The sequence below is a fragment of the Pogona vitticeps genome, chromosome 3, assembly GCF_051106095.1.
Source record: "Pogona vitticeps strain Pit_001003342236 chromosome 3, PviZW2.1, whole genome shotgun sequence".
Lineage (NCBI taxonomy): Eukaryota > Metazoa > Chordata > Lepidosauria > Squamata > Agamidae > Pogona > Pogona vitticeps.
In genome coordinates, this window is record NC_135785.1 from 71,094,742 (window position 1) to 71,166,830 (window position 72,089).

At 39.0% G+C, this 72,089-nt stretch overlaps 1 protein-coding gene across 1 annotated transcript; it reads left to right on the forward strand.

The window, feature by feature from the left end:
* The first annotated feature begins 17,387 nt into the window (after window positions 1-17,387).
* Window positions 17,388-49,780, forward strand: GPR26 (G protein-coupled receptor 26). The gene is made up of 3 exons (XM_020808752.3): window positions 17,388-19,004; window positions 36,584-36,697; window positions 45,794-49,780. Exons 1-3 carry the CDS (start codon window positions 18,286-18,288, stop codon window positions 46,023-46,025), a joined length of 1,065 nt encoding a protein of 354 aa, XP_020664411.1. The 5' UTR covers window positions 17,388-18,285; the 3' UTR covers window positions 46,026-49,780.
* Window positions 49,781-72,089: the final 22,309 nt, after the last annotated feature.

A 72,089-nucleotide genomic window follows, 5' to 3' on the forward strand; every position in this document is an offset into this window, starting at 1 on the left:
GGGCTGGTCAGGCTGGTGTTATGGTTTGAAGCTATAACCCCAGGTGCGGTTCATCCCACTGCATATTTGCATGTATTGACACTCTCATACAAAACTTTTCATCGTAGAGAAGCCATGTATGCCCAGGAAAATCCATATATGCCCTGTAAATAAGGTCCAATTATTGGATCAAAGACTGGGCCCACCACAGTTGTGCCTTGACTATGACACTGAAATAAATTAGGAAACCTGGCAGCCAATTAGCCCAAGACTGTTCTGGCTTCCTGCGTTGCTGCCTTTCTTTATCAGCCTCATCCTCTTTCTCCAGTTCCTTAGTGTCTACTTTTTAATTCAACAATTCAAATATGTCTACATAGTTATCCTTCAAAATCTGCTCCTTTGTAGCAGGTGATCACCTAGTGGAAGGGAGTAGTTCCCAAATGGCAGGGACCTAAGTGGAAGAGAGTTATACCATATACATACTCCACTGGATGCTCCCAGTGGTGTGGAATAAGGTGTTTGAGGATAAGGTGCTGTAACGTGGCTGAGCCACTCTGAGATCACCTCCTACTCAGGCCTCTCAGAATGCCCACCACGCCACTAAACACTCTTGCTGCCACCAACCTTTCCTTTAAATAAAAAGGACAAGAGTTTCTTTCCAAAAATAAAACTTGGTTTATTGGTTACAAAATAAAATAGGTAAATCACAGGAAGATAATCACGATGTAAATCAATCTCTTATTCACTTAAACACATAGACTTTCCCTCACTGACACCCAGGCACGCAGGCCTCTAACAAACTCTCTCAAACTAGATCTCTCCAGATCTCACTCTCTCACTCAATCAATCTCTCAAACTCCATATACACCCCTTTATATCCCAGCTCCTCCCCCTTGAGCACCACCTTCCATCCCCTCATTGGCTGCTGTTCCACTACCCCGCTGTGACGGACAGGTGAGGGCAGGGCTGAACGTTACAGGTGCCCTCCAAAGACTGCTACATGGCCCAATGATAGGCACCTGATCTGGCAGGCCTCTGTGTATGCTTGTGACTGTCTGCATCCTTGTCTGATCCTGCATCTTGGTTCCAAACCCTTAAGGCCATACTACCATTGCTCTCACCTGGCACTTGAGCTGTGACTATGTCATGGCTTGTTGAAGCCACCTCCCCATCTGGTCTGGCATCTGCTGCCACATCCTGCCTCTGGGCTTCTTTCCTTGCCAGTGGCTCCAGTGGCCGTTCCGCATTTCTGCCAGACCTTGGATCCTCTGAGGTTGATGATGACTGGTTCTGTGTGTTTCCCATTGCTCTTGATGCTGCCTGGATATTGCCCTCTAGTGCAGAAAAATGAGATAATAAATCAGACACAGGGTATAACTCTGTTCCCTTAGATCCCTGACATCTGGGAACTACTCCCTTCCTCTAGGTGATCACCCATCACCTGCCACAAAGGAGCAGATTTGGAAGACTGGTTACGTAGACATATTAGTCTTTCATCCTGACTAGACCGTATTAACAGGTTTAGCAAAAAAAAAAAAAAAAAAAGAGTAAAGGGAAAAGAAACATATAGAATTGAGGTGGGGACGACTCAGCATTTTGGCAAGTTGTCCCATTTCATGAGTCGTCAAAAGTTGACCACTCACAAAGCACGAAGTTGCCCCCATGAAGCAACGAATAACAAAGTCAACTTCTGCGATTTTCCCTTGTGTGGTGGGAATCAACCACACAAGGGAATCAACTTCTGGGATTTTCCCTTGTGTGGTGTTGCTTTGTGAATGGTAGTGAGCAGAGGAAGGTATCCTGTAGACCATCTTGACTGCTGCCATTGATGTTGTCAACAGTCAGGCTGCCCTTTGCTATGTAATGCTTGCCATAATTTTTCCTGCTGTCAACTCGAGCACGATATTGTTCAGCAATATTTGGCCATTTTCTGGCTTTTTGAATCATGGGAAGTACAATATCCCACATTCATTAACCAGAGTTTTCTTTTAAAGAATTGAATTCCTCCTTAGGCTTGTTCTAAAGCAAAACCACACCAGTAAGGTGTGCTTCATTTCAAAGGCTTTATTTCCCGTCTTGTTCTTGCATAATAAGATGAGCATCTCTTTTTTTAGTGAAGTATGTCTTGTTCGACAACATTGCTTTTCATACTGGGATGTGTTGCACAATCCTGCTCTTCACCCTGCAAGTCCAAAGAGCATTTGTGCTTTGTAAAATGTCATTCCAATCAAAACACTGGTTTCAGATGCCTTGTAAGTCAGTGGAAAAATGTGAATGCAGCCAAGAGTCTGAATTTCTAAAAAATGTTTGTCTTGGATCTGCTTACTGCTAATGGAAGAAAGCGGCTTCTAGAATTACACTCTCTGACTATAAGTCATTGCAGACAGATTCTAATTTAAATAGAAGCTAACTACAGGCTCATTTAATCATTCAATTGAATCATAATAATACCTTAACTCGGTTAATCTGGCCCTCCTCTTTGAGGAAGGCACCAGAAATATTTGCAAGGCTAAGTAAACAGATGCTTACGTTACGTTCTTCTGTCCCAAGACTCAACACCTAGCAATTTTGCATAGGCTATAAAATTTTCAGTCCAAAATATCACAGTTTTACTGTTAATCTAAAAGCAACATGTGCTGGATGGACAGCTCAGTGGTTTAGGTGTCTGGTTGCAGAGCCAGTGGTTGGGAGTTCAATTCCCCGCTGGGCCTCATGAGAGAGGAGCCAGACTGAGTGGCCTTGGGCAAGCAGAACAGTCCCAGGATGCCCCAGAAGGATTGGTAAACCACTTCTGATTCTCTATAATAGCCCGTACTGGGAGAGGTGAACACTTTTAAAAGGACCTCCTTTAAATGGACCAGCTTTAAAAGGACTTTTTCGTTCTGAAGCAATCTGGTTTAAGTTTTTACTAAGGATTATATAATGCTGGTTAGAGAAATTGGAAAAAGGACCCTCCCTCAGGTTTCAATGAGATGTTGTGTACAGCCTCCCCAAGCAATTTTAGAAGTGTGGCACTTTGTGTGAATTCTGTGACTATTAAAGCAGATTCTTTTAAAACTGTGTCTTTTCCATTTGCAGAGCATGTTCCGTTGCAGAGCATATTCTAACAAAACACTGCATCCCCAGTGACACATTACTGTCATCTGCTATAGAAGTAAGTTATCAGCTGGCTGCCATGTTGTTATAAATATCTTCAAAATAGATTAATGTTGTCAGAGAGCCAGAAAGGGAAATGGCCAAAGCTTTGTCATAATCGTGCCACGTGTACAAATTGGTTCCAGTCCAGAGGCCCACCAACAGTGGCACCAATTACCTCGAGAGGTGGTGAGTGCTCCAACAGTGGAGGCATGCAAGAGAAACATAAACAACCAACTGGCAGATATCCTTTGATCTGTATTTCTGCATCAAGCAGGGAGTTGGACTTGATGGCTTTATAAAGCCTCTCCCAGCTTCACTATTCTATGATTCAATGATTCCTCCTAAATTACCAATAACAGCTTTTGTGGTCCAGAAAAGTTGTCCATAGACATGGTAGAGAAGGGTACTATTATTATTTATTTATTTATTTGTTTCATTTCTATCCCGCCTATCTGGCCAGATTCGACCACTCTAGGCGGCTTACAATCAGCAGTAGTAAATATTAAAAACATTACAAATACACGAAAATAAAGATCATAGGAGTAAGTCAGTAGTCACTTTTTAAATTGTGTTATCATACACATATATAAATGTATGTCTTGGGACACATATACATAAGACTCTTCTACCTGGTTCAGTGATGAAATGTTTTAGGTTAGTGAGTCCCAAGGACAGAATCTTCTTTGTGGTAGCCTGAATCTTTAGAAAATTCTTATGCCACCCACTGTTCACCCAGAAGTGATTACAAGTGTCTGTGAGATGACTGAGGAGCAAGGGGGGAGGCTTATGACAAAGAAAATAGATTTAATATAGATATGGGATCATTATTTGGATGGTGCATTAAACTATGTGCTATGGAGAGGACTGAAGGAGAACTGACAGGGGGAATAAAGACATCTCTAAAAGTAATAGCTTCTACCACAGAGAATACAGAGCAAGTGGACATGAAGGGAGACTCCCATGTTTCCATAACAATCTGTCTCCTCCTTTACTCTACCCTGCAAGCTTCCTTGGTTCTTTGTGGAAAGCCTTATTGCACCTTTCTTCATTTCCAGCTTTCCTCTCCAGTGCCCTTTAACAAAATCCTGAATGCATTACTGTTGCAGCCTGCATTTAGATGATTTTGTTTTGTTTTGTTTTACCTTAATTATTGTTATTTGAAAATGTGGCATTTTAATGTTGCATTTTTAAAATTTTGTTATACTTTGAAAAGCAGTCTTGATAGGCATTAAGCTACAACAACTGCCAAAACAGTGACATGAACTATGGAACCTGGCATAAATTCTTCTACTGATTCCAGCTCTGCATATGAAAAACCAAAAACACGTTTGTTGCTTGGTCTGTCCTGAAATGTTGATGGAATTATGGTATGAGGTATGGGGATTTGCCCTCACCCTCTTGTGTCACATTAAATCAGCTCTTAAAAGTAAAAACAAAAATTGTTTAGGTTGTGAGTGCTACCCACCTGAGTGAAGATGCTACTACTGTATTTCTGACTTCTGTTGAGGAGGGAGAATTCAGAAGAAAGAGGTAAGATTCAAAATAAGCTTCAAGATCCTACAGTTGGATGTACATGAGATTGAACTGTATCTTTCCCCAGCTGTGTTTTTGTGAGAATGTTTAATTTTTTTTTTTAATTACATCTATAGCAAGATTCTTGGCACTGGCTTTATAAGGAAGCAGGTTTCAGCTTTCAGCATGGCTAGCATTAATTCTCGATTGTACTTTGTGCAGCTGTGTGAATTGGCCAGGGACTTAGGTTGCAATCCCACTCATCCCTACATGGGAATACGTTCCTTTAAACTCACTAAAACTTCTAACTAGACCTTACAATAACTATATGGCATGTAAAATACAAATTCCCCCTCCCCCATAAAGAGAGAAGAACACATTTTTCTTAGAGACTAACATGTACAAAGGAGGTTCTTGGAATACACAAGATTTTGATATCTAGTGTGGTGTAGTGGATAGAATGATGGACTTAGGACTCTGGATACCAGGGTTCAAATCCCCACTTGGTCATGGAAACTCCCTGGAAGAGAACTAGTAAAGCCACTCTTTAAAAATCACACTTACATTGAAAGCTCTATGAAGCTCCTTTTAAATTGGTTTTGACTTGGTGGCACATAACTAACTAACTGAAAAAAAGGAATGATGAGAAGAGAGAAGGCATAGATTTATATTGTTGGGATATGTTATTATAATTTTATGTATAGTGGTCACAAAGTGTGTATAACAGGGAAAAAACCACATAATTTTGTGTGCAGCTTTATAGCTAAGATACTTATTTCAATGTCAGTTTTTGTGGATTATGACCCACTGATAAAGACACAGAGAGTATAATTTTGAGACCACAGGTTCATATATAAAGCCTTCATGGTTATAGGGAGTGGGGATCAAATGTAAATAGTTAGAGAAGATGAAATTGTATTGTTAGCACAGATAATGAGCTTCTAAAATACTGTCCACATAATCTTCCTATCAATAGGTAGAGTAATTAATTAGTTAATGACTATATACAATGGTTAGATTGTTGTTTTTAAAGTGCTGAAACAGTAAATTCTGCTCTCAGGGGGAAAAATTGGTTGTCCTGAAGCCAAGTCTTCCTAAATTAAACAATTGTGGGATGTAGTGTAAATGAGCTTATTATTGGCTGGGTGAGCACTTAGAGTAATTGTTTCTGTTTCATTATAATATGCTTAAAGGCTATAGATTGCTAAAAGTTATAATGCTTTTCACTTTTTAATTATGTGTTTTAGAGGTGTATTCTCTGCTTGTTCACTATGCTTTTAGGCATATTTCCAACATTTATTTATTTTTATTTTTTATTTTTGTATTTCTGGTATTTTGGATTGAAATCTGACTTAAGTATTTGCCTGCAACTTTAGTTTAGTTTCATTATATGTTTAAGCATTTGTGCCTACAGATTTTTATGGATGTAAGACTTTGGGATGTTTTTAACAACTTTAAAATATTTTTGTGCATTTGGAACACAGAGGCAATATAGCTAAATAAAGCTTGTAGAATTAGAAAAGCTGATGTTGTGTAGAATCATTAACAGTGTGGCTGATCCAGCACTGACCACTGCATCACTGCTTCTCTCTCTGCCTGTTTGGTTCCTAGGTCATCAGGAGATTTGAGGAAGGTCATCAGGAGACTCAGAGCAAGGTTTCATCAGTATGCTGATGACATGCAATTCTAGCTCTCTTTTTCAGCTTTTTCAGTGATTCACATACAGAAGCTGGAACTTTGTCTGGCTTCAGCCTTTGAATGGACCATGGCTAACAAGCTCAAATTGAACCCAGACAAGATGGAGATCTTGTTCGGGGGGGGGGGGGAGAGCACTCAGATAGGTTGGGTGGCATTACTCCTAGCCTGGATGGCATTGCCCTCCCATACATAATGGTCCTTCTTTGCAGTGGCATCTACACTTTGGAACTAGCTCCTTCTGGAACTGTGCCTGGCCCCCTTCCTTCTAATAGTCAAAAGGCTTCTGAAGACTTTATTTACAGATAAGCCTTTCTATGCAATCCTTATGCCCCCTGTTCTATTCCTGAACTTAGAGAATGCACCTGTTCTATTATTAGTGGTATATGTTTCTATTTGATTAATGACTTGATTTTAATTTCTATTCTAGATGGTTTTATTATTATTTTGTTAACCACCCAGAATAGTGCTATGCACTAATGGGGTGGTATATAAACAAACAAACAAACAAACAAAAACATACACACACACACACGCACACGTGCGCACACACACACGCGTGCGCACACACACACACACACACACACACACACACACAAACAGGTAACATTTTGAAGCAACTTCTACTCAGATAAATTTTGATATGATTGCAAATTGTTGTCTGGTTTCATTCTGGAGTTAACCCTAAATGGGATAAATGGTGGCTGTGACAAACACTGGCTTCTGATTTTTTTTCCTAGAGATCTATAGTGTTCTATAGGGCTCTTAGGATATGTTGAGTTGTCAAACTCTCTGACCTGACAACTTCTTCTATTGTATTTAAAAGGGGCTTTTCTTGACCCTATCTGAAATTCTACATGAGTCAGTTTAATTGATTTGAATTGATTTATCCACCTCTAAATCTTGAGTGGGCAGTGATTTAGCCATGATGGATGGAGATTGGTGAGTGTCATTAAAGCATTCTGAAAATCACACCATCCCCCTCCCTATTCCTATAGATATGCAATTTCACATTTCTGCTGTCAAACTGTTCCCTTTTGAAGTGTTCTAAGGCTGACCTATTTATCCAATTGGAATGTCCCCTTGATCACTCCTTGTGTTGCTTTGAAGTAAGAGGCATGCAGGGTTTGGTGCATGGCTTCTGCTTTTCAGTTCTCACATGCTCTTAATAGAAAAAGAGCTAGATCTGAACCATTTCTATCTCACGTCATATGCAATATGCATGCAGGCAGCGACACTTTCCCCCCCATGCCCTCCAATTGCTACTCCCCCCCCATTTACAATGATTTAAATAATATCTACATTTTTCAAGCACACATATACAAACAATAGCAGGAATAATTCCAAAATAAATATAATGGACGGTTGTTCTATTCTGTAGCTTCTTGACACCTTGACTTACAGCCAAGCATAAATGACAGTTTTCATTTCCCATCTAGACATGTGAAATGGAACTGATGGAAATTGTTTCACCCAGGTGATGACTGCTGTTATGTCTTCTGGAGTAAGAAAATGTGGATGCTAAAATAGGCTGTGTGTCATATATTCTTGGATAAATTATTTTACCTGGATTTAAATACATAATGTTAGTGGTTAAGTCAGTGGGTGTAAGGCTCCAGTATTCAATACACCCATCTGTAACTGTAGGAAAATTAAAATGAAATTATGTATCTGCCAAGTATAAACATTGGTTGAACTGACCTCAGATTTGATGTTAGCATATGGATGTCAACATCAAGAACTATAGTGACAGGGAGTTCTACAGACTCAAAGATAATTTTGTTTGTTTGTTTGTTTCAAACAAATAGATCCAAGGAAGATTGTATGCCACAGCAACACTTTTCTCCACCTCTTTCATGGTGTATTTTCCTCCTTTCCACTAACAGATATTTCTTCACTACTTCCTTGATAAAACCATGCTTGGAAGCTGCTTATCATTCTACAAAAGAATGGAGCCGTTCTACAAGACTGATCAAACAGTTAAAGCAGAACTATCAAGCTGTGAAACGAGGAGATGGGTGAAATAAACTGAGCTCTATGTGGAAACAATTCATGATATTAGGCTATCCTTTCAAATAAAATACCACAACCATGGGGAGGAAAGACAAATGTGTCTGTTTCACTGTATGCAGCATCTGATTTCTTTAAAAGCACACATTAATTCCATTTGCTCTCCATATGATGTTGCAATTTTTTTCTGAAGTCAACATGAATATTTGCATGCCTTTCTGTATGCATTTTGTTTACATTTCCCCCAGAACACAAATCTTTGTAACAACTTTCCTGTAACATGTTCCCTGTTTTGCTATCATCATCATCATCATCATCATCATCATCATCATCATCATCATCATCATCATCATCATCATCATCATCATCATCATCATCATCATCATCATTTAAGCATTTCCCCAATAATTTACTCATTTTACACTATTTCTTAATGTCCACAGTTTTGTCAACACAAGCACATAAGCGCTGACCAGCTTATTTTTCTATTTTTCATAGGTTACATTTCTATATTATTAAAAGTCGCGGCAACTAAAGTAAATGGTTGCTTCTCTTGAGCAAAAAGATTGTACATTGGTATAGGAGGAGAAATCATTATTTTTCTTCAGGTCAATACTGAGTTTTGGACACCTATTCCAGAGTTTTCTAGGTATAGAGTACAGTAGGACTGTGCCATCTGCAGGAGCAGTAGCCTAGGGTTCACTTATCTTCTGCCTGAATATATTAAATAAACAACTCCAGAAATATGCATTTCCAAAGTGTATTATCAGAACTGGCCACTAGAGGGAACCAGAGGCTAGTGTTTCTATACCTGTGCTTTTTGGCATCTGTGGGGGTGGGGCTTGGAACTGATCCCCTGTGGATACCACTGTCATGCTGTACTCCATTCTTTTCTGGAGATGCTTTGGGAATGTGCAGCCTGCCTAAGGCTACACAGGCTGGCTCTTCTCCCAGGAAGCACAACAGAACCAGAACAAAACTAAACATGGGTTGGATCTGAAGAACTTTCTGTACGAGCAGAATGGAAAACTCCATTGTTTATCAACTTGTGCTTATGCTCAGCTGTATTGCTTACTCACATTGTACATTTGTTCCTTTAGGTCACTGAATACCCAGCTTTTGAGGGGCCAGAAGAAACAAAAGACATTTTGCATTCACTTGGGACATGGTGCCATGACAAGGACAGTGCATGTGAATCTGTCCAGAGTGTCATTTAGTCAGGCTTTTGGAGAGAGTTTCACTTGCTATAAGTTGATGATGTAGTCGACACACTTGAATTCATCCACACTTCTACTTCTGAATGGAAATGTCTCAGGAGGCAGTAAAAGTCTCAAAATATTGGTGTTTCTCCAAAAGTCACAGTTGTGCGGGAAGTGAAAACTACTAGGCTAATTTAGAACTTCTCTCTCTCTCTCTCTCTCTCTCTCTCTCTCTCTCTCTCTCTGGATGAGGGTTAAAGGAACTAACTGAAATGTGCTTCTTATAGTTCAAGGTATTGGTGATAATATTAAGGGTTCTAAATGGCTTTAGTCCTAAAACATCAGGGTATATCTGCCTGAGCAATGAAATCTGCTGAGGCCCTCCCCTGTGTCCTTAAATTGAGAGCAAAGCATTATGTGGAGATGCAAAAGGGAGACTTCTTGGTTGTTGTTTTCGGCTGGTAGGATTTTGTATTTTGCTTCATGTTCTTCTATTTGAATTACGATGAACTGTTCTTTTTCTTCTCTTCAAGTTTTAAGTTGTTTCAATTTGCTTTTAATCCCTATACCCATCCTATCCCTGAGGGAAAGGTTTAAATAAATAAATAAATAAATAAATAAATAAATAAATAAATATGTAAGTATGTATGTAAGTATGTAAGTATGTATGTATGGATCGGGCTCATCAACCGCCAGAACCTGTGAGCCCACTGCTCTTCCTCCCAGGAAGCTCACCTCTCAAATATGCCTGATGAGGAGATCTCTGAAAATATGAGCTCAGGTCACAAAATATTGATACCTTCTTCTTTCAAATGATGATATAACTTTTTCCAGTGTCTGTGTATGCTGGTGTAGGAATACAAGAGAGTCTTGCTCATTCTTATTCAAAATAACAGGGCACTACTTGTCCAAAGATAAACACGGCTAAGAGATTTTGGGGACTCCTATCCTTGTCTTGAATTTAAATATCTTCAGAAGAATTCATTCACTGGGCAAACATACTTAAGGCTGGCAAATAGGAAAGAATCATTAACTGATGTCAACTAGTCATGTAAGCATGTAAGGTTGTATTTTGGACAAAATGTTCTAGACAGGGAAAGCAAATATTTGTTATGAACTGTTCTGTTCAGCATATCCAATACTCTAGGAACTTTAAAACACAAGGAACTTTAATTTAATAGTTCACATATTCAAACGAATGCAAAAATGGCATTGGCATATATAGGGCTTCTCATTTTTGCAGGTGTGTGCTGAGGTCTTCATATATATCATGTATATATTGCTTTCTGCTTTTTTTAAAATCTCCCAGTCCTTTTGATTAGGTGTACTTGCTATTCTCACCCCAGTCATAGCATTTAATGGTTCAGGGAATTTCCAAATGATTTGTATTTGCAGAGCAAACTGCAAAGTTGACTAAAGAGGAATCTTTCTATTTTTCTGTAATACTACAGGGTTTATCATTGATTGATTTCTTTATTCTCAACTTTATTCTCAGCTTTTTAGAATTCCTGAGGGCCATGACTGCAGTCTGATCTGCCATGGGTATTCTACTAGACAAAATGGGGAGAGGGAAGTTCAAAAACAAAAAGACAGAATAAGAAGAAAATTAAAAATTGGTGTATCTTGCATTATCATTTGTGGGAGATTGGTATGGGAAATGATGCTTATTTTAGATAGGTAGCTCACAAAATGTAAGAAGAATAAGTGTACATATATATGTAGAGATTTTGACATGCAGGGGAGAGATCCATTTCCTATACCTTTCCTCTCTGGTTTTTTAAATTTAATTTAATTTAATTTTTTTTTGTCAGTTTGAATGAAAATGTAACATATCGTAGAGGAATCTTACTCTAAAAATGTCGCTATGTAAACTCCTAGAAAACTATAATTTTTCCTGAGTTGACCTAACTTAGCAATTATCATCTGTGCCTTAGTTATATCATGTCTTGGCCACTGCAATGAACTACATTTGAACAGGATCTGCATTCTCAGTTGGTATAACATGTAGCAACTAGGCTGCTAATTGGTGAGTGACTAAAAGACCTGCACCAGTTGCCAATTGTTTGCCATGCTCAATTTGAGGTGTTGGTTTTCTTCTTCTAATCTGAATGGTTTGAGCTCTGGCTACCTAAAGGACTGCCTGTTATGTTATGAACCTGTCTGAATGTTAAGATCAAGAGGGACCTTCTTAAGAATGGCAATAGTTCTAGAGGCCTCCCTCAAAGGCACACTGAAGTATTTCTGTCCTGTAGCTTCCAGACTGGGGAATGTACTCTCTTCAGAGTTTCCACTTGGACCGCATGCTCCTGATGAGCTGTGTGCACACTGGGAAATCAGAAATTGGGCTTCAGTTACAATCTGGGTGGTCAGGCGACCATATCACTGTAGTGCGCACAGCACTGTTTCTCTTCCTCCAAGGCTGTTTTCAGCCTTTGCCCTCAAGTATTCAAGAGGAAAAAAGAGAGGGCGTCACTGTGACTGGGAGAACACTTCAAAACAACAATGAGTACATTAGGTGGGTTCTTTTCCAGATCACTTTAACTTTTCTTTTTTTCCTTCACCCTTTAGCAATAAGTAAAGAATAAACAGATTCTTACTTAGTGAAAGAAACAAACATGCTTATGTATTGCTGGCTGGGTAATGAAACACCATTGAAACAGAAACTAAAAAGCAAAAGAAATAGAAATCAAAATGGTGGCATTCAACTCTAACCTGCAAAGCGAAGTTCTAACATATAATACTTCAAGAGTCATTTTACTATACTGGCTGTTTTGTTCTCCCCACCCCCCTCAGGATCACTCAAGTCATTAGAAATATGTGGCTAATGATACAGCCACCTTCAGTCCGATGAAGTCTTGAGTAAGCAGGGGGTTCTTCCAAATAAAGCTTTTATTGCACACTGCCTCTACCTTATTTTCTGAATTTTTTTCCAAAGGCTCCTTATCTTTGTTGTTCTTTAAATGAAGGCTGCTGTTGTTTGTCACGTTATAAATTTTAAAAAAAATATTTTTTTAAAAAATAAGAGGAATATACCTCTTAAGAGGTGGTAGGGTGCACTTTTGCCCCACCCTGGCTACCAGAAATGCTTGGGAGGATGTTGGCACAGCATTTAAGGGTTGTGTTTCTCCAAGCAGACTGATGTTGGAGAGGGTATCTTCTTTCTTCCATTATTCAACTTGTCTGCACCAATTAGGTGCTGGTGAAAACAGAAATCCATCCGAGGAAAGGGTTGGGAGTTGGACTACCATTTCTATACTATATTTCTGTCATACCAAAATACCTCTCTTGGGGACCAACTGTAAATCATGACATTAAATATAAAAGTGAGTGTTGTGTTTCCATATCTTTGCACTGCAATTTTAAATCTTCTTGTCCCACTGTTGTAAGGGGCATATGATGTCAGGTAACACCTTTTCCTGTGATTTTTCAGGGAGAGAGGGAGGATGTTAGAAGAGTAGACATAGCATGTTTCACACATCATGTGTTCAACAACATGGATGATTAAAGTGTCACTTTGAACGGCTCACTGTCAAAAGCTCACCTTTGATTTTATTTTGATTTGGTACTGATGCCGTGAGCTTCACTGAAGGCATACTGGAATAGGCTTGCCTCACATGAACAAACATGGGCTTGCTTTGTGTCCCAATGAGATCCTTTTAAGCTCATTTTATCAGCTCTAGGGGAGCTACAGAGGTCTCCAGTGCCTCAGGCTTTCATGGACTGCAGGCAGCTGGTGAAATTAGAATAATAGGTTAATTTTTTTTTCTAAATCAACTTCAACAGTATCTGCAATGTATCTGGTAACAGGCCTTTTCTGTTCTTCAACATAAGCAAACTGACAGGTGCCATCTTAAAAGAAGGTATCACTTTCAATCCTGTTGGGGGCAGTGCCCTTTCTTCAGAAAGACTGTTGTATTTATGTGCACATTTCTGCAGATTTAACTGACAAATTAAACAGGAAAGGAATGAAATACAGTGGCGCCTTGACTTACGGCCATCCTGACATAGGACCATTTCGAGTTGCGACCAGCACTGGTCGCAAAATTTTGCTTTGACTTGCAGCCAGAGCTTCAAGTTGCAAACAAAAGAGGTGGGGGGGGGAAGGCAGGGAATTCAAATTAGAATACTAACTATTGGTTGGTGGAGAGCTTCTTTGTAGCTCTTTCGCCCCAACGGTTAGAGAGTGTGTGTTTGCAGAGAGGCTTCGGACCACTTGGTGCTGTTTTCTGCTTCTGAGTAAGTACATTTACTTTGTTTTGCTGGGTGGGTTTGGGTTTGGGAGGGTTATGTTTCTGTGATGTGATGTTTTTTGGTGCTTTGGTATGTGTGATTTTTTTCCCAGCCCCATCACGTTCTGATGGGGCTTGCTCTGTTTGTTTTTGGGTTTTTAATTTTTTTTTTTTCAGCCCCATCGCATTCTGACAATGCTAGCTGTGGGGTGCGTGCGTGTGTTTGACTTGTTTTTCAGAACACGATGGGGCTGGCTGTGTGTGGGCATGTTTTTTTATTTGTTTTTCAGCCCCATTGCATTCCAATGGGGCTGGCTGTGGGTTTTTGTGTGTGTGTTTTCAAAATGCTGGAATGGATTAATTGCATTCCAATGTATTTCTATGGGAAATGGTGCTTCGATTTATGGCCATTTTGAGTTACATTCATCTTCTGGAATTGATTATGGTTGTAAGTTAAGGCACCACTATATAATGCAATTTGGTTTCTCCTCAGACATGAAATCCCATTTATTTCCCCATGTGGCTGATCAAAGAAGAATCCTGAGATGGTGTTATCTTCCTCCTGTAATCCCTGGGGTTTGGGGACAGGGAGCAGATGGAGGTGAACATCCTCCCTGCTTCCTCTGCCCATGAATGCCTCATTTTTACCCTCTCCACCACTGGAGTCAACTAGTCATGTAAGCGTAAGCAGTGACAGACCTTCTCACTGTTGTGAAAATGAAGCTTCCAGAGCTCAGAAGCTGGATTGCAAAGTTCTAAGGCCCCTTTCTGGATTTAATAACAATAATAATAATAATAACACAAAGTAATATCAGTAGGAACTAAAATGATTTACATTCAGGGCTTTTGCCCCTACATTTCAATCCCTCCCCTGTATTTCCATTGCCAAGTACACTACCTTTTTTCTTCCACTGAGAAATATAATTAATCATTTAAATATTGAACACTCAAGAGTAGCCCAGATAGTGGGATCGTGTGGTGAGAAATAATGTTTATACGTATATGCCTATTCAGAGAATGTACTCGAAGTACCTATTTACATGCACAGTGTGACTGAAAATGAACAGAGTTCCACATATGATTGGTCATACGGAATAATGCACAAGAAACGTTTAGAAACTGTCCGCAGGAAAAAGCAGTGCCTTCCGCCCCCACAGAGATCCACCTACATAAGGCTTCCTAGTCAAAAAGATTTGCGTGGGCGACTGCTGCTGCTGGATTGATTTGATTTTCAAGTCTCCTCTATAAACTCAACAAAGAAGAAAAGTCTCCAGAAAGAGCAGAATGTCAGAAAAGAGGAATTGTATGCCAAAAACCTGGTGGCCTTCTAAACCAACCTGCAGACTAACCTGGCCATTAGTAATTTGCAAGAATGAGTAGCAAGGTGTTATTGTGGTGGTGTTCTTTAAGGACAAATAGGCTGAGGGCTACAAAACGCACAGCTGTTAAAGTGAGGTGAGTCATTACTGTTCCTGTTTTCATGATAAGAACAGAAACTTCAAGAGAGTAATTTATTTTACTTTTTCAGCATGCCTTTCAGTAACGTTTTCCAAGGGGTCTTGCTCATAAGCAATGAGTTGTGTAACTTGTAACAAATGCATATCTCTCCCCACCCCCATCTCTCTCCCTGATGTAACCACACAAGACAGTAATCTCTTTTAATTTAAAGCATTGTGATATGTCTCATAAATTACATCTTCTAAATCTGTGCTTTATTTCCATTCCAACTTCCCCTTAGCCCAATATTTTCATTATTTCTGTACACCCAAATCCTATGTGTGGATAATATGTGTGTACATCTGTCCTGTACAAAGAGTCAATAGGAGCAGTTTATTGTACTGTAACTTCATGAATACACTTATTGTACTTAGAGAAGAATATCTTGCTTCTACCCTCTCCAGCATAGTTTTCTACCCATGGAAGGAAACTCAACTTCAGTGGAGACATCTCTGCCTCCTTCTAGGCTCTACATATAAGCAAGAACCCTGATTTTCTAGGTCTCTTATTCATCTGTAGAACTGACAGGTAATCAGAACTATATTTTGCTTTCCGTGGACAGAAACTGATGCCAGAGAAGGGAGACATGAGGTATTTTTTTCCCAAAGCATGTCCAGTACACCTGTGGGAGTAACAACTGAACACTCCTAATGTTCAAGTAGAGATCAGAAGCAAGGCAAAAAACCTTTCCCTCCCCTCCCATTCATAATACATGATTCCAGGATCTGTGCAAAAGATTTCTCTCAGGTACATACACCCTGTGCTTCCTTCTGATCCATCACAGACATCCTCTTCTTCCTTCCTCTCAGAAGTTAAAAGTATTCTTGTTTTAAACAGTGAAATCCTGTAGAGCAGTGGCTCCCAACCTTGAGTCCCTAGAGGTTCTTGGACTAAGACTCCCAGAAGCTTTCACCACAGAAATCTGCAGGCTGGGATTTCTGGGAGATGTAGTCCATCTGGGGACCCAAGATTGGGAAAGACTGCTGTAGAGCCCAATTTTTTTCAGCTTCACATAACAACACCTACTTTCTTGCAGCCTCTCTCTCTCTCTCTCTCTCTCTCCACACACACACAAGCATACACACATTTCTCTCATATATTGCTTAACACAACATGGAATGGTAAGTTACTTATCACCCATCAGCAGTTAAGAACCAGTTGTCTGTCACCTTCTGACTCTTCTATCTTGGGGACATTTTTGCCTGGATGCATTCTTATTAGTCTCCCATTATGCCTCCTCAACTTCCCCAATATACCTGTACTGTGCCATCTCTCTGTATAATCAAAAAATACATGGAATGTTTAGGTTCAGGCGGATTTAAGGAGCTTCATGAAGGATATTGAAGACTTTGTGCCACAAGAAATCTCTGGTCTTAAACAAGACGTGGGGCAAGAAAATTTATTGATTCATAGGCATGTATTTCAAACAGAAAACCTGAATTTCAGTTTGAGATCTATTTATTTGTCTCTTTTCCTTTCTTTTTGGCATGGGAGAAGTCTAGAAACTAGACAATGTAAGTGGAAACATGCGGATGAAATCCAAACGCCTTGTATGCTTATCACCTGGCATCTAGCAATTCCTCTCTCTTACCCATTTTATTGATAGTTAGGTGTAAACACTTACACTTACATATTATAGCACAAATATCCATAGAAGCTGTGAAATTATTAAAATGCATAATTTGGTTTCTGAGGAGTTCTAAAAAATCAATTGCTGCAAGGCTGTGCTTGCAGAAAACTGTAGGGTCAATCTAGTATTTACTGAGGAATCAAGAGACTTCCAAGCAGCTGGGTGTATGTTGGAAGATTTCTACCCCTATCTTCCTTCTGTCCCAAAGATTACTGGTACTTCCTCTCTCTCTTACCTTTATACCTCTGTCTTCCTCTTTTCCTCTGCATTCTGATCCACTTTTCTTCTCTCCCCCCCCCCTTCTCCTACCACAGTTCTATATGAAAGGTTCTGATTTCTGCGTGAAAACACTAATAGAGGCCACAGGTATACTTGCCATTGATCTCCGTATGTTTTCTTTAGCTTAGATTTTGGGGTGGCTTAGTTAGGGCTTCAAACAAAGTCCATTCAGCTCTCCTCGACACATTTGTTTTCTTTCTGTGAAGGAGGTAATTTTATCTTTTTTTTTTTGTGAGAGAACTTTCAAATTTATAAACGAAGTGAATGCATAAAGCTCTTGAGTCTTTTGACAGTAAAAGGAAATGCATGTTGTCTTTGGCATTATCTCTGACCAAGCCCCTCAACATAAATAAAGGAAGAGCTATTCCTTTTAAGGATGTGAGCTGGGGGAGGGGAGGAAAGAAGGCAGGAGGATGGGATTTCAAAATCTTTTGTTTGAAAGGGAAGAACTACTAAAGATGTTAAACTGATGTATGGATTTTTTTTAAAGATGCTCAGATATCGAAGGATATGAGCTGGGTGAAGTTGGGAAGGGGGAGGAATTAAAAGGAAGATAGGAAAATTAATCATGCCAGCAAATCACCAGCCATATGCATGCTTTAATCCATTAATGGGGGATTTATCTCTGATCATAAAAGCAGGTTAGAGTCAGCCTGGAAACGAGTAGGTGGGAGGGGGAGAGAGAAAGAGTGAAAGCAGGAGAGAGAGAGAGAGATACACACACAGAAAGAGAGAGAGGACGAGAGGTAAAGAGAATAAATATACTGGTTGAATTGCTGAGAGAAGCTTTAGGATGAATAATTAGGGATCTCAGAAGAGCTGCTGCTCAGAATATTCTGCTTTCTTTAGAAGGAGATCGTGGCTTGGTCCTGGTAATATATATGCTATATATGTTTATGTATATATTTTTAAAGCTTTCCTTATAGTTCGATGGGCATTCCCAGTGCTTTTTGTGCATGTCTCTAAAAAGCGTTGATGTGGAAAGAAGCAGCAGTGGGGGGGTGGGGAACGGCAGCTCTTCTAAAAATACTGAGGGCATGCAGGAGTGTGAGCAGGCTGGGGGGGAGGAGGAGGAGGAGGAGGAGGGTGTGAGAGTGCCTCGCACCATGTTTTCTGGATGCCAGCTGGGTGCAGTTTTGGAAATGTTCCTCCTGTGAATGGAGGCACCATGAACATTTGGGAAGTGATCCTGGCTTTCTTGATTGTGGTGCTCATCCTGGTGTCGCTGCTGTCCAACGTGCTGGTGCTGATCTGCTTTTTGTACAGCACAGATATCCGCAAGCAAGTCCCGGGATTGTTTATCCTCAACTTGACCTTCTGCAACTTGTTGATGACTGTCTTGAACATGCCTCTGACCCTGGCTGGGATCATTTACAAAAATCCACCAGGAGGAGACCAGCTTTGCCATATTGTGGGTTTTCTAGAGACTTTCTTGACCACAAACTCCATGCTGAGTATGGCCGCTCTCAGCATCGACCGGTGGATAGCAGTGGTCTTTCCTCTAAATTACCATTCCAAGATGCGCTACAAAGATGCTGCTCTCATACTGAGCTACACGTGGTTACATTCTGTGTCCTTCCCTATCGTGGCAACATCTCTTTCCTGGGTGGGTTTCCATCACCTTTATGCCTCCTGCACTCTGTACAACAAAAGACTGGAGGACAGGACACAGTTCATTATTTTTACTGGGGTCTTTCATTCCCTCAGTTTCCTTCTCTCTCTCATAGTCTTGTGTTTCACATATCTAAAAGTGCTGAAGGTGGCACGCTTTCACTGTAAAAGGATTGACGTGATAACTATGCAGACCCTCGTGCTGCTTGTGGACATCCATCCCAGGTAAGAAAGCACCTGTGTCCTTCACTGGCAAGGTTACACACTGAGTATGCCTGTGGAGACACAAGGTTGGGTTCAGTACCAAACCACATTATCATCCAGTTGTGCCTTGTTATTTCTACTCTGCATGTTCATATTCACAGGTTGCTTTGTAGCTTCTAAATTAATTGCTAATTATGCTCTCCAAACAGCAAACAAAGTCATCCAGGGATCTTTGCATGTGTTTAAGATGGGCTTGTGGTAGAATCAAAAATGTTTCCATATGCATGCATTCCCATTTGGGCTGTGTCTGAATTTTTGCCATTGTCACCTGCAGAGAACAGATCCATGTCTATTCATTAACATCCCTCTGTAGTTCTCATGGGTGAACTGGATTAAACTGTAATTTGTTATGTCAGTTAAGGCTTTGTAATGAGGAAAATGGTGCACTGCAAGCCTTTCTGTTTCCTGTGTTAGTTTAAGTGCCCCCATGGAGCCAGTAACTTTATTTTCCTTGAAGGAAGAATGTCCAGAGAAATAATATTTCCAAAACAAGCACAAGGTACAAATACATCCAAAATAGCACAGAGATCAAAATTCATACTGACAAGCAAAGGAAACTTGAGTTAAATCTGCTCACGAGTCCTTACCTAACCCATATTTTCTAGATATGAAAAATGAGTCTCAAACCATGGGAGGAGGGGAGAGCAAGGACCTAGTAGGCTGGAGAGTGATAACCAGGGGGAGGTACAAAAAGCAATGTCATAGAGAATGAAGGACTATCGCTAGATGATATGTGAGGTAGAAGCCTCAGAAATCAGATGTGAGAGGATCTGACAAGGGAAAATTGGTCCGACTGACTTAGCTAGAGTAAATGTTGCTGACGGGAGAGGAAGACAGCATGAGGAGAAGTACAAATGAGGGGGAAAGGGGGTTTATTGGGATTTTTGCAGTTGCAGAGAAAGGAAGGGAGAAGTGTCACCAGATATGTGACAAACAGTAAAGTCTCTGGTAGAAGTGAGAATGATAGGATTCATGGGGGTGGAGGTGAGGAAGTGCTTGAGAAAAGAGAGAAAAGGTGAAGTGAGGCTCCCAATCAGGCTGTCCCACTGTGTGTGCATGTGTGTTGAGCTGGAAGTTTGTTGTCCCTATGAAAACAGAGTCAATCTGCAATGTAATGATAAAAGGAATTAGTGTGGTTTCAAGAGAGATAGAGAATACGAAACTCTGCCATAAAGGGGATGGGGTATAATAATACCTAACTTTCTTATGAAAGCTGGGCTTGTGAACGCTATAGTAGTTTGATGCTGCATGACCTCTCAGAGATGGCTGACATAGCAAACTGTTCTTATCAAGACACTGTCAGTGACATTTGCTGTAAATGCCCAGCACTGAGCAAGAGAATGCAGGAAAAGAGGCAAGTGGGCATTGCAATAAGATATTTAGTTCTGAAAGTGTTTTGAGGAAACCATCAAATGAGCCAGAGTGAAGATAATGTCACATTGGATCAGAAGTGGTGTTGTGTTCATGGACATGTCCGACGGGCAGTTAAGAATTTGGGGAGTGATTGATGGAACACAGAATGCAGACTATGGGATACATATTCATGGGGAGATATTTATCTGGGATAATCCAACTCCAGATTGTTACAATATATGCAGTTCATCAGAGACAGTTCTGAACTGGAGGAACTTGAGCACTTTCAGAGGCATCATAAGTAGTCTTAGAAATGCTAAACATCAGTTATGTTTGAGTTAATTTGAAGCTGTATCACAAAGGGATTATAACACTATGGCAGACCATGAGGCTGTTGGTTATGGAGCTGTCATAAAATTGAGGCATTGTACTAGCTACCTAAGATACCAAACTATTGTCATCTTATGATCAGAAAGAAAAATGGGCATCTGGTTTTTTTCAAGATAGGTGGTAAAATGAGACTTTGACCTATTTCAGAAATAATAGTAAACAATGGCAGATCATTAAACATGAGCCCAGCTTCTATGCTCTGCTTTTTCATCTGACACAGTTGTGAAAAGGAAATCTGAAGGGCAATGTACAAATCCTGAATTTGTGTTAAACTTAACTGTGGTTAATTGAACAAGCCAGCTTCATGAATATGGTTTAAACATGGCTTGCTTCAGCTAATGAGTTTTGATACTAAACATGGAGTGACCATGTTCAAATATAATGCTTCACTCCAGGTAGCCTAAAATTGATTCTTACTAAAAAAAAAAATCTTAGCCAAAAAAAACCCCAACAAAATATTAAACTATCTTCATTAGTTAAACTGAATAAATGCATCTATAACCAATATTGAGAAGATTGTGCTGTACCTGCCCACCTTGCTGTTATTGAAAATGAGGAGCCTGAAAACAACTCTAATTCAGCTCCACAAAGGTGTTTGAAAAACTAGGGATTCAAACCCATACTTTTAATAGTGAGGCTTGCATAGTCCTCTGACTGGATGAGTGAATCTGTCAGTCTTGCTGTCTCTCATATTTGACTTTTGTTTGTTTTTCCCCCTAAATCTCAAAGTCCTTTTCTTTACATATAACAAAAATAATTGTGGAATTTGGAAACAATTTATCAAAAAAATGACCCACCACAATTCTCATCTATCCTGAGTTGAAACTAGTCACCCCCTGGCTTCAGCAGTTTTGTGAGCTCCCCACTTTCTTAAGACTAGAAGGAGTATATCCATTAAATGTTGCTTCAGTTTTACCTCATTATTTCCCTTCAACTCTTTTCCTCTCGTGCAAGAAACTATTTGTTCTGTAAAAACTTACCATTTTATGTTCATGCTTCTGCATGGCTCTGTACGAAAAAGAAGGGAAATATGGAAAAACAATCTGTTCTTTTACCCAGCTTGCATAAGACATTTTCTCATGTAAACCTTCTATGCTGATTGCCTGCTTCTAGTATTGAAGTACATCATTCATTAATTATGGTATGTAAAGCATTAAATGTTATTACGTTGCCCACCCCATGAAGACACTTAGCTAAAATGGAAAATATCCAATGATACTTGGTATATTCCGCTTTGCTTAAAAGCAGGCTGGGTGATATATGACAGATTTCAGAAATCAGGACAGAAAGAAGCATATTCTTATGCCAATTGCCTCATCAATCTTAATTTTATGTGTATCCTACTAGTCTGTTCCTGAAGCATAGCATGAAGCTGAGAGTGTGATTTCTGGTAACCATGGTTAATTTCAAGTGTCATCAATCTTGTATTCCATCTCTTGTAAAATAGTAGATTAGTATAGGCTATACCAAAGTAAATATCCTTAATTATAATCTTTCTATAATACAACACTCCCTTCATGCCACATAATAGGATAAGCTGCAAATCCTTCATATATATATGAATCATGCTATCCTACTGCACATAATTCAGCCAGTGAGATATATATATATCTCACTGGCTGAATTCTGTGCAGTAGGAAAGCATGATTCATGGCCAAATGACAGGATCACTTTTTCAGAATTTGTTGGATGTCACACAGCAAAGTCATTTGCAAGCCTTTCATAATGTGTAACAGGACTAAGCAGCAAGGAAATAGAACAGCTTTAAGTAGGAAGATGCCATATGGTGCCATACACTGGAGTGGTCAAGGAAGTCCTCTGATGACACGTCAACATTACTCTCTTATTCTTAGGTCTTGAAACAGAACACAGAGAAATCAAAACCCTCCACAGCATAGGGAGTGTGTTAGATCACCCAGAACCCACTGAGGCCACACCATCCAGTCTGCTCCCAGTAAGAAAATAAAATACTGGCTCAAATTCTGTTTGCACTGCTATGCTACGTGAAGACAATGAGACCATCAACCACAGTGATTTTTCAGAAATTTTAAAAAATGTATTCCTCCTTTACTCACCCACCTTTGAAGGTTACAAGGCTCCCACAGAATTCCCTTTGTTGTGGGGAAGCTGTTGACAGCTGTAGAATAGTGGGGAGACTCTTATTTCTAAAAATCATCCCCAGGATGATGCTATTAGTTTCGTATGGTGTAGTTACACAAACACCATACGACATCTGAGCGTTCAGCCTGGAGGCAGGCACTGCATCACGGCCTCTCCCAATTTGAAGAGACCCTTGCCCAGCAGGCTGAGGCAAAGAGGAAGTCACAAAAGCAGCAAAACCAGGGAGCTGGACAGGGGACAGATTGGATTTGTCTCCAGTGTGGAAGAGATTGTCACTCTCGAATTGGCCTCCTCAGCCACACTAGACGCTGTTCCAAGTCCTCCACACAGAGCATGTTGCCACAGTCTTTCGAACTGAAGGATGCCTAACTAAGTAACACAAACAGGATTAAAGTCAGCAAAAGGTTTAGATATGTTGTATCATACTGCAGCCTCACTTATCAAAACTATTTGAAAGACATTTACTACTACTATCAGACATTTGTTTAAATCAGAGTGTCAATTATACAGAAACCTCTTGAGATAAAACAATACATATACATGGCTAATTGTTCAAAGTAGATTAAGGGTACACTATGAATGTAGCAACAATGGTGAGAATTGAAGTGAATATTTACATCTATATAAGTGCATTGTTGTAAATTGGAGTGATGAATGAGTCCCCAATCAAATTTCTAGTCATATGCCAAGCCGCACAACTGACACTTTCCTAGGGATTCAATTAGAGAATCATTAATGACAAGCTATTTGCCATATCGGCTTACAATGCACTTAAGCAGGCATAAATACTCACTTGGATTCTAGCCAACATCATCTGGCAGATCAACATTCCAATGAGAAGAATTCTGATATAGAGAGATAATAATCTTTGAAATGCAGAGGTGGAAGAGACCCTATGAATCATCGAATCCAGCCCCTCTCAAGTAGGCACAGCCAATTTCCCAACTTCTGGTTCCGCAGCCAAAGACCTAAGGCACTGAGCTAGCCAGCAGTTCATAGATAGATAGATAGATAGATAGATAGATAGATAGATAGATAGATAGATAGATAGAGAGAGAGAGAGAGAGAGAGAGAGAGAGAGAGAGAGAGAGAGAGAGAGATGTACATCATAGCTTAATAACACAGTCCCATGCACAGTTACTTTGGAGTAGGTCTCATTGAACTCATTTGGACTTCTGAGTCATATATAGGATTGCAATGTATATTACATTTTACCCTAAACCATATATCAACCATATATCAAGAAGCTCAGTACCAAGATTTTGCTGTATTTCAAATTTTAAAAATGATAATTGAATATTCAAACTGAGCTAAAGTTTCAGATGTTTCATCCTGAAAATCATATCTTGTTTCTCCACCTTAACCAAGCAAAAAGCAAATATATCTATCAGCATCAGTGTCTAAAATCCAGAACATCACCAATGGCCACAATACTCTTACTCATATATGCCAGCATAACTCAAACAGGGAAAACTGCAGAGTGAACTGCTGATAGTTAGGAAGCTAAGCCTTATATTCATTGTGCACCAAATCACTATTTGCTACTAAAATTGATGCCGTTTGACACACAATAGTATACATAAGTAGTAGGATTCTGGGCAATATATTATTTGATGTAACTGAAAACACGTAAATTGACAAACACAAAAACATACAATAAATTTGCAGTCCAATCCTACACATTTGATAAGAATTAAGAATTTAATTTATTCAGTTAGACTCTCATAAAAGGGAATAGAATTATGGCCTTCAAATCTGAAATTAAGGAACATCAAAAGAGTGATAAAAGATAAAATAGAAAAAGGCAAGAGGGAAAACTTTGAAAGAGAAGATAATGAATCATACTTTAATCTTTGCTTAACTACTTGAAGGATTTCAGCTATCTACTAACTGCAATTGATTGCACTGAAGATATATGGATTTTTGAAGATTTTTTTTTAAAAAAACCCAATATGTCAACCCTTCAATCACATAGATAGCCAGTTTTATTAATTGCTGCAGAATTTCACCTGTTGTATAGCACAAAAGGTCTATTTCCCTTTCTTAAAAATTCCACCCATTTTCTTTTCATGTCTTCATTTGCCATCCAATCTCTGTGATGTTGTCCTCTACGATAAACAAAAATTCAGTGAAATTTAAGAAAGGTTGGAAAACATGGACAAATGTGGAGAGTATTCAGCAGCCAAGTGAAACATGGACAACTTTAAGCCAGGAAGAGCTGCTGGTATAGCATCTTGAAAGTCTAGCTTGGAAAAGAAGGAGGAATCACTATGATCATGTGCCATTGAGTCAATTCTGAGTTATGGTGACCCTTTTCAAGATTTTCCAGGTACAGAATACCAAAAATGGCTTACCATTTCCTTCTTCTGGGGGGTGCCCTGGGACTGCGCAGCTTGCCCAAGGCCACACAGGCTGGCTGTACTCAAAGGAGACTGATTGGGAAACTGAACTCCCAATCTCTGACTCCAGAGCCAGAAATCTAAATCACTGTGCTGTTAAACCTCACTTCCAAGAAAAGGCCAGACATCCTTTTCTTTTCTTTTTTCCTGGGCTCAGGCAGAAATTCACTCTGAATCTTCAGTTACCAAAGGGACAAAATCTAAGTGTAGAAATTTAATATCAGGGCTTTTCTGCTTTTATGGAGTTTGCTTCCTTATGATCTTTTACAGAGTGTAGAAAAGTAAACTATAGAATTCCATACTGTCCAATTCTACAACTTGTAATTCAAAAATGCAACTTTTCCAAGCTCTCATTTTTTTACCCGTCTCCACACATTAGACTCATGGAGGAAGATGCTCCATAATGCCACTGCAAAGACACAAGCTCAACATAGGTACAGCCCAAGCAACGTCCATAGAAGACAGAGGCGGTGGAGTCTCTTAATCTCTGGGAGCTTCTTGCTGCCCCCTCCTATATGAATTAATAAAATGACACAGGGAGGGGGTCTAATAGAAAGCAGAAATGTATGCGGAATTGTTTTTCTAATCCTTCCATTCTGGGGGAGAAAGACTTACATTTGAATTTCTCTATCAACACACAATCTGAATAATTCCTGATTTAATCCCAATCATTGTGCCAGACTTCATATGCACATTTATCTGTGTATGCACATAGACATGGCTCTACCACTACTCTTCTCATCAGTGTTCATATGTATAGAGCAGTGCAATGATGTACATTATAAATAATATCATTAAGTTAGAATAAAGTATTGCATCACTTGCCTTCAAGATGGTTCATACACATCAGATATCACGAGGTGTTATCACATAAGACTATTTGATCATATAAGACTGTTTTGTCACAGCAATCTGAACAATTTAGTATTACTGCAGTATTTGTATGCTGCACGCTTGTTGAAGTTGTCATAAAACATATAGATAGATATTAACAAATACCAATGTCAACTTTTTGTTTGCCCTATCCTGTGGTTAGAAAAATATTGTTTCCATTTTTGGTATTTGGGACTGTAAGTACTTCCAGCAATGCACCATAAAGGGATTCCCATAAGACCTTTATCTCAATGTAATCTGCCTAAACTGGCCACTTGGGTGATTAGGCACTTGCATACATCATCTGCAGTCAGCAGCAAGTAATATATGGTACAAAAAACCTAGCTGACTAAAGGCATATCAGCAACACCCACCCTTCTCTGTAACAAAATGGTTTCTTCAGCCTTTACTCATTCATATTTTTGTTCCCCAGTACATTTCCATTATGCCTCACATGGAGACATATTCCCCAATAACATTTATGCTTCACTCTGACAGAGTAAAAGGTGAAGCTAAGGAAAAATCTCAAATCAGGCCTATATTTCATTTTTAGAAAGCAAAGGGAAGGATACAGAATGGTGCTCCCTTCCTGTCCAAATATCAGGGCTTCTTAAGCCTACGGTTCAGTTTTGTTCTCTATAACAATGTCAGACTCCATGGAGAGAAACTTTCCAGTCGAGCAACCTTTCCACCTATTTTGAAGGGTTTTTTTTTTAAAAAAAAGAATAGACATAATTCTACAACCTTGGAGTTGCAGTCCAGTATGGTTGAGCTACCAATTTCTGCTCCAGTGTCCTCCAGTTGTCTCCTAAACAGAAGGCATTTCTAGATACTTTCGATTTTTCTCTGAGTGCAGGAGAGACACAAAATCCTACATGTAAGGTAGAACACAGGTTTCCAGGTATTTTTCCCTGTAAGCCATATTGTTTTTAATTACACCATGTGCACACATGCCTTTGTTGACAATTGCAACATTTCTGACAATTCTAGCATTTATCTTGGATGCCCATAAGGGATGAGACCCAGTTACATTAATACAACTGTTCTGAGCCTTACTAGGAGGTATGCAACCTGACACCTCAACATATGTGGGAGAAGGTCCCGTGTGTGTGTGTGTGTGTGTGTGTGTGTGTGTGTGTGTGTGTGTGTGTGTGTGTGTGTGTGTGTGTGTGTGTGTGTGTGTTTGTAAACTACATTGGGAATATGGAGAGGAGGGCTCTGGTTCACCTAGAGACAGGTGTGTACAAGCTGTGTGCACATGTGTTGTATTCTGCCTATCCATGCAATATGTGTGACAATAGGAGGGGTCAATGATACATGATTCTGGGATGGCATTCTCCAGCTGCATGTTGAAGCAAACTGGGTTATCCATGCCCAAACAGAGGTATAAACTAGACATAAACACTGTAAAGGCAAAAGGCTTGTTAAGAGTATTCATTCAGCATCATTTGTGACAGAGGCATACATTTTTAAAGCGTTCCTCTTGCACTCCTGAGACAGGAGGAAATGTTTTTCGCTTAAGTACCAAAACACATTTTTCTGTTAACAGGAATTTGTAATATACATAGAATGACAGTTTTTAAGACATCTATTAAAAAATGTCCAAACTGATATGTTTCGTAGTCCCAAGGCAGGCATCACCTGTTATGTATAGAGAAGATAGTTTCCATTGATTTGTGTTAAATAATTTGTTCACTTGTTTTAATTATTTCAGTCCTGCACATCAAACATGTTCCTGCAGTAGTATTAGAATTACAAAATATAGTACATAACTAAAATATACAATTATGAGCTAAGAAAAACAATTCAAAGTGGCAAACTGGACACTATAAACATTCTTAAAGTACAATCTGCTACATATTTACACAGAATTGAATTAAGGAAAAATTATAGCACTGGAATGGCATGATATGTCTGAGATGGTTATCCTTGAGGAGAGAATTTCACAGCTAAACCCTAGTTTCAGGATGTCTGTGGTGTTTGTCACTCCGGGGATGGCAAGGGAATCCAGCATGACATCTCTGCTCTGTTGAAGATTTTGGTATTATGGATAGCAAAACTAGTCAATATCAGTTTCCTCTGCATTTGATTTGAAAGAAAAAAAGAAAACTTTTTCTCTATCCCAGATATGAAGACGTTTGTAAATGCTAACACCCACTTCCCAAATGAACTGGAAATACATTCTCAGCCACTTGCAGTCACCAAATTCAAAAGGTACAGCTCTATCCAGTGGAAGGTTTGCAGTGTTCTGGCCTGCCATATGTTAAAGAGGAAAACCCTTTCAGACGGGGGGGGGGGGGGGAATAGAAGATGTAGCGACCCTCTTTCAGCACTAACCTGAGGGTTCCAATCCCAATGAATGGGAATCCAAAATTACCGTACCCAAAGGCAAGGACTCAAACCCATACTTTCAATAGCTGAGCTCTTGAAACAGGTCTGGATGCTGAAATTTGTCCATTTGGTTTCTCCTGTGTCCAGTTTTTAAAAAGCCATGTTCTTTTGACTCTGAATATGAAGGAATTGTGAATTTTATTAAATTCTTATCAGAAACAAACTGAAACAAAATTGTCACCCAGGTAGACTCATGTAAGAAGTGGTCTCTTAAGTGCTCTCATCCTTAGAACTGATGGTTTACCATATTAGTACCACCAGTGGTCCAGAAATGGAACAAGAGCCAGTACAGTGGGGGGGGGGAATGCAAAGGTGAGAAAATCATAATGGGCACTTCTGGTAGCCATATTTTAAAGCGATAGTTATACTTTGCTGATATCAAACCATCTTTAAGGGCAGGCCCACACACAGAGAATTAGGATAGAGAAGTTTAGAGGAGAAAATGTGCTCTAGAAGCACCTCTAGTGTATTTTAACTGTTGGGTCTATCCTCACCATTAGAGTCCTTGTAGATAAAATACCTGCCTGAGCTTGGCAATCTAATTAATTTTTGTCTATTTGTCTGTTTGACTATTTACTACCAGAACACACACATATGTGAGCAAATTTACTACAGAACACACACATTTGTGAGCAAAACAAAGGAATATCAAGTAATAAGATATTCTCCAGTAAATTGGAGCAGTAGAACACAGATGCTAATTGGTGTGATCTTATAACCTTGTTCTTGAACTTGGTTTGTCTGAGTTTTGAATATGCTTCTGCTAACCAGCTGGCCTCAGTTGCCACAATCTCTCTTGTGCATTTTGTTTTGACTGTTTTAGCAGGGTTAAGGAGAGGAAACTGAGTGGATCATAGCAGTTTGTTTTAGTCCTGGAATTTCCACAAACATATTGGTGAAACAGATGATGACATCTGGACCAATTCTAGGCTTTACCCCAAAAAACCTATACAAAGCTTTCCCACAATATTTTATTTATTTTATTTATTAACCCTTTTTCCATTCCCCTCCCCACTGCCCTTTGCCTTTTGTATTCCTTCCCCGTTACCCAATAGTTTTGAAAATAAAATTAAAAAATTAAAAAAATATATTTTATTTATTTTATTTATTTATTTGATTTATACCCCGCCTATCTCGACCACCGGACCACTCTAGGCGGGTAGCATCCATGTTGAACATGGCATTCAAAGTGATGAAAAGAGAGAGCGAGAGAGAGATTTCATATAGCTGCTTAGAAGACACCTCTTTTTCAGTTATTTGCCTGAATGTGTGAGGACCATAAGTGATTATGTAAATAGGGACCATATATACTGGCTCCCACTCCTGAACCCCTCTTCTGGAGTTTCTTATGTTAAACTGAGAGCTTTAAAGGGAGACTCTGCTCATGTTTATTCATATGAATTGTAGGTTGCATGCAATCAAGAATCCCTCAGTATCATGGACTTCTTTGACACAGTACATTCCACTTGCATTCAGAGGAACACGATAGTTACATATCCATGATTGTAACATACCTTCCCAAAACTGGTACTCAGAGCTGCTCACAAGTTTGGCATAGTGTTGAAAATATAATACTAAAACATGAACAATCAGCTTGTAATGCTGAAATCACAACATAGGGCTTAATCACACGCGCCAAAAGAACCCCAATTATACCAATTCTTTCCATACTTCGGTTGCACCAATACATTTATTTTTGCCGTCATACGGAATATATACCCACAGGAGTGTTCACGTTGTTTTTAATTGTATCAATTCATTTCTTTCTATTTGAACCATTATACCAGGCTACACTGCTTTTTAATTTTGTATCAGTTCATTTTCTCTACTATTTGTTGGATCAATTAGCTCCCCTTGTCCTTTTTTAAAAAACCAACCAAACAAAGTTGATATATTGATACAGAAATACAGTGAAAGAAGTATTTCTTTCCTCCCCCCCCCCCTTTTCCCCTTCCCTCCTTCCTGCTTATCTTTTACCTTTTGAACAGCATCAGGAGTGGGTTTGGAAAGACATGCAAAATATTGTGAAGAGCAGGGTTAAATAGATACAGCACTCCTTTTTTTTACAATCCAAAGGGGGAAATCTGAAGCCCTCTTTCATTTGCAAGGGAAAGGGAAAGGATGTCTCCTTCTGAGCAATATAGTCATATCGGGGTTTTTTTTGAGGCTATGACAGCAGAGGCAGTGGCACAAGCAGATCCTAATACAGATTTGTCGATATACCTTTTTAAAAAAAACTAAAGGATACAAGTGCAGTGGCCATGAAGTGGCCATAGCAGTCAGAAACCTGACCCATTTGCAAAGGAAATAAATCAACAGCAATGTTCACATGGGCTGAAACAATAAGAAATAATTTGATTCATCATTGGTACAAAATAAAACAATTCTCCCAGCAAGGGGGGGGGGGCTGGAAATAAACTGCTAACTGGGAAAATGAGTTGATCTTGGCCATTCGTCATGTGCTTAGAAATTTATGAAATGATCTAAAAAATAGACATATTGGTATAACTGGGTTTCTTTTACCAGGTGTGATCAGACCCTTAATTAAAAGATATTTAAAAGCACATAGGTTTACACAAAGGGAATGGAACATCACTTAATATCTTACTTAAGTTTGTTAGCCGCCTAGAGTGGTCCTTCTGTGACCAGATAGGGGGGATATAAATAAATAAATAAATAAATAAATAAATAAATAAATAAATAAATAAATAGATAGATAGATAGATAGATAGATAGATAGATAGATAGATAGATAGATAGATAGATAGATAGATAGATAGATAGATAGATAGATAGATAGATAGATAGATAGATAGATAGATAGATAAAAATTACTGCTCAACACTAGAAATAATACTAATCTTAGAATCTTAAAACTATGGAGCAAGAAGGGACCCTATGGATCATCAAGTCCAACCCTTGTCAAGGAGGCACAGTGGGGGAATGAACTCCCAACCTCTGACTCTGCAGCCAGATACCTAAACCACTGAGCTATCCAGCAGTTTACGTGAAGAATACTTACTAAATTCCTCATCTCCATTGATTTTGGCAATCCTCATTGGACCAGATACCTTGATTAGGATTTTGAAAGCTCCATTCCTTGCCTCCAAAAAAGACCAATATAAAAAGATAGATGTTTGTTATTGTTAGGGTCTACAAATCTGGGAAAGAAAAGAAAAGGATAAATTATTGTCCTTTCCCTTTGAAAAGCAAAGCTAGCTCAGAAGGGCTGGCTGATTTTTATGAATCATGCACACAACCCACCTAGCGCTTCAAATTCTTCAACTGTGACAGAGATAATTTTTTTCTAAATTGCGAGTAATCTTTGTAGGCTCTAGGGATAGCTCCGTGATTTTGGTACCTGGGTGTGGAGCTAGAGGTTGGGGGTTTGATTCCCCACTATGCCTCCTGAGAAAATATCCAGCCTGTGTGGCCTTGGGCAAGTTGCACAGTCCCAGGTTGCCCTCAGAAGAAGGAAATGGTAAACCACTTCTAAGTGTTCTCCAGCTGGAAAACCCCAAAAAGGTCACCATCATTTAAAACTGACATGATGGCACATTAATATTTATTATTAGGGCAGTTTGCATTTTATTTTTATTGTTCTGGTTTCTGCTACATACTTTCCTACTTACTATCTAACAGTTTTAAAATGTATTTTCTGTTTTATCCTCTAGTGCCTAAGGAAGACCCAGAGAATACAGCTGGCTGAAATAGGTTAGCTAAATAGAACAAATACTTAAAATTTGGCATTCTAAAATTTATTATCTTCATTTTTGTTTATTTTAGGACAAACAGTCCCACCTAAGTCTTTAATTCCATGAATCTAAGGACCTACGGTTCAGCTTTTGCACACTTTTGGCACACAAAAAAAATATTCCCCACAAATGTGTGGATGGATTCAAGAGTAGCAAATATGTTCACACGGGCCTTTTGGTGAAGACAGTCACAATTCCTTGTCCTCATCCACAAAGACAAAAATAATGAAGATTTACATCTATGCTTAGCAAAGCAAGGTTGAGGACTTGGGGGATGAGACAGAGAGGAACAGATATGTAGCTCACTCAGAAGCATCTGACAATCTTGCATGGTATAACAAGTTAGGTTTGAATATATTCGCAGGATTCGCAACTTTGATCATAAAGGTCTATTTTGCCAATTCTTCAAGCAAAGGTTGATTATTTGAGCTATTGTACCTTTTATAATATACAACAACAAAAGCAATATCCAGCTCTGTCCAGGCAGCTTTATTCACAGCCCATTACGTTATATCTTGCATTGAGGATGACTTTAGAACAGTAAGTGTTTCCCACCACAGAAATGCATACATTTTACCATACTACCCTGTTTCCCCAAAAATAAGACCTAACCCAAAAATAAGCCCTAGTATGATTTTTCATGATGCTCGTAATATAAGCCCTACCCCCAAAATAAGCCCCAGTTAAGTGAAACCCCACCCTCCACCACTGTGCAGCAACCAGAAGATATGACTGTATTTGAATAAACATAGATTGTTGTACATGAAAAGAATAAAACATCCCCTGAAAATAAGCCCTAATGCATTTTTCAAGCAAAAATTAATATAAGACCCTGTCTTATTTTGGGGAAAACATAGCACCAATCATGACAACATTCTTGTTTTACTCAGAGAAGCCAAGATTTTGGCCCTAGATACTGCACAGGAAGGCAATAATAATTTCCTGCTATCTGCCAACAAGCCAAATCAGAATTCTTTCAGAACTGGATAGGGTTGCTCACAGGTAGCCATCCATTATTAACATCACACCCTGAGGAATGACTGGCTCAAGATGAGTGACAGTGCAGGTGAAAACAGGAATGCTATTAAACATATTTAAATGTCAAAGGGAACCTGGAAGAAAATACTTGTTTCTCTCTGGCTACTTTGTAGTCTGTGTACAGAAATAGCACTGATTTCAGCAAAGTGTTTTATCAGGACATCCTGGCTATTTTAAGATCCTAATGGCCTTTCACATCACTGAAAACAGCCCAGAATTGGCTCAGCTCTGGAGCACCTCAGGCAAATGACATGCCATGTATATTTAGCATTTCTACACCAAACGCAGCAATGTGGGCGCACGGTTTGTCATGCAATTTTCACTGTGGGTTTTTGGCCCTTTGAGTTTGCCTTCATGATTCTAGAAAGAGCAGGAAATCCCAAAAGAACAAAGCCGGGCATTGTGACATTGTATCCAGCAATTATAAACAAATACATGAAACAGCTTTTTTTAAAAAAATGTTGTTGTACTGTGTTTGGATTGCACAGTATGTGCAAGAGTTATGCATATATTTAAAATGTTTTGTGCACCATTCAGGAGCCAGTTCTGTTCCGACATCAATCCTGTGTAAATCAGCCTCATCAGTTACGTACAACAGCCCAAGAGGAATTTTATAAACATGCAGATTTTGCTGTCTGCTAGTGACTGAGAGAGGAGGGTTTCAAGTAGAAATGGGCATGAACTGGAAAAATAGAGATTCATTTTGATTAGTGATTCATCAAGGTTAATGAATCATGAACAATGAATTTATGATTTTTTTCTGATAAATCTACAAATTTGTTTGTTGATTCATTTTGCCTTTAAAACCTTATAAAATGGCTCTCCCCAGGCATCTAGAGACACCAAAATAACAGGGAAGCTTTCCCTTAGTCTCCTCTACAATCCTTCCAAGTTGGTGAAAATTGTGTTTTGGACACCCAAGTTATATACCTACAAAGTGGATCCTCACGAGAAAGTGCCCTTTAGTAGCTGGCTTGAGGAAAACTGAATCTTCACCAAACACAGAGGGATTGTAGAGGAGAGTCAGGGAAACATTCTCTGCAATTTTGGTGTCTCTAGGTGCCTTGGGGGAGGGCATTTTATGGCCCAACATATTAAAAAAAACTAAAAATTCATTGATTTGTATTTGTTGAGGCCATAACTTCTGATGAATACAAATTGATGAATTAGCAATTTTCAATTAATTTTGCAATGTTTTAAAATTCATGCCCATATCTAATATCAAGTGAAGATTTCAGCAGGCCACCAGATAGTTCAGATCAGTTATGCTCTCACACCTTCAACACTGAGTCTTTGTCAGTCTGTAATTATTTGATGTTAAGGCCAAAATATAAAGTAGCATGGCATGCATGAGGGTATTTCTTGTGCACAGTTTTTATTATTTAAATAGCTCATGCAGGGTAGATCAAGAATAGAGTATGAGTCACAGTATGGCATGCAGGAATGGGATATTTTGCAATTTCTGCATAGATCATGGCCCTACCAGAATTCACCCCCTTAAAGCTAGGTATTGACTCAATTGAACTTGGCAGGTCAGTAATAGAGGTGTACGTCCATTGTAGACAAACCGTCAACGCAGCCTACATTTGGACTTCTTCTGAAGTGAATAAGGTGTTCTATGAAGTGGTCCAAAGCAACCTGTGCTTTTCCTGATGATTTGGAACTGAGAGTCTGAGGGTTGTTTGCCCTGAATTCAAAGGCCAAACCAAAGTTGGTAGATACATGAACCTTCTTCAAGCTTTACCTGAAAGGAAAACACCAAGCAAACTAGGGAAATAGGAAAGGAGGAGAGTTTGAGTGGCAATTCAAGTGTTAAATGAAGGAAACTAGGACTCTCCGTTCACAATCGTTTTGCAATGGACAGGCTAAAAGTGTACAGTACATCAGAATCACTTTGAGAAATTCCCATCCACCTGTATCTCTGATCAGGTGAGAGTTCATGCAGTGACTGTCCCCAGACATCTTTCTCTTTGGCCAGGACTGGAAGGGTTTAGCATAGGAACCAATGTGGTAGTGCTTGCTTAGAAAAAGCTGGACATCCAAATCTTCTTGCTTTTGCTGAAATGCTACATTGATCTGTGCCCAATCAACTTTACCATTTCTGTTATTTTGATCAGAAAACAAAGCCCAAAATTGTTAATTTATCATACCTCTCTAACCAGTGTAGCCATTGTGATTAATTTTTTTACATTCATCTCTTAATTGTGTGCTAACTTGCCCACAAAGCAATAGTGGAATCCCTTTAAACAAAAACACACACACCACACACACACACACACACACGTTGCTTAAAATTCCTACAACTATGTGTCAGAAATGTGTAACACTTCATCCCTTCAGAAAGGGCTGCAGTACCTATAAATTATATCCAGCTGTGCTAATAAAGACAGAATGAACAGGTGTTCTCCACACATCAGAGCTAGGATGTGTGGTGGAGTGGGGTCTTAACCTGCTTCCTCTAGTCTTGGGTTAACATTATCCCTTTTGTTGACTACCTAAATATGGCTCCTGTCCCCCCCGCCCCAACTGCCAGCATTGTAGTTTGATTCATCTTTTCATTTCAGGAGAAACTTTATTGTTCGGATACTAAACAGTATAAAGAGAAACATCATGACTTTGCTATAGAATCACACTTGTGATGTTAGACCATGGTCTACTGAAGTCTTGAAATCAATGGTCTTAAATTGACAACTCTGAATTGGGTTGTAGCCTTTGTGTTTTTATGATTTGACACATCTGATTCTTTGCTTCACATCTATGGGGTGTGCCGTTTCCTACATTTGAGACTATTCAGCCCTGAAGCATGCATTGAATCCCTCAGCAAAAGACACCGCATCCTCTCAGAATCTGATAGGCATTTGCATGCCGATTTGCAGCACTTGCCATCCTCATTTCTTCTCTCTGTCCCCACCACCACCACACACGTCTGTAGAAATAATAAAAGATAGCTCTCAGAATGGCAGGCAAACTTACGTGGACTTACAGGACTTCTACTTCTCCTGCTGTGGCTAGAATCTGATACAAGCTGTCACAAAATGAATGTTGTTGTTGCATAACAATTTCTCAAAGGACCTGCTAGCTGAAGACCTAGCAGCAACACTCTGTGTGAAGGGAATGCCTCCTCTCCTCTAAACACACATAATGGAACAGATAAGTAAATGTGATGCAATGTCATTTAAAGTGATATTTTATTTTCTTATTTATGTGGAATGCTACACAGTGTAAGAGAGAGATGTCTAGAAGAACAGAAGAGGCGGAGACAACGAGCAACCAAGAAGATCAGTACATTTATTGGCACTTTTGTACTTTGTTTTGCACCGTATGTAATCACAAGGTATGTTTTAAGCTAGCTATGTCCATCCCATGTGAACAAAGTGATTGCACAACTTAAGGCCGGCTCTATCATTAGGTAGATTGAGATAGCAGATTTGAGGAGTCATGAAGGGGCAGGAAACAGTTGTTTGATTTGCTATTATTTTATTATTACTATTGTTAGTGTACAGAACACTTGTTAGATTCTCTGCCAAACATGTCAATATAACCCAACTGGCTGCTATATTTTTTAGATGCTGTGTACTTTGGCTTGTGTGGATATGTGGCACCACTTACAGCCTCAATTCAGGCAGGAGACTGTCTTGAGACAGCCTGGTAAGCCTTTCCCAGTAGAGGATTAAAAGTCTACTTGGAAAAATTATGTTAAACATTTTCCTGTCCCAACAAATGTTACACTGAAGCATTTCAGAATTTATAGTCTCCAGCTTAGTAACATCTGAATGAACAAAACGCATCACATTCTACCTCAGGGTGAATTCTGCATTACCAAAAGTCTTTGGTTAGGGCTGAGGAAAATGTTGTTAGATTTTTCATCCCAGAAGAAATCAGAATGTTGATCATTAATTTCAGCAAGCATATTATGCAGCATGATGGATGACACGGGTTTTGGAAGATGGGCATCTAAGATGAACACATTTAGGCTAAAGTCTGTTGCTTAGTGCAAGCCAAATTGTAACTTTGGATCTGTTCCTCCCTTGTAAACAAATTGTCTTCTATGTGCCTCACCTCCCAAGAATTGGCGCACGGACTCTTTGTTTACCATGGAGAAACAGACCCAAAGTTGCAATTTGGTTTATGCTAAGCAATAGCATTTTGGTCCTAGATTTCCAAGCTTATGGTGGGCATCTAGAGGAAGAAGCTGCCAGCATCTTCCGCCATGGCCTCTATGGGATATACTCCTCAGCACCACTTAAATGGGTGACAGCAGAAAGTCACAACTAGAGTAGTCCCATTGAATCAATGGAACATACATAGGTGTTGATTTATCAAATTTCCACTGATTCTGTGGGCCTGCCTTAGTTATGACTTACTACTGGATCTTTGTATCTGGCTATTATTGGGTGTTTAAAAGCCTTTTCTAAAACTATGCAGCTTTTTGGCAATTAATACTCATAATATCTGTGAGGTATTTGAATCTTACCATGGTTCTATAGCTCCGATAAATGTCAGTGTTTCTGGCCCCTACATCTATAAATGAGCATTTCCCTTTTTGAGCACCACAAACAAATATTTAGAAGTTACTGAAGGAGAAAATCCAAAGTGGTTTTCATATCCCTGGCGATAATTTTCATCTGTCTTAATGAGATAGGTTCTCAGATGTCACAGCTTTCCCATTTTGGAACTACAAGATCAAGTGCATGCTTCAGAACTTATCATTGATTAATGCATGCTAGGAGACATACAAAAACAACTAGAATGAAAATTGCAAAAAAGGAAATAAATTACAGTTCAAATAGATATTATGGGGTTGTTTATTGAATAGTAATGAATAAATTGCATCCGGTATCAGAGGGTTTCAAAACAATCCCTGTTCTCTTGCTGAGAAGAAGCAAAAAGAAGTAAAAAGCATCACTCAAAATTGTTCTAGTAGTGGAAATGAATTATTGAAATGTTGATTACCGTGCTTCAGAAGCAGCATAAGAGGGAACAATCTAAAAGGTTATGTTAGCTACTCTGAATGTTTGAAAGCTGTACTTGTATTTTTAACAAAATGGTGCATGGAAAAAAAATGAGACTATTTTGGCAAAGATAAAACTTGGCACGGCATTAATAGTTTTGTTGATCCCCTAAAGTAGACAATACATTGGCATCATCCAAGATTGTAGGGGGATTACCAGTCATCTCTCTTCTGCTACACCGTTTTGGTCTGTATTCAGAAATGCTTAAAATACATATACAATAAGGACAATTCGGCCAAAAGCAAAATACTATACTCAGGCCTGTAGCCCAGTGGCAAAAGTCCAAAGTTCAACCCTTAGTATATGAAATATGGGATGGTGGTTGTAGTTTGAGCTTTTTGCAAACCTTTAGATTGGCCAATGGTCCGACTCACTGTAAAATAGCTTAATTTGTTCCCACTGAGTGCCCAGTGATTCTGGTGTGGCAATGAAATGCATGCTTAATCGTCTGCCATTACAACCATTGAGCTGACTCCTGGATGCACCGTCAGTGGATTCCTGTGGAAGGAATGGTGCCTCGCTAGACAGTTACCCCACATGACAGTTTTTTCACTAGACATCGACTTTTTGCGATCGCTATAGCAATTCGCAAAATTACACTGGACAATGTTTGGTCCCTGCTTCGCAAACCAATTTTTGCTAGACGACGATTTTGACAGCTCCCTCCACGCTCGCACAACAGGTGTTTTTGGGACCTAAGCTTCACAAGACAGCAATTTAAACAGCTGATTGGCAGTTCACAAAGCGGCTTTCCTATGGCCGATCTTTGCTAGACAACGACGATTCTTCCCCATTGGAACGCATTAAACAGGTTTCAATGCATTCCAATGGGGAAATGCTTTTCACTAGACAATTATTTCACTAAACAGCGATTTCAGTAGAACAGATTATCATCGTCTAATGAGGCACCACTGTAGATCTACCAGAACTGTTGTGCAGGACTAAACCTAGCCCCAATCTGATGGCTACCATTTGTTGCTTTCCCAGTCAATGTATCCTTTTGACAATTCTAAATACATTTTGGCCAATTAATTTGTGTCAGTAGAGACCTATATATAATTTTAAATGTGCTTACGTTTATCAAATGGTAGCCACAATGCACATGACTACCGTGGACTTCATGAACTCATTGCAGGCCTGAGTATCTGCTTGTACTATACTGTTCTTACTCTGTAGAGCTCCTTTGTAGGAACTTTTTTGCTTACTGCCTGGTCATTTTTTTTCTGTTGTGTTTTGTTAAAACTCAAGTTGGGCAATGGTGGCATTCCAGATTCCACTGTCACTCCCAAGATGCCTCATCATTGCCTGTGCTGGCTGCAGTCACTGGGAGTTGCAGTCCAGTTAACTTCTGAAGGGCTACAAGTTCCTGCTCTTGTTAGAACCATTAGCTGAAAGATATATACTCAACAGTCTGAGGTTTTTAATAAACTTCATTATCTTATACCACAATGGGAAGATAAGCTTTGGGTGGTACTTCTTAAATAGATAGTCACTGTGGCAGATAAGTGTAGGTGTGGGAAATAACAGGCATTCACAGACACTGTTTGAGTGAAAGGGAGTTCTCAGGAGTTGCAAGGCCCAAGGAAGTGGATGAGTACATGCCCAGACACTGGCATAAAACACAGTTCCACCTCAAGACGGGAGGAAGTGTTGTGTGTGGGAAACCTCTAACAATGTATTATCTACCGGGGAACAATGTTCTGTTACTGGGGTTCAGTGCCTTGCTGAGGGGATATTCTGGCTTGACCCAAACCATCACTTAAATTAGCAGTGCTCATATTCTCCATGTAGCTCTTATCCTAATGGTTGATAAAGTATCTCTAGTTAATCCAATCTAATTAACCCAACATCTGTATCAAGCCTCATCGTTATTCCTAGTAACTCAATTAGTATCATCATTCTTCTGATGGCAGACTTTGCATTTAAATAACATTAACTTTTATCGCTCATGAAGAACAGCAACAATATCGGAGCAGCATTAGTTATTTTTACAGCTATGCTTAGGTTAGACTAGGTTAGACTTCTAGAAAGACATGGACATTAGAAGTCATTGAATGTGGTGACCTTTCAGCCATTGGGCGGAGAGTTGAAAAATTCCATACCTCCATTAAATTTTGAATGAATGTACTGCATCATGGATGGCACAGATCAGGGGGGGGAGGGGAAGGAGAATACAGCCCCCAGCCAATGGTAGAAATGCATTTTCAAAGGGAATTTGAGGACATCTGATTATTGATTCTGCTCTATAATCTTTTCTTTCAGAGGCATACCATGGTAATTTTTCAAAAACGAGTAGCATGGAGCATTGAACTGAAGTATGTTATCAGTTAAATGATAGCAAATGATTCAATTGTCAACCTGGATTCATTGAACATTTGCAGTGTTAATGAAGCTGCAAGATATTTTTGTTGGACTGGCTCCCGATCTAGATGTGTGCAGCTGGGCTGGTGGAAGAAGGTTTCTTCCCCCACCCACCCACATCAGCTTTTGTAGAGTGTCTTCTATGTTCTTTTTGTCCTCAGCAAGCAAATTCTTTCTTTTAAGAGGCTCCCTCCCCTTCAGAATACTCCTGGGGCAGTAGGTGGGGACAAATGCAGAAAACCTCCATGAGTCTGATTAACACCGCACACAATGCTTTGTATCCAAAGTTAAAAGTGCAATTTTAAGTGTTTGTGTGGGTGTCAGAGCTTGGAGAAGTGTTTTGTTTTTAAATACAACTGTCAGACTCTCCCCACACACTATTCTACAGAGTCACTTCTGGGGCACCTACACTCACCCATACAGATTTAGTCATGTCCAGCTTCCATCAGTATCTGTCTTTTGATGTGCGTGTACACTCAAGGGAAAGCAATGTAAAATGGATAGTTCTCTGGACTGGATACTCAGCAAATCCACATGTATGTCCACAGAAATGTGTAAGGACCCCACAGATATGACATGACAGATACGTTTATTTGTGTGTAGCCATAGCCACTACAAAACCCATATGAAAAATCCAAGCCGTATTGTGGTTTAAAATGACCTTCAATGTACACTGTTTTAAAGTGCAGCAGGACTTTCTCTGTAGTCAGCCAGGGCATGCAGAGCCTGCATCCAGTTGGGGATTGTGTCAGCGGCAGCAGTGCTGGCATTTTTGACAGACAGGGAAACACATCCACCACAATACCATTATTTCTGCCAGTGTACTCCTTGGCCTCTGCCATGGCTGCTACTGCTGCCATCCAGCTGCCCACCAGACAAGGCCTGGCAGAGAAGAAAGGGGTCTCTCATCTTGATTGTTCACATAAGAAGACTTACCTTTGCCACCTAGTCTCTTGCCCCAGCCTTCTGCCCAGTTGGCAAAAGGGTGGTGGCGGTAGGCTTACACGTCTACTGTTGAAATACAAGGAACTGCATTAAAATAAGAGGAGGTGCTGATAAGTATTGAGCCTTTCCCAGAAAAAAAAAATGAGTTAGGAAGCTGTAACTGCCACACTATTCTACATATTCCACCAGGAAGTCAGTGCACTTGCAACATCTGTCCTACAGCTTCTGAAGTCCCTGCAAATAAAATTCTTCCAACTGCTGGTGTAACCACTCATTTGCAGCATCAGTTGTCTCCAGAACGCTCCCATATCATTGTCCCTTTAGGTGTTTTCTGAGTTTGGGGAACAGATTATAAGAAGGAGCCAGATTGGGAGAACAGCATGGATGGGGCATCACTGGAAAGCCTAAGGATGTCAGTTTTGCCATTGTTTCACCTGCAGTGTGTGACGAGGCATTATCATGCAACAGGATGACACCTTTGGAGAACTTTCCTCGACATTTTTCCTTGATGTTTTGCCTCAACTTTTTATTTATTTATTTATTTATTTATTTATTTATTTATTTATTTATTTATTTATTTACTTTATTTACTTTATTTACTTTATTTACTTTATTTACTTTATTTTATTTTATTTATATCCCGCCTATCTGGTCCGTTAAGACCACTCTAGGCAGCTAACAGCATAAAATAGTATAAAAAATTTTAAATAGAAGAAACCTTAGGAGAGGGAGGAAACAATAGGAGAGGGAGAGGAGAGGGCATCAGGAATTGTCTGGAGGGAAGGCCTGCCGGAACATCCATGTTTTTAGTTGATTTTTGAAGATACCCAGCGAGGGTGCCACGCGAATCTCAGGAGGTAGGTTGTTCCAAAGGCGAGGAGCCACCGCCGAGAAGGCCCAATTTCTTGTCTTTACCTTCCGGGCCTCCCTCGGTGTTAGGCTCCTCAGCCTCACCTCCTGGCTCGCACGAGTGACACGGGTAGATCTTGGTGGGAGTAGGCGTTCCGCCAAGTATCGAGGCCCTCATCAATAAAGCACAGTAATATTTTGCATTGATGGTTGAACCCTGTTGGAGGTAGTCCACCAGCAGAACTACCTTCTTATCCCAAAAAACAGTTGCCATTTGCTTCTGCACTGACCTTTGCACAGGGGAATTTCTTTGGCCTGGGGGAACCACTGTGCCTCCATTCCTTAGACTGTTCCTTTGTCTCAGGATTATAACAGTAGATTCATGGCTCATCACCACTTACCAGTTCTCCCAGGCAATCTGACACATTTCTTGCAAAATGTTCCAAAACAGCCACCGATGACTCCACACGTTTTCTCTTTTGTTCAGTTGTCAAAAGTCTGGGGATCCACTTTGCTGCCAGTTTTATCATTTCCAAGTCATTGTGGATAATGGCACCAACTCTCTCATGTGATATTCTCAGATATATAGCAATACTTTTGGCTGATATTCGGCCATGATCATATCATGGATGGCTTTCACATTTGCAGGCACAGAGGAAGAAACAGGCCTTCCACTGGGTTTCTCACTTTCAACACTGAAATGGCCAGTTTAAAAACTGACAACCCAAGGTTTAACTGTTGCATAGGAAGGGCCAGTATCACCCATATTTTGTGACATTTCATCATGGATCTGCTTTGCACCTTTCTCTTGGAGAAACAGGAACTTGATCATGGTCCTATGCTCTTCCACATTGAACTTTTCTGGAGGTGCTGCCATGTTCACTTTGGACCCAAACATGAAAGATAAGTTAAAAACATGGGTAGTTGATTTTGGCATCATTGAATACAGACAAATTGGCCAATACACCCTGTAATTTATAGCTTCCTAGCTCAATTCTTTTCTGGGAAAGGCTCAATATTTATCAGCATCCCCTAGAGGACATGTGTTGTGAGTACATTTGTTCCTAATCTGCTGTAAAAACTTTTGCTGCATATTAGGGCAAATGTATAGTTTAGGCCATGGAGCAATGAGCATGAAAGATAAATAAGTGGGTGCTAGATCAAATCAAACCTGAACTTTTGCTGGAAGCTAAAATGATTAAATTGAGGCTATTGAGTATAAATTATGATCGTCCTTATACTGAAATACTTTGTCTTCTTCTTTGCATTCTCCTGCATGTAATAACAGTAAAAGCCTTCAGAGAAAAACCGCAGAAGGGCCTGCATAGATTTAAATGCTTCTTAATGGAAAACTTGCACTCATAAGTGGCACTCATTGGATATGACAGAAGATCCCATTTTGAATCTGACAGTTTGACAGAAAGTAATTACAGGAAAATGGAACTAATTGTTCACTTAAAATCCAAATAATATCATGGCTTTCAAACAGGCCCTTTGGTAACAGTGCCCAGAAATAATCTTGGTTTATATATCCTCTGTAATTTACCTCTGTTCTAACAACAGCAGCGCATCAGAGAACAATGCTTTCAAAGGGCATGAACTTTTCCCACACAGGTAAAACACGTAAAAACTCAATAATATGCTACTTATCTTCTCTTCCCTCCCTCACAGCACCATCCCACTTCGGTTTTATAGAAAAGTGTACTCTTAGAGGCTGGGCATCTGTGTACTGTACAGTTCATGCAGAGAAGATGGTTCTAGAGATGGAGAAATTTTGCTTTTCTTTGGGCTACAGTTTCCTGAATCCCACAGTCAGACTGGCTGTGGCATTCTGGGAGTCAGAAAAGCAACATTATCTGCATCTGGATTATACGAACAGTGCTTGTCTTTACGGGTGTGTGTTCAGAATTATTCCTTTAGGCTGCAATGCTAAATAAAGTTTAGGAAAAGTAAATATCATTAAATTGTGTGGGACATGCTTCTAAGTACATGAAAAAATTGCATTGTTGGAGGCACATAGCTATAGATAGCATTGCTGTGGGATTAGTCATCCATGCAGATGTTTCAGAAAAAGGTACAGGGGAAATTTTAAAAAACCTTCTTTTTCCAAATCATACATTCAGTCTGGAACATCTTTACCAGATTTCAAAATAGTACCACAGAGGCAAACACTGAATTTAAATTCTATTCATTTTTGTGGGTCTAGCTTCAGCTCTGCTTCAAAGCAAGCAAGCTGGGGAAAGTGATCAATCAGGTGTTTGTTTATGCAAAAAGACAATCCAGTGAATAATATTATTTAAAAAAAAAAAGGGTGGTGCCAGTGTTGTTCCATTAGGGCATCTAAAAAGGAAAAGAAAAGAAAAGAAAAAGAAGTAAACAACAAGAAAGGGAAATAGGAGAAAAATGGCATCTGCCCTTGTATATTAAGCTTATGAAGTGGCTTTTTTGCGGCTGTGCCCCATGCTGGGCTACAAGATAGCTATGTTAACAAGCTGCAAACAAGCGGCAAACAAGGCTTTCCACCTCTCTCCCTCTGTGGCCAGTTAATTTGAATAGACCTGGAGAAACCAAACTCCCTGGTGTTACGTTATGGCAAGTAAACTCACATTTCTCTCATTGTGTGGTCACACCCTTAATTGGAAAAAAAAGACCAATATTTGTAATGAATATTCATTAAATGTACTGCTTCATAAGAATCAATCCTAATCCATACTTTTTGGAGATAGCTGCACTCACTTCTCTGTTAGTTATAACTAGAAATGAGAGATATATTTATAGAAATGACTGCAACTGTCTCTGTCAAAATGACCAGTTGACACTATGCAACTATGTACATGATTATATAGAAAGCATAAGTACCACTACAACATTGTCTGTGTTTGATCTTCAAGTGCTGATGTTATTCAAACTGAAAAATAAGTATCTAGATCAGTAAAAGCTGCAGTACAATACAGGAAAGTTTTTTTTGGGGGGGGGGAATGCGACTCCTAGCTTTTTCCAAGCCAGCATAGTTGGTGACAACATTGACTAGATGATTTTGGGAGCCGTACTTCAAAAATGTAACTTTGCTAAGCTATTAGCTGGCTTAGCTAAATGGAGCCTGACTAGCGGATACTGGGAACAAGCAGTAACAGTGTGATATTATATTCATGTCCTTGTAAATTTCTCTGAAACTGTCTCCAGGTGGGAATAGAATGCTAGAGCTAGGTTCGTATTTTTGATATATTTACTTAATAGTAACATTTTCCCTTCTTTCCCGGCAGACTGCTAGAATTGTCATCAATAGTCCCCATCAACGCAAACTGGGGAATCATTTCTAAGTGTCTGGCCTACAGCAAAGCAGTTTCAGATCCTTTTGTGTACTCTTTGCTACGGCACCAGTACAAGAAGACATGGAAGGACATCATAAACAAGATGTTAAAAAGAAGCTCAATAAATTCATCAGCCCTCACCAGTGAATCGCAAAGTCGAAACATTTTGCAAGCAAATGAATGAAGGTCAAACAATTAATTCATTATAGCCTAACACTGGTGGGCAGAAGAGGAAGGACCATACATGGTGGTGCCCTTAGGATTATCAGCTGACAGTCTTTTGGAAAGTCTGCCTTTCAAATCTTCAGAAACTTAGGTAAAGAATTTCATAGCAAAGTTGGCTGCCTTTTATTACTGATATATGAATTCATTGGCAACAGATCCTGCCAGCTTCAGGAGATATGCTGAAAAGGCAAAATTGTGTCCTTAACCAATGGTGGTCTGATATGATAATGGTAAAGAACTGTACTTAGGTATTCTTCCCTCTCGCCAACCACAGAAAGCCCACTGGGGAATCTTGGGAGCTTTGTGACAGTTTTGATGTGTGACAGCATTTAACGCCTGCCAACACACAATCACGGCAATTATACGGACAGTTAAAGACGACCACTCCTTCCTGTTTCTTCATGGGATTGCCCCTCTTTGGGACTACCTAATTACATATACATCTGTTAGATGAGAATCTTCATGTTTCATCAACACATTTCAGCTCTGTGCTGCTTTCTCTGTGTGCAAGTATACACAAAGAAGCTACTGTGGTTTTGTAGTGCCATGTTCTGTTTACATTTGGCAAGTGATGGCCTTGCCCCAAAGAAACTGAGGAGTAATTGCTTTCACACATCAAAGGGGACACACCCCGGTGGCTCTAATGTCAAGTATAAAGTGCATTGCTTCTGTGTTTCTAGTTTCTAAATATATTGGCTTTTCTGACCCACTGTCCCAGTGGGTCTGGGATGGCAGGAACTGCCACTGGATTAGAGATAATATATTTCACAGTCTGTATGTGTGTGTTAGGGGAAAGGTTCTTTGGATAAAAATGTTTCTGATCTCTCTCAACTGTGTGCCAGTACATTTCCAAAAAAAAAAAAAAAAAAAAAAAAACTGAAAATGCATTGTGTTTCATCCAAATTGTTTCCATGTTGCAATGATCTTCTGACTGTGGAAATGCCTAAAGTATTGTTGCATTAAAATGTCAGTGTCTGATGTCTGCAGTGTTCTGGCTTGGGTAGGCTGCTGGCAGTCTAGAATGTAATAACAATACAATAGTTAATGTTATTTTCTATGTGATCATGAAGCCATGATTGGTTGCTTCAAGATGTATGTTCAAAATGGTTGTATATGACTCCTTAATCAGAGCTCTGAACTGGGTAAAATTCTTTGCACAGATGGTGTAAAGATAATGTTAGCTAAGTATATTTCTAAATTAAGAAAATAAGATTGAAAATTTTATTTCTTATATTAAAAATTAACATTTAGGAGTAGAAAGTACATTCAAATAGTTATTAAAAATCCCCTTTTAAACATCCTTCAGATTTTGTTTCCAGTGGCCAGAGGGTTTTTCTTTTAAAAAGAAAAGGAAAAGACAAGAATTACTGGAAGTATTCTACTAAAACTTAACAATAATTGGGTGTTCATGAAGTTTATTTATTTATTTACAATATTTTTTAGCCGCACCATTGCCAATTATGGCAGTTGATTTCCAATGTTTACTAGGTAGAATATACTCAGAAGTGGTACACTTTCATTTTTTCTGGAGACATCCTGGGACTGTGCAGCTTACCCAAGGCCACCCAGGCTGGCTCTCCTCCCAAGAGACACATTGGGGTGTCAAACTCTTACCCTGTGGCTCCCAGCCAGATACCTAAACTACTGAGCTATCCAACCTACCTACTAAAAGTCACTTTCTATTTAAAAAAAAAAACCAAAGATAAAGAAATGCAAATGAAAGGATATAATCTAGAATATATTATATATTGTCTTTCCTCTCCTACAAACTCTGCATGGAGAAATCTCATTACCTGTTTTTTGTTTTCTACTGCCAGATTTCCTGTAAACAGTTTGTATGTGTGTTCATTGGTGTTCATGAAGGAGGGCACTGGCTCCGTCCCATATATTAAGAAATTTCCATAAAACAATGAAGAAAAATGCCACACTTAGAAAAGCATAGTGATTCTGTTGCTATGCTGTACAATTCGGTATAAAAGACGTGAATGAAATTCATCCTACAAAATGTTATAGGGTATGTACAGGCTATTTCTTACTCGAAAAAGATTCAATTTCACTTCTATGTCTCCTAGTAAATTCTTAAGCATTAATGTATATAATGGGACTATATAAGCCTAATAGAGTATTTTCTTTACAATGACCTTTGGGAAGGGAAGGAGTTTCTTTTTTTCTTTTTCTTTTTTTTTAAGGATTAGAGTTGGGAACAAATGGCTCCTCAAAAATGGGAGACAGGTCCATTTCTAGGGAGAAATTTTCCAAAATGTTCACAGGGCTCAGTGTTAGTAGCAGCAGTAGCACAAGTTCCTTCATTTTTCCTCAAAGGGTGTGGAGGCATCCTTGCTGCTGCTAGAAGGGGAAGTAGCAACTCTGTTGGTGTCTGGGCCATTACCATGCATCTTCCACAGTGCTCCAGACCTAGCATCCACAGTGCTCCAGACCTAGCATTCTGGAGCACTGCATAAAGGTAGGATGTAAATAGTAGTGAACACCCATGCACAAAACAGAGGAGAATATTCACAGGCAATTTCCAAACTGCCTTGTTTTTCTAGGGTGGTGAAACACCAAGTTTTGTCAGTTCTCTTCTCCTGAGAATTGTTAGAGGCTCACTGCTTAGAATCATACAGAAAGATTTTGTGCTCTGAAGTTGTAACTGGGTAAGAGGCTTTGTATATTTTTTTTCACTGCTGTTATGTTGTGTGCATTCACAGACACAAACACAAACAGAGGGCAGCTTTTTGAGGCATCTCAGTCATGAATATGAGGGACTGCTCCCGCCTCCCCAAACAAACTCTCCAGCAGCTCACCTCTGATCTGCCTATTGTGGTCTTACTCAAGGGCCCCTTTTTTGTTGGGTCATAGCACCTGCAAATATCAGCCCTCGCAGAAGCTTTGCATACCTGGATTGCCCTGTTTATCATCGAAAGATGTCCATCCTCCTCGGAAATGAACAGAGCCTTTCAAGGTTATGAGCACTGCTGCGAATTGGAGGGCTTTCTGTGCAGATGACCACTTTCAAACATATAATCCACCAGCTCAGCTCAAAGATGAATTTGTATTTTAGCCGGGCATGGAAACATGTTTGATTTTAGCAGAAGGCTGTAACAAAAACAGTGACTTTATTAAAGAGTAGTACTGAGTGCATTTGTGATGGGGATGGCCGCTAATTTCAAAGTAGCAAAGATGAAAATTGGATTCAGTTCTACTTGTAGCATGACCACTGATAACACTCCATGTAGTCATAAATAACTTTAGTTCAATTGTTTTTGGTTTACGTTCTTCAGGCATCCCCAATCAGAGAGTGGGGGGAGGTCTTCAAAACACTGGGGAACAACACATTGGGACAATGACCATTCAGGCTGAGGATAACAGGATATGTAGTCCTCTGGATGGCATTAGCCTACTAGAGTAACTGTTCTCCTCTAGGTATAACTAGAGTAAGATCCCACCCAGTGTTCCCTTTCAAGCACCTAAGTTCTTAATATAAAAGTAATTCTGGTTCCATCCTCTTTTGCACACCATCTTTTGCTTTAATATGAATCATGGTTACACTTAACAGATGGCTTTACTGTACATATAATTAAATGGTTGTAGATATAGGACCCCAGGACTAGCTTCCACTGATTCATACCTTCACTGATCAATTAGATTCTGCAACTTATTAGTAACTTCATTTCAAGGCAGTGAAAGCTAGTTTATATGTGAAATTCCCCATGTGCCTGGCAACTGCTGGTGTTTGCTTTATGGCCTTTTATAGAAGACGTAAAGGGAAAAAGTCCAAGGGCAGCATTCTATCTATCTATCTATCTATCTATCTATCTATCTATCTATCTATCTATCTATCTATCTATCTATCTATCTATCTATCTATCTATCTATCTATCTATCTATCTATCTATCTATCTATCTATCTATCTATCTATCTATCTGTCTGTCTGTCTGTCTGTCTGTCTGTCTATCTATCTATCTATCTATCTATCTATCTATCTATCTATCTATCTATCTATCTATCTATCTATCTATCTATCTCTTTTGCTTTTACCATTTCTGATACTAACCAGGCTAAAACGTAAGGTCATTTGGAAGATCTTCTTGGTTTCAGTATTATGTCACAGTAAGATATTTTGAAGTACATCCTATTTTTCTTTTTTCCATTTGTTTGTTCAGAGAATAACATTAATTACCACTCAAATGGACCAGTTTTGCCTTCAGGCTTTGTCTGTTGTGTAGTTTAAAGATTTATAGATTTGGCACAGTATTTATTTATTTTGCATGGGAAATATGCAAAATAGGTTATATTTTGTGCAAAACAGGTTATATTTTGTGCAAAAAAAAGAAAAAGGCCCAAATTCTGTTGATGTCTTCCACAGGTCCAAGGGAAATCCCACAGCATTGTTTGTCCCCAGCAGGCTCCCTATTGCATAATTAATCCCATGCCCATCTTCACAATGAGGGTGAGACTGGATACATGAACGAGAGCCTGTTGAAAGACTGGAAAAGTTTCCACAATTGCCCTTATATGATTGAAGAAGTGAACAGGATTCTGTGCAAAAGATACCTGTATTTCTTCAAACTATAACCTTTGGTACAAAATTCACATGGGCAAAATGCAACAGTTCTGCTAAAACCGCTGCTGATAAAAAAAAGCACTGGACTTTTTTTTCTCTCTTGCTACAGCACAAAATCCTGAAGCAGTTGCTTTTTTTCCCCAATGGGGTGTCTTTACATGGCAAGATATACTTTTGTAGAGAAGACAAGAAAAAGTGTGACTATTCATTATACAGTATCTGTTGAACCATAGGCCCATTATATTTGATGGCAGAATTAATCAGCAATGCAATTTGAAATCAATTAAATTAAGAATTATAGAATAATTGAGTTGGAAGGGGCCCATCAGATCATCCAACCCTCTTCTCAATGAAGGAATCCAGTCAGACCTAAGAAGTGGTAACCTCTCTGACTAGATTATGATGTTTGTGTTTTCTATGTGTTACTCAAAGCCAGTACAGTATCTTGTTTTGGCTGCACTATGTTTGATGAATTGTGCACATAATTTTTTTTGAGGGGGGGGGGAATCAGCAACCAAATACTACAACTGCTGTTACTCCTGTCCCTTTGTCTTTTCCTCTTCCTCCTGTTCTTGTTTCTTCTCGCAAACTATTTTTGGCACTAATAATGACACCCACCATGCCCATTTTGCATACAGTCAAATACAATGACTGAAATCTTATTTCATGTCAGCAAAAGGATCCTGCCACTCAGGATGAAACCCCTGAGTGGCATCCTAACATGGGCTCATACACTACAGTCATTGGACATGTGGTGATCCCAGTGTTGAAAATGCTGCCTCTGCTTACTGACATTACTGAGAATGTCAGCCACCCACACTGCAGTCCGTCGCATGAATGGCTTGGCACTGTACTATCCTGGTCAAAGTCAGGAGAAACTCGTGTCAACCAAGCTCAGAAAAGAAATTCACTTTTAGAGGAGCATAATTACGACAGTGCTCTATTAGATTTTGCATGGTGCAAACCCCTTTATGACAGGCATTCCAGTCTATTTTAACCTAAAGTTGGTTAAAAGAAAGCTTCTAAGTTAACCAAAGACCATTTTTGGTTATATGCCTGTAACAGTCCTCTAATCTTTTCATTTCATATGATTCAACTGTGTGGCAAATGCTACCTTAAATACATAAAACCTGATGCTAGATAAAGGAACTGTTTTAGCGATTTCTGATAACACTGTTTGAAAACACTGGACATGTTGAGGGCAGAAGTAAACATATCCAATCTATCACTATAATTCTTTAACCGCTGAAAGCATCTCAGTACACAACGTGAGCTTTTCTCTTCTCTCATGTTTTGCAGATCAGCTTACTGACTGTTGGGTCCCTTTAAGGAGAAAGGTGGGATAAAATATTTTAACGAAAATAAATAATTTTTTTTCTCCAGGGCCAAATACAGGATTCCTGTGAAGTCTGATTCCTCCAACAGCAAAGTCTGCCTAAATCATGTTTCTGTGACACTAATGTGCTTTCAGCTCTAATAATGGTCTATATACAGCATCTGTTTCTGCTTAGAGCTGTGGCAGAATTCTGAACCATCTGGTGCTATTGTGACCGTTCACCTCCATGAAATGGAATGCCAAACATATTTTCCGTCATCTTTTGTTTTGTTTTGTTTATATTTTATAGTTCCTGTGACTAACATCCAAAGAGAAAAAGGTGCCTTTTTAGGGTTTGGGGGTTTGTTTTGTTTTGTTTTTGTTTTGGGGAATTGGGCTTACAGTACAATGCACAGAGAGAGAGAGAGAGCATAGTCACTCTATTGAGATTAGAAATTACAAGAAGCATGCTGTGCAGATGCAAGAGTGAATTGAAGATCACAGAAAAATAGCCAGATAAAAAGGGTCTTCCTTTGATACTTTAAGCAGCATTGGTTTGGAATCAGGGAGGAATCATTAACGCTTTCTGTGATGTTGATCGTATAGTCACTGACAGGAGCCTGTTTGTCACTGTTGACAGTTGGTATAAACTTCCCTCTTTGTCCTCCACAGTGATAGGAAACATGTTCCTCTGGATGTTGTTGGACTATAAATCCCATAATCTTTGATTCTGGGACCTACTGGCTGGGACTAGGAATGTGAATAATGTCAGTCTCCTTGTTGTCACACTTCTCATTTGTGCTTCCCATCCTTGTTTTGCATTGGCAGGCAATACATTTTTTTTCTGCGTCGCAACTCTTATGCACTATATTTTGAGCATTTTCCTAAATGTGTGCATTTATTTATAAATCTAATGTATTTATTTGTACACTTTAACTAATCCGTTCATTTCCCTCTCTTGATTGAAGTGTCTTTGTGTGCCTTCCCCCCCCCCACTGTGTGCATTTTAGCCATTTGCCTTTTAAAAGGGTGCACCATTTGGTGTGCATTTTAATTTTCCAGAATATGCTGTAATCCTCGCCAATAGGTATGGTCTTCAAATGAGGGCCATTTTCCTCTTCCCTCAAGCCTGCAGAGGTGTAAAAATGCTACTTTCATCAAGACTGTCAGAGTCAGTGAAGTTATTTTCTATCTCCAGGTACGGTTTAAGGGGCTTGGATCCAAAATGATTTGGAGAGGCTCACATTCCCCATCCCTCGTCCAACCTTGTGTTTAAATCTGACTTTAGCTAACAAGCAGTACATTTATATTGTGAAAGGTGGCCAAATAATTATTTAGTGTGGTGGAGGGGACACATACAGAAATAGATTGACATTATCTCTCTCCTTCAATCTCATTTAATCATTCATTGGTTTGTCAAATGTCATTTTGAGCAATAAATCCCCATAAGGTATCAGAAAGTTTGTAGCTACCCGGATGCCTTTCTCCAGAATTAACCTTCAAATAGAAAAAGCATATTTTAATTTCTTCACAGAACATTTTTAATATCTCACATATTATCATGTGGCTTGTTAATGGCTGCTTGAGACATTGTCATGCTGGTGCTCAAGCAAAACTGATGCAATCTGCTGGGGAGGTGCATGAAAGTGTCATCTCAGCATTTTGCTTTTAATGATTTAATGAAGCTGCTAAGAAATAAGTATGTGGGGTTTTTTAAGCTTACTCCTTTGCTGTTTTCTATCCTGAATCAGATTATATATATTCTGAAATCCAGATAACATATTCAAAGGCGCATGTAAATTATCATGCAAATAAGGGTTAAATTATAGTCTTGCTGAAAACCTGTAATAAATTTATTTATTTAAGTTTACAGTTATGTTACCTGCCTAATTTCATGGCTAATATATTGTACCTATATCTTTTTGGGTTGTGGGGGAGGCTTTCATAACGAGTACAATGTCTGGAAACAGCTAAACAGCCATCTGACTTGTGATCTGGTTATAGGAAACCCCATAGAGTTAGGACCAAACAATACATTTATACATTATTTTGTTATTATGTGCCATCAAGTCTGAACTGACTTATAGTGATCATAACAGGGCATTTAAGGTAAGTGAGATGTTTAAGTACTAGCATTACCAGTTCCACTGCCCTAGTGAGTGTTCATGGCTGAGTAGGGATTTGAACTCAGGCCTCCAGAGTTCTAGTACATCACTGCATCCATTATACCACACTGAGCAGCAACCAAATAAATAAATACATAAATAAATAAATAAATAAGTTGAGTGGGCTAGTACAGTAATACACAGCTGTCTAGACTATTCTGATATGCAATTTCTTTTGATGAAAGGGGGTTTGCTATGTTGTTGTTTTTGTAGCACACCTATTGTGCAATTAATACATTTTATATGCGCATCACCATGGCCAGAATACTGCTGGAGTTTGCAGAGGGTTTGGGTAACTTAATACAGCTCATTGTGGCAAATTGACAATAGGCTGGGGCACATCGCAGTCACCTGCCTGGACATATGCCTCAATATGCAACTGAAATGCACCCTGGTGCCTCTTAAGTTAGCCACAGGTAGCTGCAACGTATTACACAAATCTTATGCAAGCATGACTAGGAGCCTGGCCTGTGTTTTGCATATGAAGCTCATATAGACATAGAAATTTGCCCTTAAGTATTGTGTAGCTTTTTAAAAAACAGATGTGGTATTAATATTCATATCCTGATTCTGAAGTCACAGGTGGAGACTCTCATTAATTCTACAGTGTAACTCAATAGGAATGTGTGTATTTTATTAGACATGCATTTCAAATTAAACTGTGGATTAATATTATGCATTTTATTTATCAAACACAATCGAAAACATTGGCTAACCTCAGCCGACTTCCAATGAACTACATTAGTTGAAGAATCACATTGGACAGAGTCCTATTAAATACATCCACCAGCTTAAGTCCATCAGACAAAACTTCAGCTGTGACTTGCTGTGCAGCATTTGCTGCTATATACCAGTCATGCATGATAGCAAATGCTGCTGCTGACTTCTTAGCTCTCAACAGTTAACAACTGATTTATCATTAGGCATGGGGGATTTTTGAATTAATGGATGACAGTCCCCAGAAATACTTCTGCAACAATTCCCTCAGCTGGACTTCGAGGGGCTTTAAGCCAAACCACCTACACATCCTTTAAGGTATCTGTAATCCCTTTCAGCTGAGAAATAATAGCTTCTCTTACACATGATGGAGGAAATGGCTAAGCTTCTCATTTTTAGAGATACAACCTATATAAAGTACTATAAACAGGGATACTACCAGACTCATAATGCCTTGCAGTTCTATAGATCTTAGTTTTGGCCATTTTCTTCCTCCATCTTCATCGTGTCTGGGAGAAGTCATTGTTTCTCATCTGAAATTGATTAAGGATATCTGAAAGGACTAGGTTTTTTGTTTGTTTGTTTGTTTGCTAAAGTCTCAGAAGTCTGGCTGGGGGGGGGGAAATTCCTGCAGTTATTATGGGGCTACATAACATGAGACCCTTGGTGGGTATTTAGATACTTAAATGTTTCTTTCTTAAAACACAGAAAGTAAGAGGAGTAGCATAATAGAAGAAAGGTACAAGCCTGGCTTTCTCTCTCTCATGCTACTTTTGTTATAGAAGGGGTTTTCTTCATATGGGAAAAAATTCTACTAGAACTTGCAACTAAATGCTAGCCATCACTTAGTGGCCAGAAAAGGGATCTATGAATATGTTACATACATACATACATACATACATACATACATACATACATACATACATACATACATACATACATACACACACACACACACACACACACACACACACACACACATACATACATACATACATACATACATACATACATACATACATACATACATACATACATACATACATACAGTTTAGTCCTCTGTCTCTTCATCAGTCCTAATTCTCATGTTTATTCTTTCTTCAATCCCTATGCCACTTTCTTCCACAGGTCTAAATTTCCATTCAAACAATCAAGATCTCAAACCCAAACCTACTCTTTCTCACTGTTTGTTCTTCTCTGTGTGTGCTCCATCTTCTCCATGTCTTCTCTCATGTCTGAATGAAGTGAACTTGTCCACGAAAGCTCACACTAAAAAAAATATAAAAACTGGTCTTTAAAGTGCCATCGCATTGTTGTCTTTTTTTACTTTTACTTTTTATTTTGTTTTCCTCTATAACGCTCTCAAATGTTTCTGTGTCTTTACCTTGCAGACACATGTACAGGTGGTTAAAGGCAACAACTTAGGAAAAATGATAATGGTACAAAATCCCCTCTCATTTGCAGTCTGAAATGTTGAGAGTCCAGCATGAGATGCATCATTTGATTCCAGTTTTCATGTAGTTTGACTCTGTTTATTAAGACACTTTACAATTTAGAAGATATTAAAGCCTTCACAGATTTATATCCATATCAAGAAACTTGTGTTTCTGTAGGGTAACTACAATTTCATTCAAGTGCATAGGAGAAGCGAGCAGAGGAGATCTGTGGGTGTATCAGAGTTCTTAAACCATCAGGAGTTATTAAAAGGTGGAAACATTTAGTTGCTATGGTTAAATACAGTATGTGGCTGTGCACAGTCTGAAAATTCCTGCATTGATACAGAATTAGAATTTTTATCTGTATGTGTGTTTTTATTTTCCCTCCAGGAGGTTACATATCACAGAGGACATATGGTTCTTGAGAATGTAAATTTGCCATTTTTTAAAGAGTTTCTTCTACCCTTCATGGATGCAAAGAAGAGATTTATAATTAAGTTTCGGAACCCAACTATATTTTAGAGAATTTTGCTCATGCAATAATTGTGTTGTATTGACACGCACGCAGAAGAATGAACGTGGTTCTGTATGCATCTTTAGATGAGCTTTAATGGAATCACACAAATTCTTAATATTAACAGTACATATAAGCAATGTGGATGCAGGGTCAGGGGCTAAATCCTTTGGGATAACTTCAATATATGGGCGCATATGAGTGGGCTAAGAGTTTGGCCTTAACTTTCCCTTGTCAAACACAATTTCTTTTAGAGCATTTTTTTTCTATGTACTACGTTCGTGGGCTGATGAGTATGGAAGTAAACAGAATTGTGAAACATATAAAAGAATGTAAGATTTTTTAAAAACAGAAGTTGGGTAGCTAAGGATTTTATAAACATATATGCTATAAACATATGTAAATACTTAAGGATTTTGGACATTGTTTTTGTTGTTGTTTAAAAAGGGATTGTATTGATCTACTGAGCTACAGTTACTGCAAAAAAAATCATTATGTGTATATGTGTATTCACACTGCAGGTCGTCATCCCAATAGGCTGTTGTTGCACTTCATTGAAAGGCAAATGTGCTTTTGATGTGGTAACCCAAGTGTAACACCACGCATGTCCGTGAAGTATCTTCCTGTCGACTTTTCTTTGGTGAAGGTGGATGGCAAAACCTTTATTGCAGATTGTTCCAGCTTACCCAAAGGCTTGCATCAACACTGATGACCAAAATCATGCAGGAAAGATTGTCTTATCAATCTTCTTATTGGAGCGTTAGAAGGCTGTTGCCCTTTAGATGGGCACAAACCATCACTTCAGCTGTTTGTGCCAGTTCAGCTGACAGCTCAACAGCAGTTTGGTGTGCTGCCTCCTCTGGTGAGCACCCACTCGGAGGCACCACCCTGGCTTCCCTGCCCTGCTTCCTCCAGCTGCTGCCTCTCAGCGGGTGCCCACCAGAGGGGGTGTGGTGCCAAACCACATAACAACTGTTGGGCCATCAGCCGAACCAACATGGATCACCAAAGTGGCAGTTCGTGCCCATCGTTATTGCCCTTCAAAGAGTTTAGGTCTATCTATGTTTTTGTTTTTGTTTTGTTTTTGTCCCCAACCATGTGAACATTAAAAGAATAAAAGCTGCTCTGGTTTGACTGGAAAGTTTGTTTGTTTGTTTGTTTGTTTTGTTTTTGAAAAATGAGACAGACCAGTAAAACAGAACTTGTCACACTTATTCGGCCAGAAATGGACCTACAGATTTCTACTACTTTGTGTTCCTATGGTCTGCAACCCTTTGAAGGCAGTACGAAGTACTACTTTGTTGCACTAGAAAAACAAAACAAAGAAAAAGGTAAATTTTGCTTTGAGAATGCTCGTTACACCTTGCAATGTACTCTCAGTTCTACTGCATGTCATGCAATTACAGACATAGATTCTTAAAAAAAAGAGAGAAAGCGAATTAAAATGTGGATTTATCACAGAATGCTAAGTTTTTCATGAACCAAGAAGGTTGACCAATAAAGAAGCACTTGGGGGAATGATTAAAGGCAAAGAAATTATAAAATATAAAGTGCAAAAAAACTTTGGTAATGCAATGAGAAAGAAAAAGTACAAATTGTTGCAACTAAACCTGGCTAAAATAGATGGAAAAATAACTGCATAAAAGAAAACCTATAGGCTGAAGAACCTCACAGGCTGGTCTGGATATAAGACATTATCTTTTAGTGTTGTCACATCTGAAGTCAGAATAGTCGTGATGACATCCAATTTGCAGAAGAAGAAGAAGAAGAAGGACTCCTGTCAATACATTCCTTGATCTAGTTTCTCTGGAGCCTTTATTCCAAGATATTTCACTGTCCAAAGCAGATGTGTGCCCCAACACATCTGTTGCAATTACCAAAGGCAAGTTAAGCATGCATTTCACAAAAACCAAGAGGATTTTCGCCATTCTTAACTAAAACTTAAGATTTCTTTTTTTTAAAAAAACCTACCAACAATAACTACCCACATCCTACTTGTGCCTATTTCTATTTTATTTTTATTATTATCATTGTGTGTATATATTTTAAATTTTAACTTACCAAAACTTACCATTTTTATTAAAAAGGGGGCTACATGACTGTAAAATAGATATGTCAGAAGTGTGATGGCTTCTGAAAAATCGAAAGGTGGGCAAGATGTCAAAAAATTAGAAAACCACTGATTTAAGAGCAGTCAGACCACTTTAAACTCATTACAATATTACAAATCTGCCCTTTAGACCATCAAAGTAACATGCATCAACCACTAGAGCATAACAAAGAGATCTTCCCAGAGGAAAACGTTGAAAATATATTATCACAAATTGCCTTGGAATACAAACAAAACACAGAACAGTGCCTTGATTTGAATAGGGAGTTTTTCCCATACTTGTTTTTCTACAGACTGATTTAAAGTGGGATCTTATGGGTTACTTGTCAAGGGAATGTAACATTTAACATTTATTCTAGTAATATATATTATAGCTATCTAAATGAACACTTTGTTCCAGGGAACTATATTGTTCATTTTCTGGAGTTCCTTATGCCTAGAAGTTATTCTGTCTTATAAATGTGAATGCATTAATATTTACCAGAACACAGAATTATTAGACTAAAAATTCATACATGCATGTTAGTTCAAACCATTCATAATTTTTTATTATTATAACACGAATTAATTGTTAGTAACATGATAGTGACATTACTTTTAAATTAAAAGACAAAAATCCTAATTCTCCACAAAAAATGAATGAAATACAAATATTTAATTGTTACTTGCATCATCAATATTGATTTTTAGGGTTTCAATAAAGAGGAGGGTGCTACCATTATTTGTGCTTCAGAAATGGGCAATGAGATAGTTGGGGGCAGTCACAGAGTATTTAGCAAACTCTTTGAACTTTGGGACCATGGTTCAAGGGGTGGTGCTCAAGACAACACTCCCCAGCTGACATTTGCAACCTAAGTCTGAATTTACCTCATCCAAGCAGATTGAGCATGGACATCTACCATGATTTATTTGGACTCTTCCCTGCAGTTTGTCTGCACTATCTATGAAGAGGTGGTGCCCAGCCTGATGAAGTGGGATTTTCTCCACAAAATCTTGAAATGTTTTTAATTTTTTTCATGGTTCAATAAAAGTATCACAGTACTCGTTCGTACATTTGTGTAATCATCAGTGCCACTAACATTAAAACAATCAAAATGATTTTTAAATCATTGTTAAAATGTAACAAATCAAGAATAACAATATTAAGTTTTAATTCATTTCAAGCTCTGGTATTTGTAATGTGGAGATAAACACTATGAAATAAATATATGAAGTAAACATGAAGGAAATAAAAGGCATGATATAGCACATCATCAGACTAATTCACATGAACACTTCCATGTACTAAGTTGTTTCTGGACAAGTGGTGAGCACTATACATTCTCAGTAAAGGTTCTGTACATCACAATTAGATCTAAATATATCACTAAAAAGAAGCAAATTCCAAAAATGTCATTAAAGAAAAAGCAAATTGAATAAATGTGAAGTATTAAGGGAAGACACAATCTAAAGGGCTTCCTTTCTACAGATACAGCATGTGAAGAAATATATAGGCAATTGTGATTTCCATTGTAACACCTTAGAAACTTTAAACTAACATAAACAACAAAGAATCAGAAATGAGAAATGTTTGTCATAGACTGAGTCTTGGGAACAGTATTTATGAGGGCTTCTCTCACATGGGGAGAATTTTGGTAGAACAACTAAATATAATGTCAAACATTGACCAAACAACTTAGGCCAGTATTAGTTCCAACATTCTTCTGTAGTTCAGATTTACAGAATGGATTGTATTAGTATGTTTTCACCATTAGCTTTCTTCTAATGTCTAATTATTATTAGAATTAAACAAAAATTAAGAAACATTAATTAGTGTGTTTACCTGAATACATTTTTTTAAAAAAAATAAGAGGCTCTGCTGCCTGCTCTGTTTACAATTGTTTGTGTTGTGCAATGACATGTCATATGTTGTAGTATATGTGTATTATGTAAAATACAGTACAGAAAATAGCATAAAAATGTATATATGTGCATGTATATCATCATTTTAATAAACAATGATGGTACAAAAATGTGGTTCTAAGTACAGGAATTTGTGTGAGCATTCCTTTATGTAAGGATATATATTTAAAACATGTTGGCTGAGTTTCTGTTATCCGGCTGCAAAGCCAGTGGTTGGGAGTTCTACTGGGCTCCTGTGAGTACAGCCAGCATATGTGAGCTTGGACAAGTTGCATAGTCCTGCGATGCCCCCAGAATAAAGGGAAGATAAGCCACTTGTGAATATTTCTCTACCTGGAAAACCCTGAAAAGGGTTGCCAAAAGTCAAAATTGACTTACGAGCACATGATTAACAACTCAAAATATGAGATGACTGACAGATCAGTCTTGGATGAAGGAAGTGCTTATCAACAGAGTCACAATAAGGGCCAAACTAAATGAGGGGGAGCATTAAGAGTTTTTGTGTCTTTGGTAGCAACTCAGGCAGATAATGGCTGTTCTGGGTTTTTCGGGCTCTTTGGCCGTGTTCTGAAGATTGTTCTTCCTAACGTTTCACCAGTCTCTGTGGCCGGCATCTTCAGAGGACACTAGAGTACAGGTTGCTGTCCTCTGAAGATGCTGGCCACAGAGACTGGTGAAACGTCAGGAAGAACAACCTTCAGAACATGGCCAAAGAGCCCGAAAAACCCAGAACCACCATTAGATCCCGGCTGTGAAAGCCTTCGCGAATATATTCAGGCAGATAACTCGGACAGTGTTCTTAGCTTCTGGGCAGAAAACATTTACTTCTTGTTCTTGGCTCATTTAGTTTGGTCCTTTTTGTGATATTAATGATGACCACTTGCCCCATCCAGGAATGTGCTTTGGATGTGGAATTTATTCAGGAAAGGAAGCGAAGCAGTGGTATATGTCCATTTTCGAAATGAGAAAATGAGGACCGAAATGAAGAAGCCTAAAGTGGTGCTTTAACTGAACCATTGCTTTGTAAAGCACTAAATTTTGTTTCGGCCCACTGGAGGCTAAAAATCCAGAGTGGCAGTTTATGTTTCAGAGGATCCATGAACGATTGGCAGTTGGGCAACAGTGCCCAGCTAATGCAGAATGGAAAGATGGGAGCTGGGCAAGGAGTAAATTGCCAACCTCCCAGTGGGGAATACCAATGTCCTATTTATTTCAATAGGTCTACTTTAACTGGGAATGGGGAGTTAAATTAGACTTGCATTGATAAATATTTCTGCACAATGCCAGGTTTTGGTTTTTCCTGATTTTCACTACCTCCAAATACTGCTTACATCTTCCTTTCCTGCACTCTCTCTTTTTGAGGTAAAGCAACTAACCAGGAAATAACTAATTTGCACCTCAAGAACTGATACTTTGATAGCTATGAGAGAAGGTAAGTTAGAAGCATCTATTTACATTGTTTTTATTTTTTTCATTTTCCTGGCAAACAGCAGCTTTCTGAAGATTCCAATTACTGTGGGCAGCAACACTCTGAACAACTGGCTCTTCTCATCACATATTGTACAGTGCTAGAAGTGAGTGGCAAATGAAGCTTTCTGAGGCTGTATAGCTGGAGGAGCATTTTATCCAGCATAAATCACAAGAAGAGCAGTGAATCTCTCTGACTATTCAAGTAAAAATAACTGGGAGGAAAAGAGCAGGATGGAGGAGACTGAAAGACTTAACTGTAAAACTACATCCAAGTTCATGTCTCTATGGTGAGGTCCAACTGATGAGTGGAGGGAACTGATGGAAAACTATTGGTACATTTGTGATGAATGCTGGCATTTTCCACCTGTCTCTCTAGCCAAGCCAAGAATGGTACCAAAGGTCCATAACACTCTCCACCAGTCCAAGCCTACCCTCTCTCTAGGGCCTACTGCTACCACCCACAGTTCTGCTGCACCTTTCTTTGATGTTGCTGCCTGTTTACTTGCCCTAATTTGGCAGTACTTCCAATGAGTGTAGCCACTATCCCTGCCAACAAGTCAATTCATCATAAATTTCTCCCATCCTTTCATGAGCAATCAGCTGCTCAGTACTCTTGGCAAGCTGTTGCGTTCACTTCATCTCCCACTTCCTGCTTAGCAGCACCCAAACTTCCCATAAAACATGGTCGTTTTCTTTGTCCTCTGTTGGAACAGCAAATCTTGCCACTTCAAACATAATGCAATGGAGTTAGAAATAAGGCTAAGCAAAATAGCACCATTTATTTTTATGTATGTTAGATATTTGGACTTGATGAAGCCGAAAGCTAACACCCTCTCTCCCCCCACCACCCCAGTTTCATGCATTCTCCATTTTCTTCTTGTTTTAAAATGATTTGTAGCTCTTTTCATTTATTCCTATTCTCTTTTCTTGGCAGCTAGACTGTAACAGGCGATAGCATTAGAGACAGAAAATCAAAATTAATTATCTGGTGGTAAACAAATGCTTATTCATGTTTAGCACTTTGTCAGCAGACAGCTTTGATGCTTGAGAGGGAAAACAGGATTAAAATGTATTAACCATTTTCCTCATCACAAACTGTAAGTGTCTTTGACAAGCAACAGACATTCGGAAGGTGTTTCCTAACTGGATATGATAAAAGAACAATAAAAACACACTGAAGGATGGGAGAGGCCTTGAAACAGGAGAGAACACACACACACCCCCGCTCCACACACAAAACATCTCATTCCACTCAAAGAGCTAGGGATTTATTCATTCTCCTGACACTAGGCCAAAATACACATTCAGAGGAACGTATCTTTCCTGCTCTTATGTTTTCTCCCCAACAATATTATTTCCTTGGTTAGGTTATGCATAAATCCTGAACCACGTCTTTGTTGACATTCCTGATATAATTCTCATGACACCTCTGCTTCTCCTTCCAACATGTTTTGCACACCTATTCATACATTCAGATTATTCGTCTCTTCTAGTGAATCCCATTATTAGTTACTCATATACTTGCCAGAAGCTACACACATGCTCAACTACTATTGTTATGTATCCACTTGAAAAAAGCAGGTGGTCAGATGCAGAGTTTAGAAACATTGCTTTTTTCAACCAGAGAACCTCTCTTGGCATGGTTACTAGCCCTGCTGATGAAGGAGTCGTCTAATACTTATAGTCTTAAGTAGTAACTTTTCAAAGCAATGGCCTCATACTTGTGGCCCAACCAACTCTTGTTTCCTTCTGTAGCATTCATCCTAATTTGCAGAATATGGTCTGAGAGATTAAAGTCTAAACTTGGGGGTGGGGAAAATAAAACGCCCCACATCTCTTATCAAATACGATCTAAAGTCTATTGCAGATACCATTTATTTATTTATTTATTTATTTATTTATTTATTTATTTATTTATTTATTTATTTATTTATTTATTTATTTATTTATTTATTTACCGCCCATCCAGCAACCCAGGCCACTCTGGGCGGTTTACACAGTACAATAAAACAAAATATAAAGACAGAACAATACGATAACAGAATAATAATAAAAATAGTCAACACAATCTAAACAAATGGAAATAGTATCAAGAAGACATTAAAATAAAATATTGATAAAATACCATGAATAGACTACAGGAAAGCAAGAATGGGGCTACCCATACCAACCTGACCCTTTAAGTCAGGATATACTTAGTCCTCCAGATGTTGTTAACAACTATCATTCCCAGTATCCTAAATGACTGACTATGTTGGCTAGCACTATGGAAGCTGCAAGTTAACATGACCCAGAGGATTGCATGTTCGTCACTCCTGCTCTAAGTTCCTTTGTGTGCAGAAAGGGCTTCAAACATTTACTTATATTCACTTAACCATGAGTGAAATTCCTTGTTTAACCAGGAACAAAGCAGAATTCTCAGCATACTGAGGTTTCTATTCATGATGGAAGAAATTAAAATGTCCCTACCTTATCAGTTGCCACCTAGAGCATACTGCAGATACGATGGATGAATAGGCTGCAGGAAGCTTCAATTCAACGCGATCCAGAGGACCACATGTTCTTCACTCAAACCAGCACAGTTGGAGATTTAGGGGGGAAGCCAGCATGCATGAGAGTCTTGGCATAGGGCCATAGCACCTTGCATTTGCTCCCCAATGTCTCATCAATATCTCTTTCTCTCACATCTCCTTCAGCAACACAGCAAGGCAACCACCATAAGAATCCTCACCTTAGTGAGGGTTATTTGCATAAAATGTTTTGAGTGTCTTTTCCCTATCAGAAGCTAAGCACACAGAATTAGTACAAAAGGGCAGGGTGATTGCTCACAAGCATGCAAACAACTCACCTATTCTACTTTCAGAAAGTCCATGTAACAAAAGGTTTTTTAAAGTTTTCTACAATTGCAACTTTGTGCAAAACAAATGAGCAACTGAAGACTACTCAAATCCTCTCTACACAGTACAACAAAAATCTCATCCTTTTGCTATGAGAATTTGCCCCCAATCCTTTTGTTAGCATGTGAGGATAAAGCAAGGCCACAATTTAATGTCTACTCAAGATGCACCCTACTAGACAGGAAAAAATGTGCAACGTAAAGTAGTCTACATTCATATTGCATGGCATGGTGTGGAGCCTGAGACCCTGGTCATGAAGTTCTAGTAGGAGTGCCATCTCTCACCAAGGCATCTAAGGGGATATAGACCACTTCACCCCCTTTGCCTCCTAGGATGGTACACCGAGGAATAGATACCAGGGACCTAGAGATGTGGAAAAAAGGGTTAACTGTCTCTACCCAGACCGACCTGGAAACAGTGGGAAAAGAGGAAAGGGGGCTGTCTGTGGTGGAAGTGGGAGCAGGGGATATAAAAGTGGACCGGGACAACATACCGGGGGGGGGTGGGAAAACGATATGGATGCAAGACCCCTGGACTGGTCGTTGGGAGCAGGTCAGAGTCCCTAAGCAAGAACCTGAAAATAGAAGGAAGAAAGGACTCCCTCAGCACCCATCTTATTGGGATGAGTCAGAGACACCCGAGTGGCGGTGGCATCTGAGGGAAGAGAAGGAGGCTGCAGAAAGAGAAAGACAGGCATGGCATTTAGAGGAACTGAAGAAGATGGGGTGATACCTGGACCATGGAATGTCCAACAGGGAGACGGATCCCCGCTTTGGGGGTGGTCAGGAGATGAGGAAACCCTCCCATTATTGACTCCAGAGAGAAATGAATAATTAATCCAAGAACCCGGACGGGTCTTGGCGGGACCTTGGGAACCTAAGTCTTTGAACCCCTTTGAAACCGACACGTGCCCTTGTGGGAGCCGTTGCTCTTGCAAGAGAAGTTTTTACCAAGTTTGCATGAAGTTAATGTTTTATTACCCGAGTTAATAAACAAGGACAGTTCTTTCGAAGCAAAAATGACTACTGGTTTATTTGGTGAAGGGGAGGTCCCACCATGCGAACCCTCACACATGGATATATGGACTTTAACACAGGCAACTGCAAAAAAATATAAAGGTAAAGGTTCCCCTTGAAAATTTTGTCCAGTCGTGTCCAACTCTAGGCGGCGGTGCTCATCTCTGTTTCCAACCCATAGAGCTAGTGTTTGTCCGCAGACAATCCTCTGTGGTCATGTGGCCAGTGTGACCAGACATGGAACACCGTTTACCTTCTCACCGAGGTGATACCTATTTATCTACTCTCATTTTTGCATTTTTGCATGCTTTCGAACCGCTAGATTGGCGGGAGCTGGGACAAGCAACGGGGGCTCACTCCATTGCATGGATTCGATCTTACGACTGCAGGTCTGTCCTTGCAGCACAGAGGCTTCAGCGGTTTAATCTACAGCGCCACCAGGTCCTAGCAAAAAATATAGAAGCATCTAAAATGTAGATCCATGGCAGGATGCTAAATATTTCTTGGACTGGGAGGATGACCAATGAAGAAGCATTAAATCAACTGAATAGACACCATGAAATCATACAGCTCTAGAATAGTTAAATTGTGAAATAAAATACACAATATTACAGTTGATTGTTCAAGACAAAATAAATGTCAAAATATGTACAACAATGAGAAGAAGCTGAGAGACTGGTTTGACTGTCTATAGCTCTTTTGCCTAAGTAGAAATAACATGATGATTTCCAACCCTTGGAAGGAGGAGGAAAAAGCTCAAGTATTTGTCATCAATTTATGGTACTGCCAACTTACATCAGGAACATTCTACTCTACAGGAAATCTGTTTCTTGATCCAGCACATACTTAAACTGGATCAAATGGAGAGCTTGCGCGCATACTGAAGTCCCATCATTCAGCTTGGTCTTATGTATATTTATCCTTAAATAGGCCCTCCTGTTACATATTTAAGTAGGATGAGAAGAATACACAATCAATTCCTTATCTACATTGATTTGGGCTGTCTTGATATGAGTCACTTCTATGAAAAATTTTAAAATGCATGAGAAGCTCTCTACTTGAGCCAGGAGTGAAATAGGGTGCTCTTTTCTTCTACCTCAAAGTCTCTTAATTTATGCAAAATATTTTTCTAGAGTCTTTTCACTCTGAGCTGCAAAACACACACATTCAACAAGCACAGGAAGACTGGCTGATCATTAAGAAACAAGAAACTCATCTAATGCTTCAAATTCTTAAGCAAGCTGCAATCATGCTTGTTTGGGACAATATACGTAATTTGTGCAATTCGCAAATGGGCAATGTTGTGCAAAGCAGGCAGTTCAACATGAAGAACCATTCTTACCAACAAGAACCATAGTAAGAGCAATCAGGAATCCCTCTTCATCCTTGCAGATGGAGAATGTTGCAGTTCTTTCTCCTCATGTGTGAGGATGAGACAAGTGAGGATTTACACCCTCAGCTGTAATACGATGTTGAATTATAGCTAAATAAATTGTCACTATACAAATGAAAGGTGCTCCCTTAAAAACCAAGTAGCACAGAGCTGTGGTTTTGGATACTGGATTTTCTAGGCTTGGAATATAGAGAGCAATAATTCTGTAGATGCATGGACTGCAGATCTAAATTTTAGCTCGGCTATAAAGCCTGAAATTTGAGTTGACAACTCTTGAGATTTTTAATTTGATCACTTCAAAACTCTTTTGAGTTCATTTTGAGTATATTTTACTTAATTATCTCTTCTGTAATGCTCAGTCTGCCACTTGATAAGAGAGAACATCTCTCCTTTTCATTTTGTATCTTCCTAGAAACACATCACTGTCACTGAACCTTCCATTGCGTATGTAAATTTTTATTCTGACAAAAGATTTCCTGGTGAATATTCATATAGATGCTATTAAATGCTACTTACGAATTTGAAAATTAATTTTGCACTTTTTTTGCATGTAATGTATAATGGCTCATGTTTCTTCTTAATTAAAGCTGCTATGGCGGAGTATTCTTCAGTTTCTGCCTTTGGGGTAGTTCCTCCCCCCTGTTCTGCTTTATATCTAATTTCTATTCAGTGTTAAATATTACATGTCCTGGCTTTCACAGCAGATCACACTATCATCTGGATGAAATTCAGCTTCTAATGAAGGCAATGGAAATCTTCAGGGACTTCAACTTAAACCTTGATTTTTCTCTAAGGAAAATCATGTTTAATAAAGCTTTCACAATTTGGTTTTGTTTGCCTTTGAGCTATAAATTGTTTAAACTCTCTGTTTTTCCCAAAGTGAGAAAAGAGCTTCTAGTCAAGTAAGCAGTTTTAATTGCAGTTCTTGACTCTAAGCCTTCCCATGTCCACTCTTGAATACATATAAGTCACTTCATTCATTAGCAAAGTCCTTAAGACTGCAAAACTAGTTTGCTTGAAATAGATGTTGTTAGATGAATGTGTCACGTTCATTTTCTCCCACAACTGAAATGTTAAAACTTCAAGTTTTCTGTCTTATTTAAGAATAACTCTTCCCATCCAGAATATTAAAAAATGTCAATTTTGGTACATTATCAAAGACAGAAGGGGAATTCAATATCTAGCTAAGTATATCTAATTTGGCCTCTACTGGTTCTACCTTGAGTACTTTAAATAAAAAGTAAATATATTAAGTTAGGTCTGAAACCGCTAGCAGCCATTGAACCATTATCTTGTTCCTATTATGTGGCTGGGTATGCGAGCAGCAATTCTTTGTCTTTATTTTGTGCGTCTAACAAAGGGCCACATCTTTATGAATATTAAGAGGTATGAAATGAGTCAGATTCCAGATTCTACCAGAGACATCATGGTTCAAAATACTAGCACAGTAATAAATGCAGTCCTTGTTCCTGAAGCCCACACATCAAATATGTGCCGAGGGAGGCCTGGCTAAGTCACAGTTCCTTGAAACAATTAAATTTGGGTGGGTGAGGTATGGCTTTAATTTGCAATTTGAAATGGTCCAGTTCAGCAATGGATATGTTGCAGTGGGGTTCACAATACTGTGGCCTGATTGCCAAATATTTCCAATAAGGCATTCCTCTGAAAACAGATTAGAAAATATCCTCATCAGTGCTTTATGAGGCTATTGCTCTGGGTAGTTCAGTGCTGTTTATGACGGCAACACTGTCAAGTTGAGGGAATTCCACAGTCCAAGGGATATTTATGGTTCAATTCATGTATTAAGCCAGGAAGTGTGAGTTAGGTTGGTTGGCTTTAAAATGTGGACCAAATTAAATTCTTCATAACCATAGTAGATGGCAACAGGAAGTCACTGACAATGAGCAACAGCTAAACAAAAATGGTGCCTGGCTGACTCAAGATGGAGGCAAAGGACAAGATGACATATTCCACTCAGAGAAGGAGTTCAGTGGGAACAACCAGTGCTTGGGCCATATCTTACCTATCCTTGTTATATAATGTAAGGGTCACATCAGTAGTGGAAGAGGTAGTGTGAACAAAAAACAATGGTTTCCCATGAAATTTAGTAGGTGGATTTGTATGTACCCTTCTGTTAGTATGCCTCACAAAGTTTTTGTAAGAATAAATAATGCATTTGTTTTCGTATTTATTCATTTCATACAGTTATATCATACCCTTTGCTCTAAAGAGTTGTCAGGACAGGTACAATGAAATCAATTAAATTAATAATCATCAGCAGTACAATTTTTGTTGTTGTTTTGTCGTTTAGTCGTGTCCGACTCTTCGTGACCCCATGAAAACAGCAAAATATTCAAATATGATGTTCTTTAAAAATTACCTAAGCCTAGAAGTGGAGTGTAAAGATTTTTAACAACCACTAACTAAAAATTATTGGAAAATAAATAAAAAGATCATTGTACAGTATTGAAAAGAACAGCAGTTTATGCCAGGCAACTCTCCTAGAAGAGAGAGAGAGAGAGGGGAAAAAAACACTAAATCTGGGTCACCATCACAAATTCTGTCTCACTCAGATGACAGGCTGGGGGGGGTATTCACAAAAGGGCCTTCCTTTCCTTTAATTCTCATTGTTCACAAACTGTCTTTGTATGGAACCCTAAACATCTCTTAAGATGGGTTCAGTGACAAGCTCTAGTTGCTACCTGTCCTCTGCATATTGCCTTTGCCTTTGTTTTGAGTTAGTCGTGTACCACTTCCCTGTGAGACTGTGAGCACAAGGTCATAAACAAAGTGAATAAACGGGCATTCTGTGGAGGATTGGCAGAAGACCAAAAAATGGGGGATCAGGTTGTGTCTGTTGGCCTGATACTGATGGTTCATCTGAGCTGCTGGGAGGTATGTTTGTGTTAGGTTAGAAATAAAAAATTACGAAAAGGGGTGTGTTTTTCCCCAATTATGTTCAGAGCAAGAGGAAAAATAGTGAAGCAGTAGGTCCACAGCTGACTCAGAAAAGGCAACTATGGCCTTGAGTTTGCAAGAGACAGAGCAGGGTTATTAAGGATAGGATTTTGTGGAGATTATTAGCCTTTAAGGTCACAAGTGAGAAATGATATGCAATACATAACAGGTTCATTGTATGCAAATGATGAGAAGCTGCTGATGGATTACAAATAGAATCAATGATACTGTGAGGAAGCTGCAGCCCAATATCAGTAAAGAAGTGGGGCAGGAACAGCCAGCTACTTTAAAGTAATTTAATCTGCAGGGCCAGTGAATGGCATCTAAGGGAATTAAAGGAACTTGCAGATGCAGTCTCAGATATTTCATCCATAACATTTGAGAATTCCTGGAGACCAAATGAAGTCCCTCAGGACTGTAACAGGCAAATATGCTCTCTCAAATTTATGGAAAAAGAAGGTCCAAATAACTGTTATGTTGAGTCAGCTTGACAGAAATATTCAGAAAGTTTCAAAAACAAATAATTAAAGAGTTGATCTGGTAGCACTTACAAAAGAACATAGTATGAGGTTTTCCAAAACCAATTCACACCAGACTAGTCATATTTTATAGAGTTACGACCTGCTGGATCATTGAAATATTGTCAGCTGAATTAGTTACATTACGTTTCTGTCAAGGATCCTATTACATAAATATGCCAGCATAATTCTATCTACGTATCTTTCATCAGTGAATTGCTGCCAGTTACAAAAAAACATCAGAACTGTATTTTCTGGTTGTGCCCCTCGTTACACAACTCTTGCTCATTTGTTAACTGATTTTGCCACTGAGAATTACACTTATGAAATTATGCTGGCAGGTGTAACTAACAAGATTCTGCTCACTGAATATTAGACATTTTCATGTAATTAATTTGCCTTGGTGTTTTTTGTATGGTTGTACAAAAACTTACATTTTATATATATAATAGAATGATTCTGAGATTACTTACATTAGATTATACAGGAAATAAGATGAAAGCAATAAACAATTTTGGGTCTACATTTCATAGGAATAAAGATATTGTGGGAATATACTGTAGATGCCTCAGCACTGTGATACTTAAAACAGAACACTGCTGAATATGTGGTTCATACATCAAAGCAACACCAATCCTATGAAGACAGCCTGTGATTTCAGGAAAAGTTTTGTATGTGTGTTGTGAAATCTGTATTAAGACTTCTACTCTAAGAGGAGTTTAACAGCAAGAACCCCGAGTAATTCCTTCTACAGCTTCTATTCTTTCATCAAACTGTGAACTCCACCCACCATCAATAACAACTCTGCTAATGTTTATATGATTACTTATTTCAGGAGAGATAAGTCAAGAGTCTCTGATCAGCCAGGAGCTGTTGATTGTCTTTCAACACATTTCATTTCAACCTCTGATTCACCCCGTGAAAAGTATAAATGAATCAGAGGATAATTGAATGTGTAGCCCTCAATAGCCAAAGTGTTTCCAACAATTTCACACTTTTAGGAAGGAAAGGGGGCGGACACCTACTGTTACATGTCAACATGACCTC

Excerpts from the sequence above, each read along its gene's own strand:
- GPR26 (XM_020808752.3), top strand. The coding sequence starts at position 18,286 with ATGCCAGCTGGGTGCAGTTTTGGAAATGTTCCTCCTGTGAATGGAGGC. Across the intron at positions 19,005-36,583 it reads CTTGTGGACATCCATCCCAG|TGTAAGAGAGAGATGTCTAG; the intron begins GTAAGAAAGCAC and ends AATGCTACACAG. Across the intron at positions 36,698-45,793 it reads GCACCGTATGTAATCACAAG|ACTGCTAGAATTGTCATCAA; the intron begins GTATGTTTTAAG and ends CTTTCCCGGCAG.